This window comes from Chenopodium album, chromosome 18 (assembly GCF_948465745.1).
Source record: "Chenopodium album chromosome 18, dcCheAlbu1.1, whole genome shotgun sequence".
Taxonomy (NCBI): Eukaryota; Viridiplantae; Streptophyta; class Magnoliopsida; order Caryophyllales; family Amaranthaceae; genus Chenopodium; species Chenopodium album.
In genome coordinates, this window is record NC_137851.1 from 44,514,655 (window position 1) to 44,586,743 (window position 72,089).

At 34.3% G+C, this 72,089-nt stretch overlaps 3 protein-coding genes and 1 non-coding gene across 6 annotated transcripts; 3 read left to right on the plus strand and 1 right to left on the minus strand.

Moving 5' to 3' along the window:
* Positions 1-30,689: 30,689 nt before the first annotated feature.
* TRNAV-AAC (transfer RNA valine (anticodon AAC)) lies at positions 30,690-30,763 on the plus strand. The gene has a single exon. It is a non-coding gene; the product is annotated as a tRNA-Val (tRNA).
* A 78-nt stretch (positions 30,764-30,841) lies between these two features.
* Positions 30,842-39,441, plus strand: LOC145592434 (uncharacterized). Its single transcript, XM_081648887.1, has 6 exons — positions 30,842-31,297; positions 31,843-31,891; positions 31,988-32,039; positions 32,327-32,502; positions 34,365-34,478; positions 38,388-39,441. The coding sequence occupies exons 1-6, from the start codon at positions 30,891-30,893 to the stop codon at positions 38,553-38,555; spliced, it is 966 nt and encodes a 321-aa protein (XP_081505013.1). The 5' UTR covers positions 30,842-30,890; the 3' UTR covers positions 38,556-39,441.
* Positions 39,442-39,468: 27 nt separating this feature from the next.
* On the minus strand, positions 39,469-51,553 carry LOC145592433 (long chain base biosynthesis protein 1-like). Of its 3 annotated transcripts, XM_081648885.1 has the most exons (14): positions 51,395-51,552; positions 51,121-51,279; positions 50,451-50,559; positions 50,245-50,339; positions 49,739-49,830; positions 49,352-49,445; positions 49,202-49,274; positions 48,959-49,091; positions 48,371-48,542; positions 46,185-46,325; positions 46,015-46,110; positions 45,395-45,536; positions 41,611-41,738; positions 39,469-40,162 (listed from the first exon to the last, which is right to left on the minus strand). In XM_081648885.1, exons 3-14 carry the CDS (start codon positions 50,554-50,556, stop codon positions 39,965-39,967), a joined length of 1,470 nt encoding a protein of 489 aa, XP_081505011.1. In that variant the 5' UTR covers positions 50,557-50,559; positions 51,121-51,279; positions 51,395-51,552; the 3' UTR covers positions 39,469-39,964. The 3 variants fall into 3 exon arrangements, with proteins under 3 accessions (XP_081505011.1, XP_081505012.1, XP_081505010.1); XM_081648886.1 differs by lacking the exon at positions 51,121-51,279 and having other exon boundaries at positions 51,395-51,553; XM_081648884.1 differs by lacking the exon at positions 51,395-51,552 and having other exon boundaries at positions 51,121-51,373.
* Positions 51,554-52,625: 1,072 nt separating this feature from the next.
* LOC145592193 (uncharacterized) lies at positions 52,626-53,120 on the plus strand. Its single transcript, XM_081648654.1, has one exon. It carries the CDS (start codon positions 52,626-52,628, stop codon positions 53,118-53,120), a length of 495 nt encoding a protein of 164 aa, XP_081504780.1.
* The last annotated feature ends 18,969 nt before the right edge of the window (positions 53,121-72,089 follow it).

Below are 72,089 nucleotides of genomic sequence, written 5' to 3' on the forward strand. Positions count from 1 at the left end.
CTATTTGTAGCTGGTGTTAAGTTATGCCGGTTACAAATAGAGTATTATTTGTAACTGGCATAGCCTAAGCCAGTTACGAATAGTGTTTTTATTATAAAAAAATAAAAATAAATAAAATGGTAGCAGTAGCAAACTCCTCTACTGCCACCACCCGTACACTACATTTATATTTTTTTTAATGTAAAGACCATTAATTGTTAATAAACTTTTATTAAATACAATAACTATCAACCTAACCAATATAAGACCAACTTTTAGCGACATCTTGTAAATTATATTGAATTGATGTACTTGTAAATTACAAATATTTCCCTCACAATTCACAATAAATAATACTCTATAACTAAAAAAAGCTAGTTAGTTAATTGATACAATGGTCAACCTTCAAATTTTGACGATTTTGTCGATTTTATCTCTGTTTGCTTCACAAATTTGACTGTTCTGTATGGGATAGCAGCAGTTCACACTGAGCACTTGATATTGCAATATGATTCTGCATGGGAAAGAAATATAAACATAAAAAAAGCCAAAATTAAAAAAGGATTTTTTCAGACAGTCACCAAGTGAACTCTTCCAACATGGTCAATGCATCAAACTGAGGGGATATAAAAGAAAATAAGCATCAAAACTCACAAGAAAAACTTCAGTCACTTATTAGACAAAACTAGTCACAAATAAATTCAACATAGAAATCAAAACCAGTAATTTCACTTATTAGAAAAAACTAGTCACAAATTAATTCAATACAGAAATCAAAACCCCACATATAAAATACAACAAAATCATAGGGTAGCGGATTCTTGGTGCCTGAACTAGCTCAATTTTCAGTTTCTTAGGTGTCTGAACTAGCACAATCTATTACATACACAAGCTAGGAGAAACCTGAAGTAGCTCAAATTTCAATTTCTTTGGTGCCTGAAGTAGCAGGTGGTCAATGTTTCACCCACTTATAGTTGTAGAAATATCCAAGATTAGTGAGCTTTTTAAATTGCATACCTGATGAGCTTGCATCATTACAAGTAATATCTGAGCCCGGACCATTGCAAAAATCAAATGAGCCTACAAACATTGGAAGCAAATACTGAGCCTGCACTAGTAAATGTGTGACTTTGAGGAAGCTCTGTACCACATGAGTTGCATTTTGCATTGTCTATTCTGAATTGATTTCCCATTCGTCAAACAGTCGCATTTTTCATGCATACACCTATCACATCAAGTCTTGCAAGTCTGCTATAAGACTAAGCAAAGATGAACCAGCCTTATAGTCTGTATTCCTAATGAGCTAATATCCAGATGGGATTTTACAAGCTACATATGACATTTTGTGACATAATGAAGTCTGTATAACTTCATAATTCTTTGTGTCAGCCTCAAACCTGTTCTTATCAGACTACATCGATCAGGCTACTGAAAAAAGTTTGTCTAAACTTTAAATGATGCTATGTTCAAAAGATTATTAACTAGATAGCATGCTACCATAAAAGTGCGGCAACCCTAGTCTATGATCAAATCCAAATCGTAACATAGGGTAGTAGATGCTTGGTGCCTGAACTAGCTCAATTTTCAGTTTCTTAGGTGTCTGAACTAGCACAATCTATTACATACACAAGCTAGGAGGTACCCGAAGTAGCTCAAATTCAATTTCTTAGGTGCCTAAACTAGTAGGTGCGAAGGTGCCTGAACTAGACCAAACCATCACATACACAAGATAGCAGGTGCCTGATATCACAACCTATCACGTATAAAAGCTAGAAGTTGCTTGAAATATAGGGAGACTACTCTAGTAAGATCAGACATCGACATACACTTTGGAAAGTCATTCTTTGCAAAATTATTTAATTACCTTGATGAATCTAAGTGCCTAAACTAGCTCAAAACTCTGTTGACCTTTGCTTTATTTTGGGAGTTGAGAGTGGATTACATATATAAATTTAGCAAACTGTGTATAATTAATCACCAAGGATCTTGGACATAGAATTATGTGATCGATGAACTGTAATCAATTTGTCGCCAGCAACTCAACACAACAATACGCTGTGTAACCTTCACAAAGGCCATTGCTTGACAAGAAGCAAAAATCATATAGCACTTGTAGAGTTGGATATAGATTTAAAATCATCCCATTATCTTTCACAACATATTGATTTAGTGAATTAGTGAGGCTTATTCAATTACTAGCAACATAAACGCAATGCAAGTTAAATATGATCCAAGTTTTGGCAAAGGATCTCAGACATAATAAAAGAAACAATTTACATGATTCCCTGAAAAGTAAGTATCATTTAACAATTATTGTACGTCCTCAAGAAATACTACCAACCAACCACTAGCATTAATATTATGTAATTTGATTAGCTTTGAAACCAATCTGATATATAGGTCGAATAATTGAGAAATCAGATTGCAGAGAACTTACCACAATCTTCTCAGCTACTTCGTGTAGGGGTTTATAGGTACTACTCAGCGGAAATAATCATGAATCATATTTATAAAGCACCTAAACCAAGGATCATTGCATAACACATAAAGAACACATAATTGTACCTTTGAAGCGTGATTCCACGTGCGATCGAGCAAGAACATGGGGAGATAAAGAACCCCAAGCGTGATTCCTCTACTTGGTCCACGGGCACAAGTTAAACCTCCACTAATGCTAGTTAGTCGTGATTGAACGCTTCAATCAACCTTCAACGGAGAAGAGAGACACGAGCTAACCAGAACCACCACGACGAACACCATGAGCCACAATGAGGGGCGCCGCACGTACGGACGTGAAGGGGAGAGAAGAGGGCCGTGAGTGAGGAGAGTGTTTAGGGTTTTTGGGGCTTGGTTACTTCTTTCAAAATCTACTGTATGTTGATTGTTACTACTTACAAGCAACCCTAAGCATGGATCTTATTTATAGATCACATCTCTAAATAAGAGCCCATATCAAAAGCCCAAAACCCTTATCCTAAACACACTACTCTAGCCCAACACTCTACATGGTATGTCATAATCTCATGAGGCCCATTAATGGGCCTCTTACTTGTTTAACTCAATACCCTTGTTGTGTGACCTCATAGGATCCATTCTATAAGGCTTTGGGCTATTTAACTAACCCAAAGATCAATTATCATATCTAGCACCAGATATTGACGACCCTATAGAATGAACTTATTATCTCCATAATAGTGATCCTTGATATATCTAGTAATTGCACTTATCGAAGACATAATTCCTTCAATCTCCCACTTGGCTGAGACAAGTGCACAATATTCAAATTCCTTAAGTCAATGTGTGTCGATTTGATAATATGATTGCATCTCATGTCGTGATCATATTAATCTACAAATCTTTCTTGAAATCTGAGTTAGAATTACAAAACAAATGGTTACAATGTAATCCATTTGAGCACGGCCATGCATTTTCTGAATTCTCCCTCTTCAAAGGGCCAAGACACATTCCTAATTAAATAGGTAGACTCTATCCAATCTTGTGGCAACCAAAGCTCCCACTCAACTTCTGAAATAACCGGGAAACACCCTTTATAATCTCCAGTTACGGGCAGACGTTTGAATGTACCACAGTTATAACATCCATTGAATGAGATCTATGTTCCACTCATGTCAAAGGAATCCACTAATATATCCGAAAGCTCTATACTTGAACTTCAAAAGTAGGTCTATAGTTCGATCATGCATCATTCATGCATATCCATGTGATTGACCGAGCATCACTACGCTCCTATAGCCCATGAAACTGCGCTATCCAATCAATCTTAACATGCTAGTCCATTATTGGAAATCATTTATGTCCAGTTTAATGATTCCGAACTAGGAACTTAAATAATGTATGAATTTAGTTCACCTGTGGGGTTTCATTCAAAAGGTCATCAACCTAGTGAGCCCATCAATTCATAATTATTTTGGACATTTTATTTAATCTTGAAACCACGATTAAATAAGAGTGAAACTTTGTTTCAATTGATAAACATAATTCTGCAAGCTGATGTATTTACTTTTGTAATATGCTTTCTCAAAACATACACAACTAAAATTACATAACTTGCTTCAATCCAAAAACCTTAGTATGGCTCTCATACCTTGGTCATGGAAGGGGTTCAGTAAGTAGAGTTCATGAGACATTCTCATAAACATGAACTTTGCAATTTCTAAATCTTATAATCATTTTTATCTCCATACACTAAGAATTTTCCTTCGCCCTTTCGCAATGAATTTAGGAATTTCTAATTTATATTCTAACGTTACATTGGATTTCGATTGAAATCTATCATCACTTGTTCTTTAAAACACGTGAATCAAATAGACGAGTATAGTCCATGGCATGCATGATGCATCCTTTGCGAATTGCATAAGGATCATCACTCAAAGTCTTAATTTCATCAACCTTTCTCAAGGTATTGAATCATTAAGCAACGTGCCATGTCACATGGGATTGAAACTCTTTTCAATATAATGTTGAACCTTATAATATCAATATAAGCTTCTTAACCAAAACTCAAACATCCTTCGAGACCTATCTATATAGATCTTGAATCCCAAATGTACTCATCTTCTTCTTCAAGATTTTCATACAAAATGCATTACCCACCACTTGACTCTTCAAGCAATGAATAATTGCTCTTTATACTAGACCAAGAAGACTTCATAGCTCCCACTAAACATCTTATACATACAAGACCTTTTCTTCATTTTACGAGAATATCAAACGATTTGATTAACTCACAAAATTAGGAACATTAACTCCCTGATGCCAACTTCAATCCAATATGGATCTTTTATGCATCCCTAGGATTATTGGATCTTCAAACTTTTGATTGTATCATATACAAATCTTATTTCATGAACAATTTCAAGAAAGTGTTTTGAAATCCATCTACCGAATCTTATAAGGTAGAAATCACTAAAGTATCTTTAATAGATCTTTGCAACATGACTAATGTAAAGGTTTCATCATAGTCATAGTCATACTAAGAATTTGTTGAATCCCTTAATAAGTCTTTGCTTTAGTTAGAAAACATTTTTCTTTCTTGTCTGCTTTTCTTACAATGGGTTTCACCCAATTTAGGCAAATTAATCAAGTGTCATACGCTTGCTTACAGACTTAGAATCTATTTCAGATTTCATGGTTTTAAACCACTTGGAGTCATAACTTGTCAAATAATCTTTATTACTTGCATAATCATAATGTTCCAAAATAAATGTTTTAGAACTCTTAGTCAATATGAAATCATATTTCTTTGGCTAAGTTTTACATATGCTAGTCATCATTGTGGGTTTGATGCAACAATTGAAACTCATACAACAACTTTGTTTAGCTTTCAATGAGAAACGACAATTGAGGATGTGCACTTGGAATGTACTACCTTCAACACATGGTTATTAATCCCATTACACATAATGAGACCACGCGTTGTCATTTGTAACATGAGGTGAATCATGCTCATATTGTTGCTTTTATTCGATAACTTCTCAAATTTCTTCGAGATTTTCGAAATCACTTTTCTTGAACTCTTTCAAGGCTCTCGAACTTTTCGAGGTTCTTATACTCCCACTTACCTTTTGAGGAGGCATATTTAGCATAGGGTGAACCAACCATGGTTTTGAACCATGTTTTTTTGTTGCTTTTCTCAAACTCTTTTGAGATTTACACTACTCTCACTTGACCTTTTGGAACAATTTTCCATAAGGGCACCTACTTAAGCAACAAACATTTTGTGCTAAGTATGGTTTGTGTAGTAGTACCCCTTGCTCTATATAGGAATCGAATGTGCATTAAACGTTTTAATACAACTTTTATTCCTTACTTTGTAGAAAGACTTTGTAAGAACTTTTCTTATCCATATCACATATGAAGCCTTTGCTACTTTTGATTTGACGTATGTAGTTTCTGTTTAGTTTTGTAGCTTATCTTAAAAGTATATATCCCTTGAACAATGGTTGGAAGATAGGTAATTTACATCCATTATCAAAATATATCTCATATAGATTGATGGCTTCCTTCATAAACACTTCACAAGGTTTTCTTTCGGAGTTTGTTGTAAAACATTTTCACAACTCTTGGATGTTTATCAAGGTCTTGGCTTAAATTCTCATTATTACAATCATATCGCAATACTTTGAATGTGTTACCAAGTTCATTTCTCGACTTAAATTTTTACAATTACAATCATATTGTAATGTAATCATTATCTTGTCAAGTTGATACTGAACTTCATACTGAAAATTTTGAACTTTTCAAAATCTTCACTCTTATGCTTCAACCAAGCACAAGTAGTGATCGTATCACAAATGAAGTTTCATTGTCCATCTCTAGTCTTTGAACCTTTGGTTTTCTTACATCAATATGTATTCGACCTCCAGCTCACATCATCATTTCTCTGAATGGTGACTTAGTCAAAATTTCAAATTAGAATGATATTTACATATATCAATAGATTCATAATCTAATGATATTGAAAGTCCATCCCTTTGGATCTTCCGTATGCAATTTTCATTTTCATTCGTATTAATTGACATATTAGAGACAACTTATATATATATATAGAAATGGTTTAATTATTTCTATCATATAGAATTTTAAACCTATTTAGCGATTCAAAACACATTATGACTCAATGAAGCATAAAATAACATTTATTCCACGTTTTTGAATCTTCGATGCTTAGTCATTACTAACATTGAATGGTGTTTTGATAATGGCAAGAATGAATAACATTTATTTAATTCTAGCCATTAACAAGGTAAGGTGAAATATAGGTTCTACTTGTAAGGTTGTAACTTTTGCTTCCAGACTTGTAGATTCTACTTGCGAAGTAGCAACATTTGCTTCTAAACTTGTAGATTTATTCCTCCTTTAGCTAAATTCTTCCTTTAGTTCAACCAGATTGTGCAATGAGTGATCTAAACAAGACATCATATGCCCAAGAAGTAGCAATATGCTAAATCAATTTCTATAATATACTGCTTAAATTGGAACATTTCCATTATTTTACCTTCCAACTGTATGAGGTGGTTTCTAATCAATTGGAATTGGTCCATTTAATTTGAAACATTTGTTGTTCATAACAACTTTTAGCATTTAAGTAGTTCTATGTTTGAGAACTAGCAACTTGTTTGCATTTCTTGGCCTATAACTTCTTATTGCAATCCTCATACATTCCTAAACCTTTTCCATTTGAAACACTTAGAACACTTCTCTTAGGTTCAAAATGATACTTTGCTTAACTTCTTTAAGCACTTTTCATGATTTTGCTAAGTCTATTCAATCATTTTTCATATTTGAGTTTAATCAAATATTAAGCCCTATATGAAATGGATGAAAAATAGTGTCATTTGATCAACTTTTGATCATAGATATTTCCAATCACTTTCTTATATTCAATCATATTGATAATAAGAGATTTTATTGGATTTCTTTATTTTTCTTTAAGAGGGTTTGTACCTCCCATCTCATTATATCCCTTGAAACATTTTTCAAAATGAAGATGGTGTTGGCATTTTACTCAAACATTTTGAATAAAACCAACCTTAGACACGTGACATGGATTTCTAAAACTTGCCTTTTAGAACCATTATAGCAAAATTGGAATATAGGTTTATGGATTATCTTTTAAACTTTTGAGAACGTTTCTCAACTTTATTTTCAATCGAGGAGATAACAATAAAATTAGAACAACATGTTACTTATAAGTAAACGCAAAATTCAATTATGTTTATTAAATTTAAAGTACCAAAAGCGAATTAAATTGGTAACTTTAAAATACTTTATTCAATTTAAGTGATCCCAACTTGAATTAAGTGATTCCAAGATCCTTTATTTGTGCAATAATTGACCAGAGTGAGGCCCTGCCATCAACCATTACATTTTCAAGGTGAGTTAACTCTTTACTGATTACAACTCTTGTAACTCTTGGTTGAATAATTAACCATCACATGTTTAATTATTACCCTTAGCTTCAAGGTTCTAAACGCTTTAGGTAACCTTGTTGAATATAACCAATTAAAAGTGTAGAATGAGGTCCTACCCCCACTTCCCCAAGATATATTATGACACTCTGCTGAGGGCCGACCTATCATAAGCGATCGAAGGTTTCGTCGGGTTTTTAATTGGAAAAGCTGCATCAATATTACTGGGATCTAGATTTATTATGTTGTGATTAAATAGTGAACTCTAGCGAATCATCACAAAACATCAATAAAATCTAACATGCATAAAATACTGAATGCATAAATAAGACATAGCATGGCCCCTAATCCTAAGAAAACTAATAAAGTAAATGCTCCCACTTGAATCTTCATGGATCTCATCCACCTTGCTCCTTTGGGCCTTTACTTCATGGGATTCTTGGATTAACTGCAACCTGTAATTCTACTCTATTCTATTTACTACTTAAATAAAATAAAATAAAATTACAAAATACTTTATCGGTTCGTAGACCGTACTAAGATTACAAAAATACATCACGATGCGCAGATCGTATTTAGCAATCTACCGGGCCATATTAGTCATTATATAGCAATAAACAACATCATATATTATAAAATTGCCACATAATAAATCACTCATCATGCTTTCCTAAACTACAACATCGAATGTTCACAATTAAGGAAACATGGCACCAAAATATCTCATATTTTAATTAATGCAATTAGATAATATCATATATTATTAATGATCATCAATAAAATATCATATATTCTAAATTAGTCATGAGATAGAATCAAATCTTATTTTAATCTTAAAATATAAATCATATTTATCCTCAAAGATTATCCTAACAAAGTTAGAAAATTCTATCCTAATTACAAGCCAATCACAAAATTTTAAATCAATTATTATATCCAAAAATAATTATGGGATAATCACATTATTTAAATCAATTATTATCCTTTTGGAATATGCTCAGAATATCCTAATCATTCTTATCCATAATTAACCACTTTAATTTAGGATAATTACCAATTTAACAACTTAAATATGGATAATATCAAATATAACAACTTTTGAATATTTGATTTTATCCTAAAATAAAAGATCTTATCCAAATAAAACCAATTTTATCTTTTAAAATAAAAGATCATATTTTCAAAATATTTTAACTTATCCAAAATAAAACTGATTTTATCCCTAAATAATTCATAATTATCTTGAAATAAATTTTCAAAAAACTGATTTTTTTTTTTTTTGAAAAACCGTGCACCAGCCACCGTGGTGTGGCCAGCCTAAGCCGGCCACGGTGGCCGTACACCTTGCGGTGTACGCTGCCGAAGCAGCGGTGCAGCAGCAGCGACAGCAGTGCCGCGCAACACTTTGCACGGTGCTGCTGCTGCTCTTAGTTCTTGGACCCCTGCTGCCCTCCCTCTTGGACCACCATCTGCGGCGGCCACCGTGGCTACGCCACCCAGCCGTGGCTGCCGCCCGAAACTACACCAATTTTCTTTTCTTTTTTTTTTTATTTCAATTTTAATTAACAACTTTTGTTAAATAAAATTCATGTGGTCCATGATAAATTAAAACATAACTTTTATGCTAATTCATCCAATTAAAATTAAATTCACAATCTAATTTTAAAATCTAGGGTTCTTCATGAAAATAATCCCTAATTTAATTTAACTTTTAAATCAAATCATTGATCATGCAAAATTCATAATTTATACATGAAATCAACTAGATTAAAATCATGAAGCATGAAACAATCGAAATCGAACAAAATCAAGCACAAAAAATCAGATTTTAGGGCTAATTAGGTTTGAAATTTTCGAAAAATTAGGGTTAGGGTTCGAAAAAATTCGAATAAACTAGGGCAAAAATTCGGATCTCTTCATGGCTATTTTTAGCATTATTAAATCACATTTAATCAATTCCAAGAGTTAAATCACATTTAATAATAATTGACCCATAATTAAATTATTCTCCCTCCTAATTGCATTAAAATTGTGGATTATCAAAGAATTATTGGCAATATGCGTAAATGCAATAGGCTAACTGATACCACTGTAGGGGTTTATAGGTACTACGCAGCGGAAATAATCATGAATCATATTCATAAAGCACCTAAACCAAGGATCATTGCATAACACATAAAGAACACATAATTTTACCTTTGAAGCGTGATTCCACGTGCGATCGAGCAAGAACATGGGGAGATAAAGAACCCCAAGCGTGATTCCTCTACTTGGTCCACGGGCACAAGTTAAACCTCCACTAATGCTAGTTAGTCGTGATTGAACGCTTCAATCAACCTTCAACGGAGAAGAGAGACACGAGCTAACCATGAACCACCACGACGAACACCACGAGCCACCATGAGGGGCGCCGCACGTACGGACGTGAAGGGGAGAGAAGAGGGCCGTGAGTGAGGAGAGTGTTTAGGGTTTTTGGGGCTTGGTTGCTTCTTTCAAAATCTACTGTATGTTGATTGTTACTACTTACAAGCAACCCTAGGCATGGATCTTATTTATAGATCACATCTCTAAATAAGAGCCCATGTCAAAAGCCCAAAACCCTTATCCTAAACACACTACTCTAGCCCAACACTCTACATGGTATGTCATAATCTCATGAGGCCCATTAATGGGCCTCTTACTTGTTTAACTCAATACCCTTGTTGTGTGACCTCATAGGATCCATTCTATAAGGCTTTGGGCTATTTAACTAACCCAAAGATCAATTATCATATTTAGCACCAGATATTGACGACCCTATAGAATGAACTTATTATCTCCATAATAGTGATCCTTGATATATCTAGTAATTGCACTTATCGAAGACATAATTCCTTCACTTCGCATATCTTATCAACTTTAGCCTCAGACAATCCTTTAATACCAGTCAAATTCTTCACACACAAAAAAAGAAAGATATATTATATAATTCTGAATTCCAAGTCCAAAGTTAAGAAAAAAATATTATTGTAAACCAATTTAATTTGGTTGTATGAAATTTTGCAGGATCCTACTAAAAAAGAGTTTACAGAGGAGTTGTTTTACTAAAGTAACAAGTGAAACCCAACTCTTTTCTTCTACCTTAAGGGGACTAAATCAGAGGATGAAATGAGTATGCATCATAAGCGAGATTTCATTAATTAAGAATAATCATTAATCTACTGCTATTCATTTGTAAGTAACAATGTGCATTTATCTGTTTTTTATAGAGACTGCTTTTGACATATTGGACGAATATTTTTCAAAATACAATCATGAAGGACCTTTCCTCCTTGGTGTCCAATTCAGCGCGGGCAATCAGACTAATTCATTTATATAAACTTCTGTTTATAAGAAATTCAAGGAAGAAGGACATCAATTTACCAGAGTATATGCATGATTGTAAGTCCTTCACCCCTCCCTCTGTATCGAAGAACAAACTATATTAAGCTAGAAATTGCGAATAAAACAAAAATTGACTAATATTATATAACCAATGTTTCAATTAGTTAGTCTTGATATGCTAATAAGCAACAACATACTAGCAGTGAGTAAAAAAAACAAAAAAAAATCAAATAGGAATTGCAATTAAAACAGAAACTAAACCAACAATTCAAAACTTCCAAAAGTTTTAAATATAGTTTTGAAATACAACGACTGAAGAAGTGTAGGGAATATTTCAAGCATTACCCCAAACTTGAGCCCCACTGTGATCATACACTTAAGCATGGTGGTGTCCAAAGGGAAGGAAGCTAGAGCAAAAGAGTCGCCAACAAGTTTTAGGAACTTGTAATCCGTCCACAAGGTGAAGGTTACACCCCTTAACGATCCAGGAGATCGTCAACTCCAATAGGTCTGGAACCATGACTGGTGTTTGGGGATGAAGGTACAAATCCAACCTAAAAGAGATTGAACCTGCCCTAAAAATAAGCCTCTACTTTATTCTGCTTGTATTCATGTGCGCTTTCTGACTAACATGCAATCAATAGGTTAACCGTAAACCTGTTTATCCATGTTGGTTGAATTTAATGCACAAACAAAACTATTATTGGCGATCACTTGAATTATAATCATAGTAGCCCTAATCAAGATTATTAATTATCTTATTAAGCGTGATTACAAGTACAAATTCCCTTTAAACATGCATAAAAGGCGTGATCAAGCAATAACAAATAAATATAATATCAAGCAACATAATAATCAATTATAATAATAATCATGTTAAAGCATAATATTAATAGCAAGATCCTAGGCTGATACTAACAAGATTAATAACAAACCCTAGCATGTCACTAAGCATTAAAGATCAAAGCTTTAGACCTAACATGGTACTCACATGATATTAGAAAAGAGTAAAAGGCACCCTAAATATGATACTAGAAAGCAATAATAACATCCTAACATGATGCTAGGAATTAAACAAATTTAAACATGCCTTCTACAAGAATAGAGCAATGAGATTACATACTTTGATGCCTCGTACCTCTTTCTAATAACAAAATACACGCGTTAGTAACTTCAAGGAAAATAATAAAATTAAACAATCAAATCAAATAACTAATATAGAGATTTGGGACCAAACCCTCAAAAATTATAACCTTTCACGTCTAGGCGAAGGCAACTTCGAACTTGGCTAGGTGTTTCTAGATCTTGTGTATGTGGAATTGTGTTTGCGAAAAGCTAGAGAGATGAGAGCTTAGAGAGAATTTAGAGAATAGATTAATTGTAGAATCGTTGAATCGTAGATTGTCGATTAAAAACGGAGGTTCAGAACCCTATTTATAAGAAAATAGTCCGGAAATAGGTAGAATTTGATAAGGAATAAAACTCCACTCTATCGCCGCAAAACCAAACTTGTCGCTTGGCGACAAGCTCTGTCGCGTGGCGACAAGACTTGTCGCGTAGCGACAGGCCTGTCGTTTGGCGACAGCCTGGATTTGTACGCGCTTTCAAACACGGAGTCCACTTATCAATCAAAATTGACTTGTAAAGTTCGTATGAAAACTGCAACCGTATTTTCCATAAAATAATATTTTATTCCAAATAAAACTTATCAAAATATAATTATTAATTCTAATTTTATTAGGACTTAAAAGAACCTTCTAGAGAATTATAGAAGACTATAATTAATTCTAATAACTTTAGGAATAATAATTAACATTGGGCCCTCCCCTAGATCATCGGGTCGATGTAAAGATCAACCGGACCCAGTTTAGTATCTTGGCCATAACTTCCTCATTATTCATCGGAATTGGGCTTATAATATATCGTTGGAAAGCTCTTTGCAGTCCCCATCCAACTACACTATTATTGGACCCTTTTGTGGACCAAACTAAACTGGATTGGCTGTTTTCATAAAATAGAGTTGTTTTTCAAAAACAGAAAGAAAGAACTTTTAAAACTAACCGCAACACCTGACCTTTCACACTTTCACCTTATTCGATTATCATTCGACGCAAAAGGTATTCATCACTAGGTTTGGTTTTGGGGAGACACAAATGGGTGTATACAAGAAGAAAAACAAACCAGACCTAGAAATCGTATCCTCGTTGTTTTTTCTAATCGTCTTTTGCAGCTTAAACTATATTTTGTTGAAGTGCTGAGAAATTTCCTTTGATCTCACTGAAAAATCAAGCCCAAATTTTATAAATTAGGAAGAATTTTCCGCAATTAACCACAAATATTGTCAAGCTAAGCTAGCCTTAGAATACCGAGCTAGAGGAGAAAGAAGTGAGAATTGTATTGTATAGAAGTAAAAGCTCGCAAAAACCCTAGATTACCAAGCTAGAGGAGAGAGAGAAGGAAAGGGGTGGGATAATTTGTCGCCGGTGACAGTGTTGTGCTTGCGGCTACAATAGTGTGGTTGCGGTTGCGACAGTGGAGTGCGCATGTACCTCCATCTTTGAGGAGAGAGAATGTTTGAGATCTAGAATGTGAGGATAAAAGTATAGATAGAACAAAAAATTAAAAGAGAGATATAATTCACAACTAATTGGGTTTTTATTCAATAAAAAGGATAATTCAGTTCATTACGTGAACCCTAACTCAAAATTTTATATACCTCTCTTTGTAGGAGTTTATAGGTACTACGCAGCGGAAAATTATGAATCATATTCAATCAAGTACCTAATCCCAAGAACACATGCATAACACACAAGACACATAATCATACCTTTGAAGCATGAATTCCACGTAGCAATTTGACAGGAAAATCAGGGAGAGAATAGAGCCCCCAGCGTTGCTCCTCTACTTAGTCTACGAGCTTCGAACGAGCCGTCCACCAATACTAGATTGGTCGAGTGATTGAGGAAAACCGCGATCACCACCTTTAATAGACTAACCGACCACCACGATCTACCACCACCATGAACCACCACACTAGCGCCAAGGGAGGAGGAGAGAGCCGCGAGATAGAGAGGAGTATGAGAGGGGTTGGTTTCGTGTTTGCTAATTAGGGTTTTATCACACTGATCAGATAATTTCATACTGCTAGCAAACCCTAGGCACCTAGTCTATTTATAATCATATTATAATTAGACTAGGGTTAGGAAGCCCAAAACCCTTCAATCCACTCCATGTGGCCGGCCATACTAGAGGATGAGGCCCATCATGGGCCTTGTCCTCTCGTGCCCGATCTAGACCCTTTGTGTGACCTTATAGGATCCGTCCAATTGGGCTTTGGGCTATTTTACTAGCCCAAAGATCGTTAGTACCTATAGCTATGATAAAACGACGACCCAAATGCATGAACTTAATTATCTCCATAATTTGATCCATTTATATATCTAGTAATTGTACACGACGAAGGCATAAATCCTTAATCTCCCACTTGTCTAAGACAAGTGTGCAATATTCAAATTCCTTAAGTCAATATGTGTCGATTTGATAATATGATTGCATCACATGTCGAGATCATATTAATCTACAAATCGTTTCTTGAAATCTGAGTTAGAATTACAAAACTAAATTATTACTAAGTAATGCATTTGAACGCGGCCACGTATTTTCTGAATTCTCCCTCTTCAAGCGGCCATGACATATTCCCTAATTTAATAGGCCAGGTAGACTCAATCCAATCTTGTGGCAACAAGGCTCCCACTCAACTTTTGAAATAACCGGGAAACACACTTTATAATCTCCAGTTACGGGCAAACGTTTGAGTGTACCACAGTTAAATCAATCATTGAATGAAATCAATGTTCCACTCATGTCAAAGGAATCCACTAATATATCCGGAAGCTCTATACTTGAACTTCAAAGTAGGTCAATAGTTCGATCATGCATCATTCATGCATATCCAAGTGATTGACCGAGCATCACTATGCCCCTATAGCCCATGAAACTGCGCTATCCAATCAATCTTACATGCTAGTCCATTTATTGAAATCATTTATGTCCACTTTAATGATTTCGAACTAGGAACTTAAATAATATATGAATTTTGTCCACCTGTGGGGTTTCATTCACCAGGTCATTTAAATAAACTAACCTGATGAGCCCATCAATCCATAATTATTTTGGACATTTTATTTAATTTCCAAAACCATAATTAAATAAGAGAAATGAAATTTCTATTTTAAACATAATTCTGCAAGTATATGCATTCCTTATGTAATATGTTTTCTCAAAACATACACAACTTAAATTACATAATTTGCTTCAATCCATGTCTATAATATGACTCTCATACCTTAGTCTTTGGAAGGGTTTAGTGATTTCTCACTCATAATAAAACTTTGCAGATCACAACATTCCGCTTGTCATTGATCTCATAGATGAGGTGATATCTCATATCTATTTGTTTGGATTTGTGATGTGACCCTGAATCCTTTGTTATGGCAAAGGTGTCCTTTTAGTCACAGGACAATTTGATCCAAACTTCCTCCTTAACTACTCTTACTGTAGCTAAAACACATATTCTGACAATGAGTATGCAACAATATTCTACTTTGAACTCTTTCAAGCTTACTGTCCTTCTTCATACAGACATAAACATGCATTTAGATCACCATCTAAAGTCATCTTGCCTATTTGGGAACTTGCATCCATATAACCTTTTGACAACTTATTCACTTTTAACATCATTAGCTAGAAAAATTCCTTTAGTCCTTCTCAAGTACTTAAGGATTTTCTCTTTGCAACTTTCGGTATGCTTATTCTGAATTTACTTGAAACTTGCTACACATGCACTAGTCATATGTAACATTTTGCTTTGTGCATATCATGGCACATATAATGGACCCTTTTGCAAAAGCATAAGGTACACTATCCATACAACTCAACTCTATTAGCTTTTGAAGGCACTTAGTTTTACTGAGCGTACTACCATGAAACATGGGAAGACATCCTCTCTTAGAGTCTTGCTTCATGAACTTGTCAAGATCCTTATCAACATAAGTCTCTCGATGTTGTCCAATCATTCTTCAAGATTCACTTCACGGATCCTAATTCCCAATATGTACTCAACATCTCTTAAGTCTATCATATAGAAACAACTTTCTAACCACTGCTTGACTGATTCAAGCATTGATATGTCATTTTGTATGAACTGTATGTCATCTACATACATGAATAAGAAGATCAATTGCTCCCACAAAACTTCTTGTCTCTACAAGATTCCTTTTCGTTCTTTGAGGAAAAAAAATGTTTCAACTCCCTTATGCTTACTTCAATCCATAAATGAATTTCTGAAGTTCGCAAAACTTTCTAGGATTTCTGGATTTCAAAATTCTTAGGTTGTATCATATACATACCATTGGAGTCCATTCTGGATCTCATGGCCTTAAGCCCTTTCTTGAGTTGGAACTTATCCAAATCTTGCTTGTAGGGCATGGATTCCAACCATTCCAATAGGAAAATTTTAGAATCCACCTTTTCTCAGGATTTCAACAAACTGTTTGTTTTGATCCCAAGTAACCTACAATAGGTATGAACAACAATAGAATTATTCTCTTCAACTCTTTGAAGCCTTTCATTCAAGTGGGACGATAGAAGCCTCGCTAGTGGAATTAGCTTGCTTCGACATATGGTTTATCAAGTTAGCTGATTTCATATGCCTTCGTCTCTGATGTGGTGTTATCCACATCCATTTGTTGCTCGTCTTGAATCTCATCGAGATCTAACTTTACTCCCACTTGGCTTTGTAGGAAGAGATTTCTTTCTATAAAGACATTATCGCGAGCAACAAACACTTTGTTTCTACGCGATTGTAGGAGTAATACCTCTTAGTTTCCATGAGAAAACCCGTGAAGAACTATTGTCTGATTTAGGGTCTATTATTTCATCTTTGTAAACATTTTACATTGATTTCATAACCCTTAATCCTGTTTTGAAAAGATAACTTTTAGAACATTTCCAAATCATAACTCTTATGACATCTTTTCTACTGCTTTAGTTAAGTTTTCTGTTTAGTATATTTGCAATTGTTGTTGTAATGCATGTCCTCAAACGATATTTGTAAATCTTTAAAGCTAATCTAGGATCGAACCACGGCAAGCAAAGTTTGATTCCTTCTTTCAACATACATTTTAATTGTAATGTTTCTGGATTGTGAACTAATTCAACAATTCCCTTTTAGATGATCATTTACTTTTTGAGTTAAATATTTATCACAACAATCATATTGTGGTGTTAAATTGTTCATCTCAAATTGATTTTACATTTCATTTTGGAATTTCGAACATTTCAATGATTCCATGCTTTACTTCATTAAGTAACTATCGATATATTTACTTAAATTGTTAGTAAAAGCAATGAAATAGTTAAATCTCTTTGCTAATCCTTGAACTTATGGTCCACACACATCATATGTATGAGTTCCAAAAGGTCATTTTAGCTCTTTTGCCCTTTCAACTAAAATGCAACTTGGTCATCTTACCTTATCAAGCATGACTTTTAATTCACATGTGATTCATCAATTTAGAATAAGAGTCCACCCAATATAACTTTGGATGTGCAAAATGGTTTATGTGACCTAATCTTACTTTGTTATAAGTAAGTTTACTTTAAATCATCTAATTTTGCTTTTGTGATCTACTTATATCAATTTCATAAAACAAAATAACTCATATCTAGCAAAATGAAAACAATTTATTACCTTGGTCATGGATCAACATTTGTCCAAGCCAAGTAAAAACAATTCAGTATTCAAACAAGAAAACCGAAATATTGTCTCATCAAAACTGGAAATTGTTCTAAAATCATCATAAAAATTTAGAAATTAAAACTATGAAGCTATCTCTGGCCACTCAAACACTTCTAGTGCACCTTCAAGCTCCATTTCCATGCTAACCTCACTTCTTTGCAGCTTCTGCACAACATTAATAATGTTAAGCACTGCAACTTGGTATCACATACCTAAGTGAAAGTTATAATGTTTATAACATAATACCTGAGTTTGATGCTCCATTCTTCTTGAGGAAGTCAAGGTATTTCTGGCAATTGCGTTTCCAATGCCCCTTCTTCTTGTAGTAAAAGCATTCACTTTCACTTGCAGCCTTGGGTTTTGGACTTGCCTTAGGCTTTTCAGGAGCCTTGGCAACTTGCTTGCCCTTGCTCTTGGCACTAGCCTTTTGCCTCCTTTTCTTGAACCCCTTTCCCTTTTGAATCATAAGAACTTCCTTCTTAGGTTCCTTAGGGATTTGCTTTTCAGCACTAACCAGCATTGCGTGCAATTGATTCATAGTCTTTGCAGTCGCAGTCATGTTAAAGTTCATGATAAACTGGTTGAAAATTTCTGAAATTGAGTGGAGAATGATGTCTATTGCATCTCATCACTGTATGGGTGCCCCAGTTTCTCCATACTTTGAATAAAGCCGATCATTTTGAAAACATGATCATGAACTGTGGCACCCTTCTCAATCCTACAATCTAGAATCTCACGGTGGAGCTCGTACCTTTCAACTCTGGCTTGTTTCTTAAACAAAGCTTTGAGTTCTTGCATGATTGTGTACGCATCCTGATCCTCAAAACGTTTTTGAAGACTAGGTTCCATGGTAGCAATCATCAAGCAAGTAATAGGCACAGCTCCATCATGAGCTTCCTTGTGCCTCTTGACTTCTTCCATAGTTGCATTTTCTGGCAGAGGTCCTGGCAATGGGGTGTCAATGACATCCTCTCTACCTTCAGATTTCAGAACGAGCCTTAGCATTCTTTCCCAAGTGGAAAAGTTTTCTCCTGTCAACCTATCCTTCCCAAGGAATGGTCGAAGATTGTAAATGTTGTTGTCATTGTGATTACGGCTACCCATCTATGTCAAAATAAGGCAAAGTTTAATAATTATGTTTAATTTAACATTAAAGTACCATAAACGATTAAATTGGTAACTTTAAAGCACTTTATTCAACATTAATTGATCCCAATTGAATTTTAAGTGATTCCAAGATCCTTTATTTGTGTAATAGTTGACCGGACTGAGGCCCTACCATCAAGCATTAAATTTTCAAGGTGAGTAAACTCTTTACTGATTACAACTCTTGTAACTCTTGGTTGAATAATTAACCAACACATGCTTAATTATTACCCTTTGCTTCAAGGTTCTAAACTCTTTAGGTAACCTTGTTGAGCATAACCAATTAAATATGTAGAACGTGATCTACCCCAAATTACCCAAGTTAACAAGTGACACTCTGCTGAGGCCGACCCATCACTCACAATCGAAGGATTGTTGGGTATCTAATTGGAAAAGCAATCTCAATATTACTGGGACCTAGATTCATTTATGTTGTGATTATTTAGTGAACTCTAGCGCATCATCAATCAACATAAATAAAATCTAACATGCATAATCTACTAATGCAATAAAACATGACATAGTATGACCCCTTAGTCCTAAGAAAACTAGAAATGAAAAGCTCCCACTTGAATCATCATGGATCTCCATCCACCTTGCGTCTTTGGGCCTTCACTTCATGGGTTTCTTTGGACTAACACTATTTAAATAACTAATCTATTTACTTTAAATAAAAGTTACAAAAATACTTAACGGTACGCAGACCGTATTTAGATTACAAAAAATACATCACGATGCGCAGATCGTATTTTAGAATCTATGGGTCATTCTAGTCTATATATAGCAACATAATATCATATATTATAAAAGTTCCATATAATAAATCACTCAACATGCTTGTCTAAACTACAACATCGAATGGTTCATAATTAAGGCAACACATTTCCTAAAATATCATATATTTTAAATCATAATTAGATAATATCATATATTATTCATGACCAATCATAAAATATCATATATTTTAATTTAGGCATGAGATAGAATCAAATCTTATTTTAATCTAGAAAGATAAATCATATTTAATCTTCCATGATTATCCTAACAAATTTAGGAGATTCTATCCTAATTATTAGCCAATCAAATAATTTTAAAATCAATTATATCCTAATCTAATTATGGGATAATCACATTATTTAAATCAATTATTATCCTTTTGGAATATGCTCAGAATATCCTAATCAATCTTATCCAAATTAACCACTTTAATTATGGATAATTACCAATTTAACAACTTTAAATATGGATAATATCAAATATAACAACTTTTGCAAGATTTGATTTTATCCTAAAATAAAAGATTTTTATCCAAAATAAAAGATCATATTTTCAAAATATTTTATTTTATCCCAAAATAAATCATATTTATCTTGAAATAATTTTCAAAATTAATTACTTTTTTTTTTGAACGAGCACCACCACACCGGCCACCGTGGTTGGCTAGCCACTGCCGCAAGGGCAGCAGCACTGGCAGCCGTGGCAGCAGCCGTGCAACGCTTGCACGCTGCTGCCCACAGCCACCACGGACCTCCGCCCTCCCTTCCCCTCCCTCTTGCGCTGCCACCAAGTCGGCAGCTGCCGTGGCTGCGCCACCCAGCCGCGGCTGCCGGCCCTAAAACTTTTTTTTTTTGGTTTTTAATTAATTTAAAATAACTTTTATAAAAATTAAATCAAATCAGTCCAAAAATTAAAATTAAATCATAATTCAATATTAAAATTAGGGTTCATCATAAAATTTATCCCAATTTAATTCTAACTCTTAAAATTAAATCAATGATCATACACAAAACATTTTTATGCATAAATCAATCCGATTAAAATTATGAATCATAAAACAAATTGAATTATATCAAAAATCAAGCACAAAATCATATTTTAGGGCTATGAATTTTCGAAATAATTCGAATTAGGGTTAGGGTATTTCGAAAATTCGAAACTAGGGTTCTAGGGTTCGAAAATTTTGAAAATTCTAGGGCTTAATTCGGTCCTCTTCATGGCCATTTTGAGCATAATTAAATCACATTTAATCAATTCCAAAAGTTTAATCACATTAAATATAATAATTGAACCATAATTAAATTAATTTCTCCCTCTTAATTGATTATACAATTAACATGGACTTCAAATTAATCGTATTAATATGATCAAGCGCGTTCATGCAAGAGGCTAACTGATACCACTGTAGGTGGTTATAGGTATTACGCAGCTGAAAATCATGAATCATATTCAATCAAGTACATAATCCCAAGAACACATGCATAACACACAAGACACATAATCATACCTTTGAAGCGCGAATTCCACGTAGCAATTCGATAGGCAAATCAGGGAGAGAATAGAGCCCCAAGCGTTGCTTCTCTACTTAGTCTACAAGCTTCGAATGAGCCGTCCACCAATACTAGATTGGTCGAGTGATTGGGGAAAACCGCGATCACCACCTTTAATGGACTAACCGACCACCACGATCTACCACCACCACGAACCACCACACTGGCACCAAGGGAGGAGGAGAGAGCCGTGAGATAGAGAGGAGTATGAGAGGGTTTAGTTTCGTGTTTGCTAATTAGGGTTTTATCACACTGATCAGATAATTTCATACTGCTAGCAAACCCTAGGCACCTAGTCTATTTATAATCATATTATAATTAGACTAGGGTTAGGAAGCCCAAAACCCTTCAATCCACTCCATGTGGCCGGCCATACTAGAGGATGAGGCCCATCATGGGCTTTGTCCTCTCGTGCCCGATCTAGACCCTTTGTGTGACCTTATAGGATCCGTCCAATTGGGCTTTGGGCTATTTTACTAGCCTAAAGATCGTTAGTACCTCTAGCTACGATAAAACGACGACCCAAATGCACGAACTTAATTATCTCCATTATTTGATCCATTTATATATCTAGTAATTGCACACGACGAAGACATAAATCTTCACTCTTTAACCTCCATAGAGCCCTCTTTTGTTGAATTTCATATCATTCTTCATGTACAAGAAGAAATTTTTAATTGAAAATTTCTATATCCGTTTATTTTTATCAAGGAAAAAGGAGATCGAAGTTATTGGAAGAGAAAGGAGTATACAAGAATACTCATGAATTGGAAAACGCAAGTGAAAAGATGAAAAAAAGCTACTCCGTACTTAGGTTTGTAAGAAAATAAATAAATAAAAATTATTTTGACACAAAGTACTAACTTGCATTTATAAGCCAGTTACTAAATATCTGATCAAATTTTATTTGACTCAATATTTGGAACCAACATTTATTGGGTCAGTTACTAATAGAATTTCCAACCTTGACAAATTTCAAATTAGTAACCTTCATCTACAAGGCCAATTACTAATGTCATATTATTTGTAACTGACATTATCTTAGCCAGTTACTAGTGGTGTTTTAGTAACTAGCGTTTTTAACGCCAGTTACTAATAGGGCGTTACAAATAACATTTTTTCTACTAGTGTGGATTATGAATGGGGTGTAACCTTCACGGGTCAATCGTTGTTGCCTATCGTTGTCCCTTTATTCGTGGTTGCCTTTTATGATCCGTGAAACGGTTTACAAGTTCCTTAAAAACTTGTTGGCGGCTCCCTACTTTATTTGTCCCTAATCGTATATGTCAATTCCCACTTCCTATGAGTGTCTAGCATATTCACAACATGCTTAAAGTAGGCGCACTTCAAACGACGTCTACAATTTGGCGACTCCAGTGGGGAGGATTCTTGGTTATATATCGATTTGAGTGATCGGTATTTAATTAAGATGAGTGGATGAGACTTGAAAGATTCTTGAATCGTATTCCTGTGATTAAATTGGCATTTTTACATTTTCATAGACGTTTTAACGTCATTTTTAGGTTCGCCCGTAGCAAAAATGGAATAACCTGATTGGGAACGAAGAAAATAGAGGCATCAGTCAGATTTCCTGATTGCCGTGTCACGGTGCAGAATGCCGTGAAGCGGCGTTTTGTACCGTGACACGGTGCTTCAATTCCTGCCGTGTCGCGGCAGTCCTGAAATCTTTCTAGTGGCTTTATTTTTTTTTATCACAGTCAGCTTCCTTCGATTTTTCTGAAAAAAAGTGTGTGTTCTACATACGTCTTAGCCCCGAGGAATTTAAGCTCTATCCACCCAAAAACGCTCATGGCAATAAGGGTTCATCCGAGTTATTAAATTCACTCAAACCATGGAGTCGAGTTCGATTTAATCACGAACTTGTGGAGCCAATCGTTGGCATACACCCTCAAGGGAGGCTGCCTTGCTAACGCATCCAAACTCTTAACCATGGTACCCTTTTGACACCAAATAAACTTGACCATAGTGGAACATAGAACTTGACCTTAGGTTGCGAATTCTTCTTTGCATCATTGTGCCTACGTGCCATATCTGTGATCGTTTTGATCTTAACCTTAACGAGTTTTCTTTATATATGGTGGTTTATTTTATGACTAACTAATGCCAATGGACCGTATTCACTTAGTAATTAGCACAAACACTAAAATAAAAAAAATAAAAAAAAAACCTGGAAAAAAAACACAAAAACACCTAGAACTGATCACCGCGCCACAGAAAAATGTTGCGTCACGGCAATCAGTGTCGCGTCACGAAAATCAGTGCCATCTCACGGCAGGTTGTACCGTGACACGGTACAGTTCGCTGGGTCACGGTGCCTAGGGAATAAGTCCAATCAGCTTTTTTTAGTCTTCCGTGCTAATTTGGTCCTCGAGTCAGTCATTTTGGTTACTGTTCACATGTCAAGCCATACGATCATACCACGAGTCTTCTAACATCACTTAATCACTCACGAGTCAAGTATAGTCCACACACTTTCTTTATTTTCTGACTCGAGTCGTGCACCATGTCGTTTATGATCGCATACTAGGTTCATGCACCCCTTTTTTGTCATAATAAAAAAACGAGTGGAGTTTTTTTTCTCACATGTTCTCAAATGTCTATTTTTTCCCCTTCCTTTCCTATCTTGAGCAATGAGTCAAACAATTAAGTAAATTGTTTTATTTCTGTACTTGTTCAAGGAGCAGGGGTAGATTAATACGGTTCGAGTCATCACTGCAACAATCTCTTAGATCTAAAAGGCGTTCACTTTCAAACTACTTTCAATTCGTTCCAATGGCCACTAAGGAAGATATTGAGAACATCAACAAATCCATCGAGGCACTGTTTGCCATGATGAAAACCCTTACCATTAGGGTCACTACCATGGAACAAAACAAGGTCACTGTTTCTACCCTTGACAAATTGAAGGAACAGATGAGTAAGATTTCTGAGGATTTCACTTATGTGGAACGGCCTTCCACTCCTTTAGATATGAAAGACAGGCTCCCTGAAAAGTTCTTCACTGCTGATATTCCAAAGTTCAAGCCTACTGACAATCCAATATTCCATTTGAAGGCGTTCTCTACAACTATGGCTCTCAAGGGATTGGACGTAATACTCTTCCCTACGGTGTTCCCTCTCTCCTTAGAGCATGCTTACCAACAATGGTTTAATTCCCTCGATGCCAAGCGTACTGCGACTTAGCAAGATGTTACCAACAGTTTCATGAATCGTTACAAGTGTAACATTTAAACCAACTTCTGAACGTGAACTCTCCATTCTTAAACAGAAAGAGAATAAAGGCTTCACCGCTTATCTGAACATGTGGAGGGAAACAACTTCACTCTTGGTAGATCCTCCAAAAAAAGAGATATGGTTCCCCTCTTCATCCAAAATCAGACTCACAAGTATAGGGAACATCTCAAATTTCTTCCACTAAACACTTTTGAAGCTGTATACGACATTGGCATCAATATCGCAAGACAAGCTAATAAAGACTGCTGGTAGTAACAATAATAACACTTGGAAAAACAAGAAGAACGACCTTCCTTCTTCTTCGTCTTCTAAGCACGAAAATACTACCAACAATATAAGCCAAGTCGATCTCAATGAAGTGTTAGCTCTTAATGCTCCATTGCCCAAGAAAAGGAGAACTTACACTCCTTTAGGAATGACTTATGATGCGGCCTTTGATCGCCTCTACGGTCAAGGCTTGATCACACCTATTGGGCCATTTCTAGAGCCAAAGCCTGAATAAAGGAGCGCTAGATGGAATCTCAATACCCATTGCAAGTACCATCAAGGAAGGGGTCACTCTACCGAACAATGCTGGAATTTGAAGGACGCCATTCAAGACTTAGTAGATGCCAACAAACTTCCCGTCCCTCCAGGTGGTAAGAAGTGACAAGCAGCAATGAATACAAGGCGCACGACGAGCCTTTTGCGCGAGATTTCATGATTTCTTCTTTTTATTAGTTTCCCTTTCCCCAATTTAAGTTTAGCATAGATTTCCTTTCTGTAATTTGATAATTTTGTTAGCTTATTCGACATTTTCATCAATAAATTGGAGTATTCTTTACATCTTGATCATTTTCACAAAAAAAAAAACAAAAAAAAATCAATTTCTGAACCGAACACAAGGTACACCAATGATTTGAGGCACCTTTGCAACCCATTTTTTCCACTAACCATTCAAACATACACTCCATTTCTTTACAAAAACCATTTTGAGCCTCGTCTAACGTTTGACCTTCATTTCTTCAACCCACATTCACCTAATCCTGGGATGGGAAAGTGTGACAATTTATGTAACATTCCAAAAGCAAGTTCAAATGAAAAAAAAAGAATAAGTAAATAAAAAACAATATCTAAAGGTAAGTGTTCCAATGTCTTGGATACGAAAACGTCTCAAATTGCGTCTTTCATCGAGTGCTTGGTACCGTGCATGAGAAACATGAATGCTAAGTGAGTGATGGACCGCATGATCTGAGATTGCCTACATTGATTCAAAAAAAAAAAAAAAAATTCAAAGCAAAAAGAAATATATGAAAAATAAAACTTGCAAAATTCAAAATTTTCAAATTCACAATTACACATCTTTGGGATTCTCTCGGGTCTTGAGCCTTTTACCCTTTTCTTCTTTAAACCATCAAGTTAGCCACATTACAACCCCTGAAAGACCTCTTTGAGGTGTACATACACTTGTGTAAAGTTCGATTAGAGCTACGTTCTGCCGGATTCCTAACGGATACGCAGGCAACCTCACATTGAGGTGCAGCCAAATTCATATGCATGATCGAGTCAAAGAATATCCAATGCTTATCCCTATGACCCTATTCATCTAGATCTAGACTTGGGGGCTTGAACCCACATCATTTAGCCTACTTAGCCTAAAGAGTCACCATTTTGACTTTTCTCACATTTCTTTCCATCACAATAGCCTTTGCAACCTCACCTTAGTATCACTTTCACACAAACATAGCCATATCATCTTTCCCTTAGAAACCCTTTATCATGAAATCTTGTTTCCTTACTACGCATGCTTCATCATCTTCCAAGACAACATTCATTAGAAGAAATATTATATATACTTGCTTAGCTTCCTAACCTGAGCAATGTTCATTGTTTCACGCTGAGCAACATTTATATATCAATGATTTGTAATCATACAAAGCATATCGTGCTTAGCTCCTTGACCTAAGCAACATTCATTATGCAATAATCACTTCATCTATATACGTGCTTAGCTTCCGTATCTAAGTGACGTTCAAGATCGTTTCTTTACACCATATATGATGCTTAGCTCCATGACCAAAGTTCATTCATTTCTTGTGTCACATGATGTAATTGTCCTTAGCCTCCTGGACTAAGAACATGCATCATGCATACATTATTTTCAAGACAAGCAATTTAATCCATACGATTCATTTTGTCTTGCTCAACGAGGAAGTTCAAAAACTTCTTCCCTTTTTCATGCCTTTTCTTTTGAGGAAGTTCAAAGAATTTTTCAAAAAAATTTCATCGAGGGAAAGTCAAAAACAAAACTTTTTTTCACGTCTTTCTTTTTCGGGAGAAAGTCGGTACCCTCCACTCATGACAAAAATGACGGAAATTTTTTGCTTTTGCATCTTCGTTTGCTTGTATCTGCAGACACACTGAAATCATACACATAAACACACACACACACACACTCACAAGTCATACACATGTCATGTCATGTCAAGTCAAGTTTGGTCAAGTCAGATGGTCAAGTCAATCACAATCTATACGGGTCCTTTGGCAAATTTTATTTTGCAGGTCTCACATACAGCCCACGTTCGGGGATAAGCGAACCTCTACAACCCAAGTTCGGGGACAAGCGAACCATCTACAGCCCACGTTCGAGGACAAGCGAACCATTTACATCCCACGTTCGGGGACAAGCAAACCATCTACAGCCCACGTTCAGTGACAAGCGAACCATCTACAGCCCATGTTAGGGGACAAGCGAACCATCTATAGCCTATGTTCGGTAACAAGCGAACCATTTATAGCCCACGTTCGGGGACAAGCGAATCATCTACAGCCCCGTTCGGGGACAAGCAAACCATCTACAACCCACGTTCGGGGACAATCGAACCATTAACAGCCCACGTTCGAGGACAATCGAACCAACTACAACCCACGTTTGGGGACAATCGAACCATCATCATTTTAGTGATCATCTCCCAAGCGAAGACGATTCATGGCGCAAGGTTCCTGGTACACAGAGACTTGCAATCTCATCACCAGACAAGTGTTTCCTCAAGCATGGAAAGTTGTCGGTCGTTGCCACCTCTTAAGGCGAAGAAGTCAGCGATTATATCATCTGTCGACTTTCTCCAAGCATAGAAAGTATCTCAACAAACATCATCCGGTGGATTTCTTTAAGCATAGAAAACTACCAAACTCGTTTGCCACCGATACACTCGTGTTAGATACGCATTCTATCCCTTTACTCTTTTATCTGTGGAACTAACATTTTTCTGCAGGTATCGGCGTATATAGAGTGATTTAGGATCGCAGAACGTCTTAAATCTTTCTCCATCCCTATTGACTACTTTGACTATCGTTTTCAAAACAGACGTTTCTACAAACTCAGTCAAAGTGGGGGCTTCTGTAGACACCTAAAAATGTCTCCCCAAAACCAAACCCGATGATGAACAATATTTCACCGCCATTATTGGTCGGGTTGAGTATTTAACCTTTGGAGTGCTTAAATCCATATTCATTCCCTATACATTTCATAAACCAATCCAATTACTAGCTCATTTCCCTAAACCATAACTTACTTTCCACTTTTCGTGTCCACATCACAAAACCGAGAGAAACAGATTTTGTGGCCCTATAATTTTGATCCAATTATTATTTGGTTGTATAGGCCTTTCAATAAGCTTTCCAAAAATATATCATAAGCCCAATTCCGATTTAAAACGAAGAAGATATGAGCAAAATACTAAACTCGGCCCAAAACCGACACCCTTTCACTAAAACGGCCATATCTTAAAATCTAAAATTTATTTTTACCTGATTGTAATTGGATTGGAATGTAGACTTGATAAGCTTTCCAATGATATATTATATGCCTTATTCCGAGTTACGGATAAAAAAATATCAAAACGCGTAAAAAACTGGAATTACCGCGCAACAACTAAAATGTCGCGTCACGACAAAAGCTGACGTAGCACGGTGCCTGTTGCCTTGACACGATATTCTTCACCGTGTCACGATACTTTTTCCGTGTATTTTCCGAGTTTTCGCATGCGCTTATGAATTTGGACGCATTTTTGGGTAGGCTGTACACCGTGACACGGCGCCATGGTAGATTGTTCCACGTCGCGGTGTCCTTTGCCGTGTCACGGTACACATACCGTGACACGGGATTTTTATGCGTACTCTCCGCGTACACAACTACACGCATTTTATCATTTTAGGGCAGATTCTACACCGCACCACGGTGTAACATACCGTGTCACGGCAGACAGTGACCGTGTCACAGTGCCCCAAATTAGGGTTTTTTTATCTTTTCTAAGGTTCTGTGTGATCCCCTACTCATTTCCTCTATAAATATCCCCTTCCTTTCTACAGTTCGGGGCACCAAATCATTCTCTCTTCCTCTCTTCTACACAAAAAAAATCATTCTCTTCTCTCATACTCTAAGCCTTAAACCTATATTCTTAATTACATCATTCCTTCTTAAAGAACTCCAAGGAGTCCATACAACACCCGAAGTTCTATACTTAAACCAAGGCGTGAAGGGTATAATTAACTGAGGGTTTGGACCAAATCAACTCTACTTTTATTTAATTTAATTTCCATTTGATTTATTATTTATTGAAGTTACTAACAGTTTATTCATGATTTAGCAATTCAAGGAAATGTGGAAAGTGAGTAGTTAATCACTTAATTACTCTTATTTTTATTCTTGCTGCTAGTATCATGATTAGGTTTATTATGATTTGATTTGACTAACAATTTATTGTTGAATTGCTTTCAATATTAATGTTGATTTTTACTATATTTGTTGATCACTATATTGCAAGTTTCAAGGGAATATGTAATCGAAAGTCACGCCTAATAAGATAATTTGGACGACCGGTTTAGGATTCTTTTTAATCTTGTTATTTTATTAAGTGATCACAAATATTTTAGAATTATGTGTTGTATTAATATTCAACCAATTTAGCCTAATGTTAGTTTGGAACAAATTGAATCTTTGTTTGCATGTCTTTGAGATCGCAGGAATCACTTTTCAATATAAGAATCGAATAGAGGCTAATACGGGCGAATGTGACTCCATGACTCACTTCGTACCATCATCCCGATCCTCCTTTCGTGGTTTCGAACCATATGGAGTTAGTAATCTCATGGATTATGAATGGAGTGTGACCTTCACGGGTCAATCGTTGTTGCCTATCGTTGTCCCTTTATTTGTGGTTGCCTTTTATGATTCGTAAACGGTTTACAAGTTTCTTAAAAACTTGTTGGCGGCTCTCTACTTTATTTGTCCCTAATCGTATATGTCAATTCGCACTTTCTATGAGTGCCAAGCATATTCACAACATGTTTAAGATAGGTGCAATTCAAACGATGCCTACAATACCAAATTACATACCTAAGTTAATCAAATTGATACTAAAAATATTCATGTGAAACTAAAATAAGTGCAACATGTTTTAAAAAATACATCTATATAATTTGACTACATTATATTAATCCTGTATTAACTCACCATCATCAATCGACACTATAAACTTTTATCTTGAACTACCTTTATCAGCAAAAGCGGGTTTTACCAGCAAATTATACCGTCATAATCTCCCGCTTATGTTTTTTCAAGTAATGATATGTTGTCACCATTTTAGTGATTGTCTATATGGGGATACATAGACTAAGAAACCAAATATCGGAATTCATGGGGATACATAGACTAAGGAAACCAAATATCGGAATTCGGCTAGTATCCTCGGAGGAAATTATATCAGTCCTTAAAAGTTGAACTCCTCGTTATATGCTCGACCATTGTCTAAATCAGATGTAACACGCAATAATTTTAGCCTTAGTGATGCACTGATGCTATCTTAGCACCGAAAACCAACTGTACTCGAAATAATATTTGCAACATTCGGTGTCGTGGTGTAGTTGGTTATCACGTCAGTCTAACACACTGAAGGTCTCCGGTTCGAGTCCGGGCGACGCCATATATTTTTACAACATTTCACCCTTTTTTTTTTTTTTAAATTTCCGTATTCCAATTTACTTACTTCTCCGCCGGAAACTACAGAAACAGATAAACACACGCACACAAAAAAAAAAAAAAAAAAAAAAATGGCGCAGGTGGTAAAAGCAGCAGTAACCCCACTTTATCACCGTCAATTACTCCACTTTCTCTCTCTTCAACCACCCATCACCACCACCACAACCACAACCACAACCGCCGCAATCTCCGGCCCTCCCCGCCTCTCTCTCCTCTCTCACCGCCGCAACGCCCACCTCAAACCCCGCGCTCTCCGCCCACCGCAAGAACTCGACCTTCGAAAAGATAACCGCACCAAAAAGATAAGCAGTAATAAATCAGACGGTGAAGATGAAGATGACGATGATGAAACATCGGAGGATAAGAAGAAGAAGCAGAGGAGGAGTCGTAATGAGATGAAGCGTAAAGCTCGTCAAACTCTCCATTGGGGCATGGACCTTGCTTCTTTCTCTACCTCTCAAATTAAACGTATTCTCAAGTTTAGTTTCTCTTCTTTCTTCTTCTTTGTTGTTGTTGGTATTAGGCTGGTATGGCACGGAAGACAGTGATGTTGCCGGGATTTAATCCTAAGTCTTTCGGGTATTACCTCGAATTAACTTTAACTAGTAAGCTAATTGATATCAATGTGAGTTTAAGAGTGGATTTATGCAGCGGGTATTGTGCATTTTTAGCTGATTGCCGGATTTGTTTGTTTGTTTTTTGGGGTGAAATTGATTTGGGGCTTGGAATAGAACATAACTTATTTTGTTATTGCTGTATTATTAGACTGGCATGATATGAAGTGGGTATTGTGCATTTTTAGCTGATTGTCTGATATGTTTGTTTTTTCTTTTTCTGGGGTGAAATTGATTTGGTGCTTGGGATTGAATAGAATTTATATTATCTTGCACTAGTTTTAGTTTGACTTATTCCCCATTTTTATTTTAATATGGTGAAGGTTAGTGCACTTAATGGATTGTTGTTATGTTGTAACAATATAACTTAGTGCATTTATTTGTTGTTTTGGATGGAATATGTTTGCAGGGCGGCTTCATTAGAGGAAGAAGTATTTGAGGCTTTGATGGTGGTTAAGGTGGGTGAGATATTCTAATGTAGTTATCTCAAGTGTTTAGCTGCAAAATCAAGTGGAGGATCGAATTTTACTAATGTGTTTGAATTTGTGCTGCAGAGACTAGGATCTGATGTCCGTGAAGGAAAACGCAGGCAGTTCAATTATATAGGTAATTGTTATCATCACTTTTTCAATTATATAGGATTCTGGAACTGTTTATCTAACTCTGTTAAAATACAGGAAAGGAAGCCTAATGTGTCCGAATTTATAAAGTTATTTAATTGTTTGTGCGCTTTGATGTATGAAATGCTTTGTTATCTTGAGAGTGTGTTGAGAATGTCATGTATTGTGTGCTTATTCATTATGGCAGGATGATTATTTGATAGGCTAAGTAGATATTCGATGAATGCAATCTGTATTTTCTCATGGACTTGATAATCAGACTGGGTGTGGCAGGGAGATTGCTTCGGGATGCTGATGCACAGCCCGAATTGCTTGGAGCTTTGATTCAAGCTACAAAAGATGGTGACCAGTCTACATTGCAGGCTTTAGCAGGTTCTGCGAAATTGGTTGATGAAGGTCCTGAAGAGGAGCTCCATGAATCTGAATCTGAATCCGAGCAGGAAGATGAGGTATTTAGCGTCCACAGGATGCTTGTGAAGCATTTGTGAAAATTAACTACACCTTCTTTTGACTTAATTGGTAAATATTTTTGTCAAACTAGGTGTTGTTGATAGGGTTAATAAATTATCATGTGACTACAAGCATTTGTAGAATCAGTCTCTCACCTTATTTTGATTTTTTTAATCCAAGCTTGTTCTGATTTCTTGATATAGATTTTAATGTGATAAGAATAATTGGATTATTATGGAATTTGCCAAGATATTTAACCACAAAGTGACATCTATTTGCTTTCTGATGGATAACTAGCAATGTGCATTCACAATGTTTAACTTTAAACTTATATGGTGTGAAGAAAGATAAAGAGGTACTCTGTTATCGATTTAGATTTGAAGTAAAAGTGAGTTCAATTGTCCCAACTATGATCATTCTGCTCTTAACAGACCCAAGTTTTATTAACTAGGAATGGTCTCAACTTTGGCAGCCTTGTTCTCATACTAGTGCTCAACTTAGAATAATTGGCAACTGAGTTTTATTTGTCAAAAATATTATAATCCTATCTTCCTCCTCCTTCACTGTCTCCTTCCTATCCACCAAGTCACCACAGCGGACGCAGCCCTGACACCTTGAACAACTTATTTAGTCATTAGCACACAACACCAAATAACAAATTTCACCCTCTGGTATATTATCAAATTATAATGATTGAGCCATGTTTTGAACCCATGATCTCCTTTACCCTTATCATATTAAAAAGAAGCATCAACCCTATTATATTGCTATTCATCAATCAAGAAAGTTTAACTAAGCCAAGTTGCCACTTGATTATCATCATCAGTTCATGTTGCAAAATTCTGTCTTCCTAATTTGTACAGTTGTTTCAATATGTTGATTTAATCAATGTATCTTCAGTGCTTGTTATCTCTTTAATTTTAGTTGTATTAAATGTGAGTATTGAATATTTAAAGTTCTTTACTTATGTGTCATTTTTGTGCTGGTGAATAGTTGATTGATTGTATATAGGATTATAGGGTGAGTTTTAAAGTATAGCTATGGGCATTTTTTAGGAAGAACATTTAGGAATGTGTAGATGTTTAATGCTTATTAACTTGTGTGAAATGATAGTGTTAAACTGATTTCAGCAACCTTAGCTAATTTTGTTTGCTAAATTGGGGGAGAAAAATGCAAATTGTTTAGTGATATTCTTGTCAAATGGAAATAAGATAGTCTTCTTAGTGCTGAATGGTAGTATGCATTAGTTACTGTATCACCTGCATGTGAGTTTTTCAATGAGTCAGAGATGTTTTGTTATTTTAAATAATATTTGGAGCTGACCATGAAGGGAAAGGGGAGTGTGCTCAGAGTTTAGTGGTGGAGTGGGTTAGAGCAGCAGATGGAGGAAGTAGGGTCTGGAGAGAGAGAGAGAGAGAAAAGGGATGAAGACACCCACTACTGTTGGGTTCATTTTTGACTACTTGAAAGTTGGGACCATGTAAAGCAGAATGTTCATAAGTCATAACTAGGATTGTCGGCGTCAAATTTCCTTAGAATTGAAAATTCCAAAACGTAATGTTTTGGATTCTTCCTTAAATTTTCCTTACTGCATGTTTTATTTTCTGGTGGGGTAACTATCTTAAACTACAATATGCTTCTTGTAATCTTTCTGCGATATTTTTGTACTTAGATACCTTAGTAAGAGCTTGAGTCCTCAATCACATGCATGAAGGATGGTAGTAAATCTTGTATTTTTGGGAACATCTATAAATTTAAAAGAAACCCAAGAAATAAGATTAATATGGCACACCTTTTTTGTGAGTCTTTAGAACCTACCAAGATTCTATGTATCTAACTTGCTCAACTCCTATCTCTACAGGAGTCGGATGATCATGTCTTGCTAGCGAGAAAATGGTTTGACGGTCTTATTAGAAAGGATATCCAAACAAGTAATGAAGTCTATTCTCTCGACAGCGTGGATTTTGACCGCCAAGTAAGATGATCTTTCCAATTATTACCATTGTTAATGTTTAGAGCCTGTTTGTCGTGGCGAACGAGTGATTAGTGATAAAATGGCAGTTGGACAATGCTACACTTTCAACAACCTATACTACCTAAACAAGCAATTGGAAAGCACAAGATCGAATCCACAGGGACACTGAAATAAGCAAAGTACAACAAGTTAACTCAATCAAGTATGACAAATTGGTAGAATCACTAATATTAAGCTACACAAGGATCTAGAATTAAGCAAATACAATAATGTCGAAGGTTATAAGGGGAAATGTTAGGGGTGCAAGGGATCTAACGAAACCAAAGTACAAGCCAATTCGATCATATGAAAGGGGAACAAGCGTAGTCATATAAGTTGGTACTCAATTCATGTCTTATCTTGAGGATTCATAAACAATGACTTGGTTAGGCATATAAAAGCAAGACCAAATAGCATTCAGAGATAGTAAGGGGACTCTTTTACTCGATTAAATCTCTTGATTTTATTTTAAGCAAGTCTAAGTGCAAATAATTGGGATCTCTCACCATATCATGCTAATGAATAGGCTACAAAATCAAAAATCAAAAACCAAACTTACTTGTTAAGCCAAGAGCCTACAATCTAGCATCATCTCTCAATGATAAGGTAGCAATTAAGCATCCATATGGTCATAATAACCACCAACAACTCTCAATTTAACAAACCACATCTAACCATACATATTCCACGAGATATTCAGATGATCTTGACTCATAAAATGGTTGAGCTTTCACCCAACCCCTAACTAGTAAACTACTTACTAATCATACTAGTCATCTAACACAACATACTAGCATAATTTATTTCCATGGATACTCTATAGATCAATTATCAAGATGATCAACCAAGATTAAGATTTATTCAAGCATAATCACTATTTAATATGATAGGGGAGCAATCTGAATCAATTAGATAACAAAGGATAGAGTAGAGATAGAGATTACTAAGAGCTTCAATATTTGAAATTCACTTCTTGATCAACTTCGATGATTCCAATCCAAGATTGCACGAACTAAGGAGAAAAAGCTAGAGAGAAAAGCAAAGTAGAGGCTAGACCTAGAATTGTGTGATAGACTAACTACTTCTCCTCATTGGTGGTCTCGCTCTATTTATTTAAACATAGAAATAAATTACGATATAACTCTAGAAAATAAAGCCGCGGAACTGCAGGGCAGGCGTGGACGCACCATGGGAGTTGCACGGCCGCACAAGGCCCGTAATACTCCCCTGCCGTGTTTTGGTGTGTACGCGCCACTTCTTGCGTGCCTGCGCGAAGTAGTCTGCCTCCCCCCTTTTTCTTGTATTTGTGTGAAGTAAAGGCGTGGACAAGCAGTTGCAGTTGAGTGCAATCGTGCTAATCACAAAAATGCCTCCAAATTGCACATAAGGAGTGTCAAAAGTTTTCTAAAGCTCATTAGTTATACCTCTTCATCACTACACAAACAAGGACAACGAGAAACACAACCAAAAATAGTAAAAGTATGTTAAAATCATTAGATTAGTGAATTAAAAGACCGGAAGGAAAATTTAGGTGAAAATAAAGAAGAAAAGAGGGTAAAATAGGAATTGAAAAACCCAAAAGATTAAATAAAAGATCAATGAGCTACCTGGAGGCTTATTTGACCAAAGTCAATCGGCTAGCAATAACAATGGAAACGTTTTCCTGGCAGCTACTTGCTGAAAATTTTTCAACTTATGCCCCTGCAATTTCTTCCAAAACCAACCATCAATACCCTTCTACAGTAATGTTCCCTTCCTCTAATCAGTCTTGTGAGATTCTTCTTCATCACTGTGGCTCTTTCATCTTCTATGCTGTTGCTGGTCTCCATCCTTGTTTTTCCATCTAATGCTTCTTGAATATCTTTTCGCGATTGAAACCTTGGTGGTCTAGCTATGAAAAATTAGGAAGTGAACACCACTTACCAATTTAAGATGAGGCTTTGGGAGAAGATAATCACCTCAAGGTTCTCTGTAAACAATGAGATCACCTAGCCCTAGATGTCTGATTAGGGGAAGTCTTCTAGTCATTTGGGCCCCACTTAATCATTCTTAAAAAAATTTACTAACTGAACAAAAACATCAAGAGAGTTGCAGAAGTAGGTACTAAGAATTTTCTGTCTGTAACATTGGTAGAATTCAATTTCATATCCATTTTCTGCTACACTTGCTGCCGTTGTCTCGGACTCGTTCAATTTTCTGCTACACCTGCTGCCGTTGTCTCCTGCTGAAAACTAACAGGCCTGGCCCTTACCATGTGCAGCTGCAGAGGGCCCAAATTTGGTTGGGGCCTCAAATGTAATATGTATATATAATATACTTACCTCCGTTTTTTATTAGTTGACACGTATTCCTTTTTAGGAAGTTTTTTTTTTAGTTAACACGTTTCCTTTTTGGGTAAGTTTTATACCTTGCTTTTTAAGTGTACCCCACTTGCTTTATCATTCTCTCTCTCTCTCTCTCCTCTCCTTAATATGTGTCCCAAAATTGAACGTGTCAACTAAATAGAAACGGAGGAAGTATACTGCAATAAATTTTATTGAATGCTAACTTTAGCCTAGTGGTTTAGGGAACTCATGTTTGCTGCCGGGAAGTCAGTGGTTCAATTCCCACTAACATCAAACCTTTTATTTATTTATTTATTTATTTATTTTAAAGCATTCCCGCTAACAGCCTTAATATTTAATATTTTTGGTAAAACGTAATCAACGCCTATTTAATTTCCACAACCATTAATGCATTTCGTTTTTTGTCGTAAATGACTAAACCCTCACAACATTTATAAATTTATTTTTTTTAAAATAAATCGAGTAGAGAAAATTCATATACCCAATTTTTACACTCCAATCTTGCACAAGGCCTCCAAAAAGGTTGGGACAGCCCTGTAAACTAAGGTGACTGGCGGTGGGTGCATTTCATATACTTTTTTTTTTTTTTTGAAACCACCTGCGGAATTATACTATTATTTCTGCTCGTGTGGCTTTTTATTTAGGGATACTCCTTAAATTCATATGCCTGAGAGGAAAGGAAATAGCAACACTCATGTGACTCATCTGATCTGGTCTCAGTTGAGGCACAATCTTTTGATATTCTGTTCTGAATAATATAAATGAAGGTCAGTTAGCTGTTAGCAGCACCATGAGGTGTACGTTTTTTTCCCAGGGCTATTACTTTAAGGCTTCGTTTGTTTTTGACAGAAAATATTTTCACCAAGAAAATGATTTTCCATGGGAAAAATTTTCAAGGTAAAATACAGTTGTAAAAATAGTTTTCTTTTTCTTTAAAAAAAAAATTATCAAGGAAGAGAAAAATGGGAGTGAAATGTAGAAGTTGGATGAGAGGAGATGTTAGGAGAAAAATTTGGCATTCCTTCCTTTCAAAAGGAAGAGGTTCTCCATCCTTGGGACACTATTTTCTACCTTTTTACAGACCAAAAGTAGAAAATGAAAAAAAAAAATCTGAACTTTATTTCCTGTTAACACAATGATGCACATACATGCATTTTAAATTTGTTAAGGCACTTCTATCTGTGTAACTAGTTGTTATGAAGTGAAATCTATTGATATATACACATAGAACTAGAAATACTCTTTCATAATTGTCAATGGTTGCTTGTGACTTTGTGAGTGGTTGGGTAAGTTGAAACATAAGACAGAATCCGAGCATGACTGCATTAACTTGAAAATATTTGCATCTCCTAATTGAACAGGTTTTTGTGGGTCTTATGCCCTAAACTTTCGGTTAGGCTGTTTAGCTAAATTTGCGTCATGTTAGGAAACTTTATGAAACAGTTTCATCTTTGTTTTAGTTTCAGTAGTTGTACATGTTTTGTTACTTTTTATTATAATATTGTGACGTGAATCGTGTGTGCAGGAGTTGCGGAAACTTGTCCGTAAAGTGCACAGTGTGCAAGAAAGCCTAAATAGCACAGAAGAAGACGCAGAAAAGAGTGCCGGATTGATTGCTGCTAAGAAGTCGCTTAATCGTTTTCTTTGTTCTCTAGCTAAACGTCACTCAAGTGCCCAAAATGTAGATGTATAGCTAAAATTAGACTTTGCAACATCATTAGTTCAATCTCTATTCACCTAAGTTCCCAAATAGTATGTCAATTTTGGTCTCTCAAGACAGTAGATTCTTCAGTTGCCTGACGGCCCTGACCCGCATGGCTGCTGACACCATCCTCAAGATGCTGAAATGATAATTAACCTAATCCTTTGCCCGAATAAAAATGCATTACAGTAAAACAAGGAGAGGCAGCAGAAAACTACTTTTTCCATGTTAAATGGGTGTGCATATATAAGTAATTGAGTTGCTTATTTCTACAAAAAAAAAAAAAAAAAAAAAAAAAAAAAAAAAAAAAAAAAAAAAAAATTTGAGTTGCCTATTCTTGTGGTTCCATAACCCAAGGCTGCTTCTTTTCTCTCTAAAAAACCATAGCCATATAATTTTTCTTCTCCGCTTATCAGATGGTGGTGGTGGCTGCCTCAATTTGGTGGTTCTGGCTGGCAGGCATTCAGATTACCCTATTGACTTTCCCCTGTGGTATTTCTCATACTGTCCTGGTGTTATCTATTTTATTTCTCCGCAGTGATAAACTTTCTAAGTTTGCAAGAAGTATACTTTGTATTTAGATTTGTTGGGTAAATACTCTGTATAATACAGGTTTTTTTTTTTTCGACAATGAATAATATTTAAGTTTATTTAGTAAATTACAACACATATTCAAGCTACAAGTAATCACTGCAAGTCTACAAGTGCAAAAACAATGTGTTTTTCCAATCTGCATTCTCTCTTGGTACTCTAGACGAATTAAATTTTTTCTTCTCAGAATGTCAGAAATGAGGGTACTCTGTTTGACAATATATTTTCTGAAATTGTGTTGCCGGTGTAATAAGAAGTTACTATTCTCTTGCTGGTAAAATCAGATTTCACCACCAACAGTAGTAATGAGCCAGAAACAGAAAAGATTATGTGATAAACAAATCGCTAAAATGTATTATGGTTTATACGTTAACGATACAATGTGAAAAAATAAACAATATTGGTCAAGAACTTAAAGACTATTAAGATGGTTTTCAAAATCACAATCACTATACTTACATGCTTCTTGGACTGTAGGAAGAAAAATCAATCTACATAACATGCTAGTCCTGAAAGAGCCAAAACCAAGAGTATGACAAGTTATGCCAACATTGTACTAGAAGCTACTTCCCTCAATCAAGGTGCAGTAGCACAGCATTTCAGATTTACAAAACTGCGAGTTTTCCTAAAATTTCCACAGCGCGATACCAACCCCATGTTTCCGTTACTTCCAGAGAACATCTTGTTAAATGGCAAGTATGTATTCTTCAGCAATTTCAGATAGATAAAACTTTTTGCAGGAGTCTCTAATAGGGGTCTTCCTAACTATATCTCAAGCTTTGAATCCACAAGCAGAAATCAATCTGACTTCAATTTTCAGAAGCCAAACTTTCAGCAGGATTATTTAGCACTGATGGCACAACCATCTTCAATGCTTTACAAATTTTCATTATATCAGATTCACCATGTCCAGCAGAAACAAATAGTTTTATACCAACAGGTATAGGACATTTATCAAGTGTTGACCGCTTAGAAGTTACAACGAATATATTGTGCTTCTCCAAAAGCTGCATGAAGTATAACTAGCTCAGAAATCTTAAATCTATACATAATAATAATAATAATAATAATAATAATAATAATAATAATAATAATAATAATAATAATAATAATAATAATAATAATAATAATAATAATAATAATAATAATAATAATAATAATAATAATAATAATAATAATAATAATAATAATAATAATAATAATAATAATAATAATAATAATAATAATAATAATAATAATAATAATAATAATAATAATAATAATAATAATAATAATAATAATAATAATAATAATAATAATAATAATAATAATAATAATAATAATAATAATAATAATAATAATAATAATAATAATAATAATAATAATAATAATAATAATAATAATAATAATAATAATAATAATAATAATAATAATAATAATAATAATAATAATAATAATAATAATAATAATAATAATAATAATAATAATAATAATAATAATAATAATAATAATAATAATAATAATAATAATAATAATAATAATAATAATAATAATAATAATAATAATAATAATAATAATAATAATAATAATAATAATAATAATAATAATAATAATAATAATAATAATAATAATAATAATAATAATAATAATAATAATAATAATAATAATAATAATAATAATAATAATAATAATAATAATAATAATAATAATAATAATAATAATAATAATAATAATAATAATAATAATAATAATAATAATAATAATAATAATAATAATAATAATAATAATAATAATAATAATAATAATAATAATAATAATAATAATAATAATAATAATAATAATAATAATAATAATAATAATAATAATAATAATAATAATAATAATAATAATAATAATAATAATAATAATAATAATAATAATAATAATAATAATAATAATAATAATAATAATAATAATAATAATAATAATAATAATAATAATAATAATAATAATAATAATAATAATAATAATAATAATAATAATAATAATAATAATAATAATAATAATAATAATAATAATAATAATAATAATAATAATAATAATAATAATAATAATAATAATAATAATAATAATAATAATAATAATAATAATAATAATAATAATAATAATAATAATAATAATAATAATAATAATAATAATAATAATAATAATAATAATAATAATAATAATAATAATAATAATAATAATAATAATAATAATAATAATAATAATAATAATAATAATAATAATAATAATAATAATAATAATAATAATAATAATAATAATAATAATAATAATAATAATAATAATAATAATAATAATAATAATAATAATAATAATAATAATAATAATAATAATAATAATAATAATAATAATAATAATAATAATAATAATAATAATAATAATAATAATAATAAATAAATAAATAAATAAATAAATTGTTCAGTGGCACGTATACCTCATCGACGATATATTCAAGCAACTGCAGGTCCTTCTCTGAAGAGCCTGTGGATTTTGATAGTTGTAGAAAAACGATGGGAGAAAGAGGGTCACTTGCAACTACTAATCCTTCAGAATTTGACAAACCTGAAACAAAAAGAACTATCATATTAGCACAGCCAAGTAGCTCATGAAGCCAAGAAGAATTACAAAGATGGAAGACCAAGAGGATAGGGGTGTGGCTATCCTATTAAATTTAAGTCAACCTCATATCCAAATCCAAAAACAACTTCAAATTCTGCCCTAGATTCCACATTCATATCTAGACTTCCCAAACTGCAGAATATAGGCTAACTAGATGAAGCCCATGCGACGCACGATTTGTTTGTATTTTTTCAAATAATATATTTTACTAAATATATATTTTACTTGAATTTTCTATTATAAAAATGAATTATTAACTTTGTTTCTCATTTTTAGATAAAGTAATATTTTATTTCACAAAGTTTAATATGTGGTTGGTTATACCGTGTGGTCAGGACAGGAGTTACTTGGTTGATCAAGGGTTATACAGGGGTTACTTAATCAATAGAGGTTACTCGGTCAATGTTTGAGTGTTTGGGTGTGTCTCAGGAGGCCACATAATATGACCAGCCACACAAAAAACGTGCTGATTTTATTTTTATAATTAATATAAATTTTTTGATCTGAAATAAATTGCAATTCTTTTTTTTTATTGGCTAAAATATAACATTTTCCTATGTGACGATATAAAATTAATCTTACGTGGCATAATCTTATTGTAGAGTTTTAAAATTATCAATCCTACGTGGCGCTTTGTTATTATAATCCTATGTAGCGCTTTAAAAAAACTAATCTTACGTGGCATAATCCGATTATAGCGTTTTAAAAATATTAATCCTAAGTGGCACTCTAATAATTTTTTTTAAAATAAAATCCTACGTGGCGCTCTAAAAATTAGGAAAAAAACTCCCCTTTATATCAGATATTAGATTTACATCATATTTTGCAACTAAGTCAACCCCATTAGTAAGAAGCTCTAGTTTTGTATACTTCCTCCGTTTTTCTTTTATTGCACCATAAGGACTTTTACACTATTCACTTAATCTTCTTTGACCATCTTTTGTGATTTATCCATTAGGAAAAACATAGTCATGTGGGATCTAGTTACGTCTCGAAATCTACTTTCAAATATCAATTTTTTTTTTATAATTTTTACAAAAGTATTATTAAAGATATTAATAGCCAAAGTAATGCATTGGCAAGTGTGAAACCCCTTATGGTGCAATAAAAAAAGAACAGAGAAAGTATATAAAATCATCTAAAGCACATAATCAAGTCACAAAGACATCAAAATATCAGTGAACGACAAAATTGAATCACTAAAATCTAACCAAAAGGACCAAGTACAAAAATTTCTAATAAAAAATTTCAATAACAATAGCTACACCAATAAAGTCTTAGTCCCAAAATGATTCGGGGTCGGCTAACAATCTAACATGAATCGTCATAAGTAATTGCCAATTTAGAAAAAGGGACATAACAAGATAATCAGTTGAAACCTTGTGTAAAGTGAGAAAAAGAAAGAGCATCCAAGTAAAAAACAAGAAAGTTATATAGGAGTGGTAAAAATGTGTGAGTAAAAAACATAAAGGTTTGAGAAAACTTCAGCGAAGGAAATCAATATAGTTCATAAAACACGAATTTGGTAAAATAATAAAAGTAAATACTAAGATAAAAAATATATATATATACATATCTAATCATGACACGTTGTTGACGTGAATTTTCTCCCTTCCCACCGCCCTATCCAACACCATATTTTCCTCATCTCCCAATCACCCTCTTCCAAGTTTTAGAAAAAAAAAAAAAAATTCAATACAAAAAAGGAATTATATTATACTTCGTATATTAATTAGTTCATCCAATATATCCTATTACATTGTTCTTGACCCTAAGTAGTCCAAATAATTTATATCATGCAGTGCCTTAACTTTTATATATATATATATATATATATATATATATATATATATATATATATATATATATATATATATATATATATATATATATATATATATATATATATATATATATATATATTCCTACCTTATAAAAAGTGGGAGAATACTCTTGTGAATAGTGTGAAGACTATTATATCCTTAAAAAAGTTAATTTACATATTTGCCCCTAATTAAAATTAATTTTAATGCATTTAAATATTTAACTTTTCGTATTTTTGTCCTCTATTTCTTTTTGTTTATCTTCCTTTTTATCATACTACCGAAAAGGCCAAAACTCCTCATTTTTCAATTTCCTCTTTTCTCACGAACTCCTTTTCTGGTTGTTGGAAAATACTGCTAACACGTCAGTTTCCATTCTAGTACCCTCGGTCACCACCCACCGCCGCGATAATTCTATAAGGGTGATGACCCTGCTGATTGTTTTTTTAATACCGAAGGAAATGTAAAGTTTGTGCAATCTATCTGTTTATGTTATACGAAGAGGTGAATAAGCATACTATTTGGAGACGCTCGTATCCGGTTAAACTTGGGGACAGCTCAAGATTGGTGGAGTTGACGGATGAATGCAATAATGGTACTTTCGTAGTGGTGGAGTGTAATTACTTGGATACCATTAAAATGATATAAAAAAAAAAAAAAAAAAAAAAAAAAAAAAAAAAAAAAAAGAGTAATACTTTTGATGTAATCTCTTTTAGTTGTGTTTATAGGGGAGTCAAACAAAGCAACTCTTTTGATGAGTCTTCTACGAAATGTAGCAGTTATGTCTCACATATGAGATACTATAGTCTTATTCTTTTGATTAAGAGACTGTTTGAAGATGTATTTTGCTTTAGTTACTGTGTCATTGTCTCGATTTTTATCCTAGGAAAAGCTTATAGTTTATGATTATAGGGAAGAGTTAGATGTACTCATACATCATCAGTTAAATACTCGTAGCTCATAAATGCTATCTCCTCCATTATATGGTCCAAAGACTATCAAATTGCAGGTAAATATACTAATTCACATAGCTTTTGTGCTAGGGTGTTCAATGAGGGTTTTCTCCTCTCCGTAACACTCCTATTGTAGTCATAGAATGATGCAATAGCTTTGATTTTTATATAGTAATACGTAACATTGGCGAGTTATAATATATATGATCATTTTCAAAATAAATAATCATAACACAAAATATGTTTCTACAATTAAATAAATTAAGATATAATCTCTTATTGATCGACCTAAGACAAGTATAATTCAACAGCAACTCAAAGTACGTAAACTTTGAGGTTTGAATTTATAACTCCCCTATGATGGCTAGCTGTATCGCGCGCGTAGGCTTCTCTAGTATATATATATATATATTGCCTTGTTTAGACACTGATCCAAATAGAAAGGCAAAAGTTCCAGATCTTATTAGAATCCAAATTGACTTGCCCTATTCCAGCATAACTACACATATAGTGCAGGTTGATGCTATCCAAACAGAGTAAACATGGCACAAACTAAATAGCCCAAGGAACCAAGAAGGTTGTCAGTGTTTCTACAGGACTATGGTATACTACTTAGTATTCCACCGCGAACAAAACATGTCAATCGATATGTATCATGAAATTCAGGCCTCCACAAATTGTCTGAATCCTAAAATATAACATGGTGAACAGTAATAGATATTGACCAAATCACAATGTCAACAATATATACACGAGACCAATTCGTAATGGTAAGAGCAGAACTCATGCACATAACTTTTGCAACAAAAATTCAGGAACATACCAGCTCTTAATTGTGCAACATTTTCTTTCAACTTGCTAATCAGATTAGGATTTTCTTCAAGGACATTAATAGCAGAGATTGCTGTACTAGCTAGAAACGGAGGCAAAGAAGCAGAAAAAACGTAACCAGAGCTGCTTAGGCGCTGCAAGTAAACACCAAATCCAACAAATTGCAAGTCATTAACCAACAAAGATGTTAACTTTCGTAATGTAATTTGGAAAAGAGACTAGGACAATTATCAAGAACAATTAAGATGTAGGATAAAATAGGTGGGAGCATTTAGATACCAAGATTGATCTGATGAGTCTTTCTCAATAACTATTTACCTAAAATATGCAAGTCTCAGAATAAATTCAATATGAAGATATGGAATACAACTTGGATAGGACACAAGCTCAGGTTTTATTCAGAATTTTAATTTTGTAACCTTTTATCTAAATATTAGATTCTTAAAAGTACTTGACCAGTATTTCTTCACTAACTTTCTACCTAAAAAAATTATCAAGTGCTGATAAGCCATATTTATCGCACTTGAAAAATACACAAGCACGCAATAAAGCACAGCTGCAAGTAACAAAGATATGCCATCCAAACAATAGATTGTAATAGATCTATCATACCTGGTGATCAATGACTCTTGCATTTCCAGTACAGAATCCTCCTTCTGCAGCTAATGCATGACCCATCGCAGCTGTTATGATATCGACTTTCTCAACCTGCACACCATGTCACAATAGGTATTATAAGGAGATAAGAGAAACAATTAAAACCTCAATAGCGTTGAACATACAGGAACTTTAAAGTGTTCTGTGAGGCCTTTTCCAGAACTTCCTAGCACACCAAACGAGTTGCTCTCATCCATCATAAGGCGGAAACGGTATTCCTCCTTCAATTTAACAATCTCATCTAGAGGAGCAACTTGACCAGAGTTCTGCAAGATAAAAAAGTAATATCAACTATTTGCCTCATACAATGCATTATTAAATCAAAGACATTTATATAAAAAATAAATAAATAAATAAATAAATTACATTAGTATCCTAATATCCGTAATGATAACTCTATGGAGAACCTTTTAGAGTTAAAGAGCAAGTTACATATTGTATGCTGTACATGCCAACTCCACTAATAAGATTTAAAATAATCTAAAAAGAAAAATAGAATCAAATCTAAGATAATATTGAGGAAAGGATCATAATGTTCCTGCTGGTGGTTTGTTTGCAACAGATAATCTCCAAAACCTGGATTCATGATTGACTGTACCTATCCCCCCTTGCCCCTTCTGTCTTAGTGGTTCTAGTCTGAGAATACAAAAGTTTCTAGCATGTGATTACTTAAATCTTGGCAGACATGATTGAATCCAAAATATTCAAATCCAAGTAATCTTAGATGTCAGACTTATTTGATGTGCCTATCACGGATGCAGGATGCATCAAGCTTTGTAAGTCAATAATGCCATACTCAAAGTCAAGCTTCTATGTCTTTAGGTGTTTTATACTCCTTCTGTCCTAAATTAGTTTGCTTACTTTCCTTTATAATCCATCAAAAATTCATTTGTCCAATCCTAAAAATGAAAATGGCCCGCTAGTTTCTTTATAACTCCTTCCTTTCTTTATGTTCTACCCAATTTCCACTTCTGTCTGTTCTTATATGTTCTACACTTCTGCCCGCTTTGCTTATTCTACTTTAATCATACCCCCTTTACCATCTTACCACACAATAATTACAACTTTCCACACTATCACTTTATTCACTTCTTTCTCATACCTAGCCACCTTTTTACCCACACTATGTTACTTTGTATAACTTTACATTACACCCCCTCACCTTTTTATTATTTTCTTATACTATGTATCTACAATAACCGAGTAGAACATAAAAGAACAAATGTACTAACTCTGTTTCATATTATGTGCAACAAATGTTTTCTTTCCCTTTTAAGTTGTTACTTCTCTCTATCTCTCCTCATCACATGCATCTATAGCTTTCTCTCTCTATTTAACACTTACAAACAAATTTTGCCTAGGAGTCTGTGCAAAGACATTGAGGTAGTAATACTTCTTCTCATCCAAACTACAAGAATTTCAGGTCCCACTATCCCTCTCATTCAAAGAAAAAAAAAAAAAACCTCCCGTATAAGGCATGTAAATTCTCTAGGTGCACTTGAATGATATGCATAGCCCTTATGCTTGGAATTTAGTTGCAGATTTGTTTGATGCAATGAGGGATGCAATAAAAACTATATAGGAAGAAGGGATTCATTCAAACCACTTCCTACCACCACACCACACAGTACCACTTCCTCCAGGTCTCTCCGAGGTCAGTCTCCAGAACCTCTCCTAAATTAAGATAAAGATGGAATCCAGTTTTGCCATCTTTGATTGCATATGAGGAAGGAGGAGAGAGAGAGAAAAAAACGTTGAAGAAGAGAGGAGAGAGAAAGTAATAAAGAGTCTCAAAAAATGGACATCAATATCAGCAATTGTGCTGATTAATCCATTGAAATATAGCAAAAGGTATAATTCCACATGGAATAATGAGGACAATATTGGAATTTAACTTACAAATCAAGGGTATTTTTGTCCTAAAATATGTCTAGAAAATGAAAATTTCTAAATGTAACCAAAAAGGCATTTTTGTGCAAAAAAAGTCTAAAAAAGGATATATTCCAAACATAAACAACAAAGGGGAATTCCTTTCAAATTACGTAACTAACATATAAGAATGGAGGGAGTAATAAGTCATCACCATCTTATCTACTCCGGGAGAAAGAAAAAATCTAGCAAGGCTGTCTTTTTAGAGTAAAGACGAGTTATGTCATTACTTTCCACTAAGGCAACTCAAAATCTAGGCAAGAACTAGAAAGAAACTCTTTTTATTATTTGATTGACACAAGACCAGGCAATATGAATATTAAAGCTTCTAAGAGGTTCTAGGGTTCACATTTTGCAACCAAGTGACCAATAAAATACATACCTGATAAACTGCTTCGATTACAATGTATCGCCGAGTTTTCTTCCGCTTGTTTTCAGTAGTTATCGTCTCTAAAGTTCTTTTCAGGGATTCCATATTGTTGTGCTTGAAAGGCACAATTTTGCTTCTTGACAAATGGAGTCCGTTTTGAATACCCCAATGAACACCTTCATCTCTGGAAGAGCACCCAACAGATAGGATGAAAACAGAAAGGCCAATCCGCCAGAAAAGGGAGGGGGAACACACTTTGGATGACAAAAAGAAATTCAAAATAACGATAACTCATTTTATCAACACCACAGATGGACAGGAAAATAAATATGGATCATTCTAAGAAGATTTCAAAATGTTGGAACCAACAATATGAAACAATTAGGCAGCATAGTCAGATTGTGAGTAAAATATATAATCTTCATAGTGGCAATTTCTTTACTTTTTCAGAAGGGAGAGCTATTAGTTAACTAAAAACAGGGTGGGTTGTGTTCACATAAATAATTTTTAAAAGGACTACAACTACAGGCCTTTGGTATGCATATAATGATATAATCATCCAAGAGTAACAGCCAAACAGGGGAGGATTCTTATACTTACACAACAATAATATCGCCTTTTTTACAGAAAGCTGGAATTGTGCTAAACATGGTGGAAAGTCCGTATGAGTAAAGTATTGAATCCGGCGTCCCCAAAAACTTTGCAATTCTGGATTCACAGTCCAGGTGCACATCTAAAATATCAGAGAGAATTAGAAATGATAACATGCAAATAATCCAGATTCAAATTTCCAACTCATACTAGCACGGGTCAATTCAACCAAGAGCAATAACTATTTCTCACCAATAGTTCCATAGAAACCACGAGGACCACAAGAACCAACACCATATTTCTCTACCGCAGATGTACAGGAATCCTAGAAAACAAAGCAAGTCAGATTGGCCAATACAATATGCAAGTAGAATATAAATAATATGCTTAAGATTTTCTCACAAGCAATTTTTCATGTCCAATCAATCCCAAATAATTAGCTGATGCAAAATTCACAACTTCCTTGCCATTGATTACTGTGTGTGGCCCAGCAGCACTGCATCAAAATGTTCATTTATCAATTAAACACTTAGGACTCAAACATGACAAAACTCTAAAACATCTTCATAGTGTGATTCAAAAAATAAACAAAAATAAAACCAACAGATCCACAAAGAACACTTAAGTAAACTATCTGTTATGGTAAACATTGAAGAATCCCAAATTTTATTTTCCATCTCTAAACTTACGCAACAGACATCATCTAATAGCTTTTTATTATTATTTGCCAACTGGACAATGGATATTATAATTGCAGAACCAAATCTCAAAAAAAATCATCAACTTTACCTCTCTAGTTTTGGAGGTTCACGACGCATTTCTTTTGTCATAGCTGGAATAAGGGGTTCAGGAGTCCAGTCAACACACAATCCATCTATTTCCTGCAAAAATAAAAGAATCATCATGGATTCTAAAGGTACAATGCAACATGCACAGCACACTTCGGTTGTATTATAGCTCCCACAAGAACACAACAATTATCGAAGTATCCAGGTAGTAGTGGATGAGCATCAAGCTTTTAAATATGAGAAGCCCAATTTTACCTCACAAAAAATGCATAATAGTCTGAAATGTCTAGCACATGCCATCAGAAGATGAACCTTTTATCCTAAAACAACACTCAGGATACAGAACAATATAATGATACAGTTGTGGTCAATGTGGATCCGAAACATATACTTTAGTGAAATCTCTCACAAAAGTTCTACAGCATTCATGAATACAATTTTGAAGATAACATAATGAAAGGGACAGATAATGAAACCTTGCAGGAAAATAATATATTAATAACCTACCTCCTCTGTCAACGGTTTCTTTGGGGGCGCATAACTTTTTTGAGACAGAAGATAGAGGATGACTACAAAGAGAAGACCTTCAACAAATAGATGACCTACAAACAAAGCAACAAAAAAATGTTATAGAAATTTACAGATGAAAAGTAGCATATATTAATTTCAGTACCTAGTTTCAATAAAGTAATGGAACGGATATGAGAGGATACCCCCAATTTGTACTCCAAAGACAACAGCCCGAGCAAAGGGAGCTTCAAAAGCCATTGTCACCCAATCTACTGAAGTTTGCAGCATGCTTATAATAGTTGTTTCCATCTCCTGTAAACACAACCAATTGACAACCATACAACGCTTAACTGTTTTTTTCCAAACAAACACTAAAAGTCAAGATTGCATTCAATGTAGCCAATGCACCGTCAGTTCTAATGCACAATAGCTTAAATTCTCAGTTTCACTTTCCCTTGTTTGGAAATTCTCCGACGTCTCTACTTTTTGTCGCCTCTCCTTTTTCTATTCTCTTTTAAAGTATACATTAAGTCCCATACCCAATATCATTCAACAATAGAGTTGACAAGCTTTGACCTAAAAGTTGCAATGAAATTCAATCTTTACAAATAACTCTAGACTAGCCTATAATCAACACAAATCAGAATTTTTTGCAATTCCAATCAACTAGGCATATTGTTGAGATAATTTCAAGTCAGGCCCGTCCCTGAGGCAGGGCAGGAGGGAAAAGAGCTCTGATTTCATAGTTAAATCCTAACATTAAAGTGTTGTGCAATACAATTTGATTCATAATTATAGGGATATTTGATTCAATTATCGATCTCATAATTTTAGGGATATTTGATATGATGATAACAAATACAAACAACTTACCTCAGAAGTTGCTTCAATGGGGAATACAAGAACTAGATTCAACGGAGAGCGCTAACTGCGCTTCAATGGATATCTGACTAATCTGAGAGAGAGCAATTCTATGGATACCTATGACCCGTCACAGTTATTAAAGGAATAGATCCGTCTAATAAAGTACTCCTAAAAAAAGGAAAAATTATCAAATCAAAGCTATTAGAAAGTAAGAAATTACAGCAATCCAATTACACAAGTTCAGAATATATCCTAGTTCTAATTGAAAATTCGATAAGCTTACCTGATTGTTGATGAAATTGCGGGCAATGAGAATGGGAGGAGGAGAAAGAGGATTTTAAAAAAACGTTCCTTTGAAAACGTTTGACCTTCGAGCCGCTAATTTTGACCAATTCAATCAGCTAATTTTGCTGTTTGGTTAGGAGCGGATTCAATGAGCGATTTGTCCTTCGAACAGCTAATTTGAAAATATGCTTTGAGCAGCGTTTTAAAAGAGAGGTAGCTGATTGGAGTTCCAAATGTCCTTTTTACCCTTGATTGGGAAGATGGAAGAAGGATGGAAGAAGGATTGAAGAATGATATCACGGAGGGAAGGAGTAAATATGGGGTGTTGGGAGAACCCTTTTTTTTTTTTTTTTTTTTAAGGTCTTGGGAGGGTTTTCTTGTGCTCTCTACTTCTCTATAATTTGTTGGGAATTTACAAAAATGTCATTAGATAAATATTTTTTGTTTATCATGTATTTTCTCATGTCAAATTACGAAAAACAAAAACCATATTACCTTGTATTATTACCGTTACCCCAAAACGGAAGATCGGAGGAAGTATAAAATCATATGTGATTGTGTGTCATAAATTGGAAATAATTACAGATGATACTCTTTATGTTTCGTAATAATTGTAATATTAGGTATTGCAAAAAGTCTTAGGAAAATTATAGGGTGATAACTAAAAGTTAAGGCGTATGTGAGTCAGAGAGGAAATATCTTGTGGAACTATTGGAAATGAGAATTGTGGACGAACATGAAAAGTATTTGGGTACTCCTACCATTATTGGGAGATCTAAGAAAACGGTGTTTTGTGCTCTGAAAGATATAATCTAGAAGAAATTGCAAGGGTGGAAAGAGAAACTTTTGTCTCGAGTCGGAAAAGAGACCCTCATAAAATCTGTTATTCAATCGATTCCATCCTATATTATGGGGGTTTACAGAATTCCGACCATTGTTATTGAAGAAATAAGGTCCTTGACTGCAAAATTATGGTGGGGACACTCTAGTAACCGCCGGAATGTTCACTAGGTGAATTGGGATTCTCTTTGCAATCTGAAAATGTTGGGTGGCCTAGGCTTCCGAGACAGGGCAGTCTTTAATGAAGCCATGCTTAGTAAGCAGGCTGGGCGGCTCATCTCTTATCCCGAGTCTTCGTTGAGCAGAGTTCTAGTAAAGAAATACTTTCCTAATGGCGATTTTTTGAACTCCTCCTTGGGTCTATTTTGTAACTATTATTGGAAGGGCATATGGGGGCTAATGCTTTAGTTAAAGAGGGCCTCATTTGGCGTGTTGGGAATGGCAACTGCACTAATATTTGGGAGGACTCATGGGTTGTTAACGAGAATGGTTCAAAAATAATTCTATCATCGAGATCTGATTTGGTGAATAATGTAAGCGACCTCATTGACTTTGGAACTATGGATTGGAATCATGATCTATTGGTGAGCATTTTTAATGAACGGGATATCAAGTATATTCTCACAATCCCATTAAGTCTGAGAAACCCGAAGGATTGCATCACATGGGCGTTTTCTAACAATAGTCTGTATTATGTAAAGACTATTTATATGCTGGGCAAATCTTGCAATCTTGATCTCTTTCATCATGCGTGGGTGAACTTAAGGAAGCTTGAGACTACCCCTAAAATGAGACATCTTCTGTGGCGAGCTTGCACCAACTCTCTGCCTGTTCGCTCTCTATTGAAGTATAGGCACATGGCAGAAGATGATAAATGTCCATGATGCCTCACAGAATGCGAGACCATGTGTAACACCCCCAAATCTCCTTCTACGGAAGCACTAGTATAATACGTAAAATTATACCGTAGAGATAGACTTAGACGTATTACCGTTGTGTGATTACGCAAAGATACTCAAAATACTTAACTCAATAACAAAACTTGCAACGGAAAACTCAACTTTCTTTCATAAATGCTTAGAAAAATAGTAACACTGTTATGAGTACTCAAAATAAAGACAAAACCAACATTCCTAAACTAGGTGAAGCAAATCTCGGGACTCCCATTTGCTCATTCATTACTCCACCTGAAAATAGTCAACACTTAGCATTAAGGTAAACAGGGCGAACCAAAACAAATGGGAAATACGAATTAGCAAAATATGCTAAGTACGATAAGTACAAGATAATGTAAACTCGATTTATTTGCAAACATGCGTTTAAAATCAATTCCAATAATTAATCTAATAATTCCAAAAATCATGATTCAAAACCAATTCTCAATATTCTCAATACAATTCCAATAATCCAATAATTCAATAAAAATGATTTATAAAACCGATTCCTCTTTTAAAATCCAATTCCTCACCCAATTGTGCACACCCCCCAAGCTAGTCCCCTTATATTGCAAGGTCATTCTAGATGAAAGACTCGGTGATCAAAGTCCAAAGTCTTATCAACCAAATCCGCGTAATGGGATTACTATCAACATGCTTGTAAAGCTTTAATTCAATAATTCCTCTTTAAATAAAGTCAACCTTTATAATAGGTTATATCAAAACTCCTATTAATTCAATTCAACATGCTTTCAAATCAACCTTTTAATAAATACTGGAGAATTCAATCTCATATTAATAACTTTTCAAAAGGGGGTTGTTAAATACTGCCCTTAAATCTCCGAGTAACGCCCGCAAAATAAAACTAAATTTACAAACTTACCCTTATCTATAAACAAAAACTACCATCTCCAATCACTACCATCTTTAATCACTTTCCCCACCACCATTTCACTCACTCCATGAATAGAGAGAAGACCACTATCAACTTATCAAGAGGCATATAAATTGTTTTTTCCACTTTTATGACAAAATTGCTTGTTTTTCCTCCTGACAAATCAGAGCTTTATTTAAAATCAAGCCCAGAACAAGAAAATTGCATAAAATTACCCAAATTAAGAGGAAGATTGAAATTGAGCCCTATTTCTATTCAATTTGAAATTGTCAAGAAAGATTGAAGTTGAACCATCACCACCTCCCTTTACTTACAAATCACCACAACCCACACTACAAGCTAGAATATCCCAAAGTGTAGATCTACGCATCACCATCGCACGAAAATGCTGAGGAAGGACAGGGGAAAGCTGTCGTTAACGATCGACGTCGGTGTGTCAAGATACTCCATCAGGGTAATTTTTATTTTTTATTTTCTAAAATGGGTAGAAACGGCCAATGTTTTCGAAATCTATGGGTGGAAACGCTAGAAATTTCGAATCTTCGATGGAGGATCGTAATTTCTAGGCATTTCATGTGGAACCGCCCAAAATTTTCGAACCACCGACCAAGAATCGAAATTTCTAGGCGTTTCCTTCTCAGCTGTGTGAAAATAATGGGCATTTTTGCCCAGAATGTAATTTTTGTATTCACCCAAAATTTTTGATATTTTGTAGTTTTATAGGCAAAATTTTATACGAAGTGTCCACAAATTCTTGTTATGAAAAGATTAGCAAGACCATTCTATTTTACTATAATGGTGACTTGTTCTTAAGATTAAAGATAAATCTTTGCCAAAATTTGCAAAAATCAGAAGGGAAACCATGAAACTAGGAAAGAGTATTTCCTTCACTCGATGTAATAATACGATCATGTTGTAGTCTTGTACGTAGACCATTGTCCTCATTGAAGCTTATCAATTATTCATAGAATTACATTTATGAACTTGTGCATGATGCAACATCAGCAAATTATGAATCAACCTGTATAGCTGTGATTATTCATCGATAGTTAAAATATTTGAGGTAAATTTAATTGGTTTATAATAAGGGTAGGAACGTATTTTTAACTTTTAAATGTTGGTGTTACTTGGAAATTCGAGGGCGGCGTTTAGCGTTCCACTTTCAAAATCAATAACTCTTCCTTTGGAAAACCTTTTATTTAATTCAACAAACTTTTCAAATCAATTCCTTTATTTTAAAAATGATAAGTAATTCAAACCAATCCAAAACATGATATGAAAATCAATCCTTCAAAAATACATTTATTAAAACAAATATTAAAATCAATACCTCGAAACATAATTTATATCATAAATCATAATTCAAATCAATTTAATTCAATCATCAATAAAATCATATAAAACATGTTATTCAAACAATCACTTTCAAAAGTATCTAGCCACCTAAACGTACGTTGATTCCGAATATCAATCAACACTTCGCATTTTCAAATTTCAATCACGAATACACCTTGCAATTAACATAACCATAAGGTTATCACAACATCTTTGGACATAATGTAACACCCTAGAAATTCCTTTCTTTTAAAATACCTGTTTTGCTCTGTTTAAAACTCAAAATAGGAAAATCTAAGATATTACCGCCACCGTAAAAACGGCTAAGGCAACTATCAAAGACACACAGTGAAAGACTATATTTAAAAACATTCAAAATGACTCAACTTAAAAAGTCAACCAACGAAAGTAAAGTCAAACTAAAGTAAAACGAAGTCAACCTACAACTTGGAACCATTAAAGGCTTTTAACAAAACCGAACCAATTCAAAACCTTTGCGTTAGTCTCACAAACATAATATAATAAAATAATTAAAGCAATAAACATATCATAAACTTATGGAAACTAGCATGATTATATTCACTCTTCACTCATGCCCATCATAAATATGCTTCATCACCTAAAAAGCTTCTCTGTACTTGTTTCCTTTACTCTCCATTAAAAATGGGTCATCATAAGGTGTAACACCCCCAAATCTCCCTCTACGGAAATACTAGTATAATACGTATAATTATACCGTAGAGATAGACTTAGGCGTATTACCGCCGCGTGATTACGCAAGGCTACTCAAACTTACTAAACAAAACCAATACTTTGCAGCGGAAAACTTCAATACTCTTCTTTATTTAATAATAGACCAAAAATAGTAACCATTGTCATGAATACTCAAAATAAACACAAGACCAACATGTCCTAATCTAGGTGAAACCATTTCCGGGACTCCATATGCTCAACTTATTGACTCCACCTGAAATTAGTCAACACTGCTTACCATTAAGGTAAACAGGGCGAACCAAAACAAAATAAGAAATACGGATTAGAAAAATATGCTAAGTACGATAAGTGCAAGATAATTAAACTCAATTTATTAGCAAACATGCTTTTGAAATCAATTCCATCCTTTTCAATAATTTAACCAATAATTCCAACTCAAAATTCCAAAACCAATTTCAATAATCAATATCAATAGTCAATTCAATAAACCAATTACTCTTTAAAACCAATTCCTTTTAATCCAATTCCTTTAAAACCAATTCCTCACCTAAGTGTGCACACCCCCCAAGCTAGTCTTCTTATATTACAAGGCTATTCTTGAGGAAAGACCCGGTCATACAAAGTCCAAGGCCTTATCAATATACCAAATCCGCTTAGTGGGATTACCAACATGCTTATAAAGCATTAATAATAATAATAATAATTCAATGGTTCAATAAATCCTTTTAATATCCAATAGTTCCAATATAATTCAAAATCCTTTTTATTAATTCTACATGCTTTCAAAATCAAACCTTGTAAATAAATAGTTGAGAATAAAATCTCATATTAATTAATAGCTTTTCAAAATCAACAACTCTTTCTTGAAAAACCTTTATTTTAAACCTTTTAAAATCAATTCCTTTTTTTTTAAACACGATAAGTAATCCAAACCATTCAAAACATGATTTAAAAATCAATCATTCAAAATACTTTTATTAAAATCAATCCCTTCAAACATAATTTATTTCAAAATCATAATTCAAATCAATTTAATTCAATCGTCAATCAAATCATGTAAAACATGTTATTCAAACCAATCACTTTCAAAGGTATCTAGCCACCTAAACGTACCTTGATCCTTGCTAGAAAAACCACACAAAAAGAACCTCAAGAACCTTGATTCCGAATATCCATCAACACTTCGCACTTTCAAAGTTCAATCACGAATACATCTTGCAAATAACATAACCATAATGTTATCACAACATAAACTCAAATCTAATGTGCATGGACTATAAAACTCTTTTAAAATAATACTTTAATATAAAATTATAGCTTTGAAATAGGTATTTGTATTTTAAAAAACTAACCATGAAGAAGATAAAAGAATATGATTAAAGAGAATTGAATTTTCGTTGGAAAGAATAGGCAGAACTTGCAGAGGTCATAACTCCTTCAATATAACTTCAAATTGGGTGATTCTTGACCTAACCTGAAGGATTTTTCGAGAGGAACAATCTTCTGTGAAACATCAATACCCCAAAAACTGACCAGAAGTGCCCGAAAACTGGCTTCAAAGGAATACGGGATAATATTTGTATGAAAAGAGGAGAAGAAAAGTATGAAAAAGTTTAGGGAAAAGAAGAATAAGAGAGAAGAAGAGAATTGGGTTTTTGGTGTGAAGAATATGAGAGGTATGAAGGGGTATTTATAGGCTAGCTCATGCAAGAATTATAGCAAGAGAATGTGGGAAGAATTATGGTAAAAAGTATTAAGGAATTACTTGGAGAAGTGAATAAAGAAATATGAAAACTTTTGATATTAAGGTGATTGTGTATAACAAAAATATGGAAGGTATGTTTTCATGGAAAATAATATGGCAAGGAAGATTACTTGGAGAATAACCAAGAAAAATAAAAGGTAGGAAAATAAGATGATCAAATCTTTGTGAGATGGAAAATAGGAATTAAGGAAATAAGGTTTTTGAGGAAGACAATTAAAATACAAAACTAACAAAATAATTAACCCAAATTTAGCATATGGTGGCCGAAAATATTGAGCATATCTATGCTCATATTTTCGGACCTCCACTTATAGTTTTTGGGAAATATTTGCTAGATTTTAAGGATTAAAAATGATTATGTAAATAATATATTTTGTATAAAATAATTAATTAGGAAAATACCAATTATTTAATTATTTAGGAAATCCGGCCCTCCTAATTAAATAATAAAAATATAATTTTGATTAGTTAAAATATCCGAAATATATATAAATAATCTGGTTTTTAAAATAAAATAAATGGATAATAAACCTTATCCAAAATCCAAAAATAATAATTGAGTTTTTAAAATACTTTTGGCGCCGAAATTCAAATATCATTTTGGCTCCAAAATTCAAATAGTAAAATAAATTACTAAAATACCCTTTTTAAGAGAATACTAATTAGAAAATACGTTTCATAAATGCGGGGTATTACATAAGGCCAAGGTAAAGACAAGACCAACTAACACACAATCAACAAAGCTAAGTACATAAGCGTAATTAAATTCACTAACATGCTTTCACCTATCAACACACAACGTACCTCGTAGCACCTATTTACAAGCACACAACATACAACATGACTTCTCAATTAAATAACTGTAGGGAATATTTCAAGCATCCCACACTTGAGCCCCACTATGATCATACACTTAAGCATGGTGGCATCCAAAGGGAAGGAAGCTAGATCAAAAGAGTCGCCAACAAGTTTTAGGAACTTGTAAACCGTTCACAGGATGAAGGTTACACCTCTTCACGATCCATGAGATCGCTAATTCCATAGTGGTCCTGAACCCTGATTGGATATTCGGGGATGAAGGTACAAATCCAACCTAAAAGAGATTGAACCTGCCCTAAAAATAGGCTTCTACTTTATTCTTTTCATATTCATGTGCGCTTTCTGACTAACATACAATCAATATATTAATCCTAAACCTATTTAATATATGTTGGTTGAATATTAATGCACAAACAAATCTATTATTGACGATCACTTGAATTAAAATCATATTAGCCTAAATAAAATTATTAATTATCTTATTAAACGTGATTTCAAGTACAAATTCCCTTTAATCCTACAAGAGATGGCGTGATCAAGAAATAACAATAATATATAATATCAAGCAACAATATATATTGATACAACAAATCATCATCATAACAATCTCATCAAAGCATAATAATATTAGCAAGATCCTAGGCATGATACTAGCAAGATTAATAACAAATCCTAACATGTCACTAAACAATAAGGATCAAATCTTTAATCCTAACATGATAGAAGAAAATAGGAAGCAACCTAATCATGATACTAGAAAGCAATAAATAAAATTCTAACATGACACTAGAAATTTAAATAATATAAACATGCTTTCTATAAAAATATAGCAATAAACAACTTACTTTGTGGTCTCGTATCCCTTTCTATCAAAACAATACACACACTAGTAACTTCAAGGAAAATATTAAATCAAACAATTAATTTAAACAATTGAAATAGGGATTTGGGACCAAACCCTCATAAATTATCAACTTTTCACGTCTAGGGCGAAGGCAACTTCGAGCTTGGTTATGTGTGTCTAAGTCTCGTGATGGACGAATGTTGTATTTTTAAAAGGGAAGACTTAGAAAGAGGGAGAAAGAACAAGTTTCTAGCTTTGAGAGAAGAGAAGAATAGAAATAGATGATTGTTGGTGATTGAAAACGGGGAAATACGACCCTATTTATAGAGAAAAAAGTCCTACAACGATCAGAAAAAGACCGAATTCGATTAGGAGTAAAACCGCTCCCATCGCGGCGCGATGGCTTTGTCGTTTCACGATGGTCCACGCGCTAACTCAAAGCCGTACAGAGTCCTTAATCTAATAAAATTAGACTAATTAACGTCCATACTTTTCTTTATTTAATATTTCAAAACACTTGTTTTATTCCAAATAAATTCTTATATTTTTTAAAAGATATAATTATTGATTACAATCCCACTAGAATTCAAAATAACCTTCTAGATTATTCTAGAAGATTAAAAACAATCCTAATGATTTTAGGAATATTAATTAATGGGCCCTCCACTTGATTATTGGGCCGTATAAAACCATTTCAGGCCCAATTTAGTATTTTGGCCATAACTTCCTTATTATTCATCAGAATTGGGCTTATAATATATCGTTGGAAAGCTCTTTTTTGAGCCCAATCCAACTACACTATTATTGGACCCTTATCATGGACGAAACTAAACTGGACTGGATATTTTCCATAAATAAAGTACGAAAAGAAATATTTTTGAAAACAAAAAGAAATATTTTTTATTAAAACAACCGCATCACAAGACTTTTCACATCTCACCTTGTTCAATAATCAAATGATAAGAAAGATATTCATCACTGGGTTTGGTTTTTGGTGAGACACAATCAGGTGTCTACAGTAACTAAATGATTCATTTAGCATTGATTACGCATCGAACGGGTTTCCTCCCTAACCTGCCCTAATAAAGGGGTACTAACACGGGAGCTAATCCTGCCAGTATAAAATAACCACTTGTAAGTGGCGGAATTCCTACGCATAATAATAAAAGGAAAATACAGCGTCTTGTACTATAACTCCCTCCATATGTTCATACTCAAGGTATATACGTTCCAAGAGTTTTGGTGCGTAATCTCTTTCACTTTACGTTATTTACATTTTATTAAACTTGGTTAGGACTCTCAAACCATAACACAATCAAACATTATAATTATCCAAACAATTAAATATTCCAATTTAATTCTTGAATAATTAGTGACCACATAAAATTTTATGTTAAATCCTTTTTAAATCTACCTCGGTGTCAAAGACACCTTAAACGCATAGTGCGCCAAAATTCCTATCCCTCGGTGTTAGAAACACCTTAAGTGCGCTAAGGCACCAATATATAATTTATTCCTTGTGTACATAGACACTTAAATAGCTCTTTTCTCATGCTTGTAGCATCAATAAAAATTATATAAACCATAATAAGATTCCTTTTTAATATTCCAAACCAAATTAAACATTTAGTTTAATCAAACATGCTCTCTATTATGCCAATAATAAAAGTGTGGTTCATATATAACATGCCAAAATAATTATCTCCATTCAATAATGTAACACCCCCAAATCTCCCTCTACGGAAATACTAGTATAATACATATAATTATACCGTAGAGATAGACTTAGGCGTATTACCGCCGCGTAATTACGCAAGGCTACTCAAACTTACTAAACAAATCAATACTTTGCAGCGGAAACTTCAAAACTCTTCTTTATTAATAATAACTATAAATAGAAACCAATGTCATGAGTACTCAAATTAAATACAAGACCAAAACTCCTAATTTAGATGAAACCAAATCCCAGGACTCCAATGCATCAATTTATTCATTCCACCTGAAATAACACTGCTTACCATTACGGTAAACAGGGCGAACCAAAACAAATAAGAAGTACGCTAAGTACGTTAAGTGCAAGATAATTAAACTCAATTCATTTGCAAACATGCTTTAAAACCAATTTCCAATAATTAATCCAATAATTCCAAACTCATGATTCAAAACCAATTCCAATATCAATAATCAATAAAACCAATTCCAATTATTTTAAAACCAATTCCTCTTATTAAAACCAATTCCTCATATTAAAACCAATTCCTCTCCCAAGTGTGCACACCCTCCAAGCTAGTCTCTTTATGTTACAAGGCTATTCTTGAGGAAAGACCCGGTCATACAAAGTCCAAGGCCTTATCAATATACCAAATCCGCATAGTGGGATTACCAACATGCTTATAAAGCATAAATAATAATAAATCAATGATTCAATAAATTCTCTTTTAAATCCAATAATTCAACCTATAATAATAATAATTCAAACCCTTTTTTTTTTTATAATTCCAATATGCTTTCAAAATCAATCCTTTTTAAACATGAATAATAAATTAATTAATCAAAACATGTTATAAAAGTCATTACTCCAATTTAATTATTAAAACCAATCTTTTAAACATACTTTTATTTCATAAACCATAATTCAATTCAATTCAATCATCATAAAATCATTCAAACATGCTTATTCAAACCAATCACTTTCAAGGTATCTAGCCACCTAACGTACCTTGATCCTCGCTTAGCCAAAAAAACACTTCAAAAGAACTCTCAAGTAGCTTGATCAAAAACACCCTACAAATAAATATAACCTTAATTAATATAAGGTTAACAAATAATCACAAATCATTAAATTAAAACCTCCCAACTATATGTACATGAACCTTAAAATTATTTTCTCAAGAACATAATTAAAATCTGATTTTTATTTAATTAAAACCATTTATTATAATTTTATAAACTCCCCATAATATAAATAATTAATTAAATAAGAAGAAAGGAGAAAAGAAAATAAAAACCGAAGAAGAGAAGAGCAAGGAGGGGTGGCGGCAACAGGTGGCTGCCGCGGCTGGTGGTGGTCGGAGGCGGTGGCTGGCGGCGGTAGGTGGCTCCAGGAGTGGTGGCTGGGGTGGTGCTCGGTGGTGGCGCCAAGGAGGAGAAAGAAAATAAGAAAAAGAGAAAAGAAAAGAAGAGAAAATGATGAGAGAATTTGAGAGAAAATTATGAGAATTGTGTGAGGTTTGATCATGAATTAAAGGGGTATTTATAGGCTAGCATGTGTATGAATTATGGTAGGAAAATGTAGGAAGAATTATGGTAAGTAGGGTTTAAGGGATTACTTGGAGAAGTGAGTAAAGATTTAAGGAAAGTTTTGATATTAAAGAGATTGTGTATAATTGAATATGGAAGGTATGTATGTCATGAAAAATATTAAGGAAATTGGAATTACTTGGGGAATAATTAAGAAGAATGGATGGTAAGAAAATATGATGATTGGATATTAAAAAGATGGAGAATTGGAATTAAGGAAAATAGGAGATTTTGGGAGATAATTAAAAATATAATTTTACCAATTAAATTCCCCCAAAATATTTCATGAGGGCTGAAAATATGGAGCTTACCATAGCTCTAATTTTTCGGATTCCTCTAGATATATTTAGGAATATTTTTCTCGGTTTTTAAGGAATAAAATAATTGTATAAATAATGTAGAATAATAATTAAATAATTAATTAGTTAAATACCAATTATTTACCAATAAATAACCAAGAAAAATCAGATTTTCCAAACATGGAAAATCCGAAAATCCTAGCTAGTTATTAGGTAATTTCGTCCATAATAATTAATTAATTAAAAAAAATTATTTTGCTTTAATTAAAATATCCGAAATATGTAAATAATCCGGTTTTTAAAATAGGATAAATGGATAATAAATCTTATCCAAAATAATAATTTGTTTTTAAAATACTTTTGGCGCCAAAATTCAGATATCATTTTGGCTCCAAGATTTTAATAGTAAGTTGAATTAATAAAATACCCTTTTTAGAAAATAATAATTAATTAGGAAAATACGTATAAAAATACGGGGTATTACAGTCTACCCCCCTTAAAATAAGTTTTGACCCAAAACTTAGTCAAAAGAAACGAAAATCATTTTGAAATTATTGGTTCATGCACATCCTAACTTGACTCAAGACTCCAACTAAACTCAAATAAGACTCGAAATCACTCAAAAATGACTCGAAAAGTAGACACGCGAAACTCTATCGCCTCTACCCCCCTTAAAAGGAGTTACGCCCCCGTAACTCGACCACTAACCTTAGGCAAACAGCTCTAGGTATCGTTTCTGGCCCAAGAGCCATAGTCTCACTTATGTCATTCCAACACACTGGGCTTCTACACTTTCGACCATATAATGCTTCAAACGGTGCCATTCCAATGCTTGCATGGTAACTATTGTTGTAAGAGAACTCTATCAAATCCAGGTGGTCTTTCCAAGACCCTTGATACTCCATCACACAGGCTCTCACCATCTGTCGCTGGATGAAATGTTGTGCTCATTAACAACTTCGTTCCCATTGCCTTTTGCAAACTTTTCCAAAAGTTAGACAAAAATCTTGAATCTCTATCCGAAATGATATTCGAGGGTACCCCATGGTACTTCACCACAAACTTCACATAAGCTCTTCCCAACTGATCCATAGTCCAAGTACTTCTCATGGGTATGAACGCTGCTGACTTCGTCAACCTGTCCACTATTACCCAAATAGTGTCATTCCCTGCCTTGGTCTTTGGCAAGGCTCCCACAAAATCCATAGAAATCGAATCCCATTTCCACTTGGGAACATCCAAGGATTGGACCTTTCCTTGAGGCTTGCGATGCTCAATTTTCACCTTCTGACATGTCAAACACTTAGCCACAAATTCAGCCACTTCTCTCTTCATATTGGGCCACCAAAAAGTCTTCTCCATGTCCTTATACAACTTATCCCCTCCAGGATGCATTGAATAAGGAGAATCATGGGCCTCCTCCATCAATCTTTACTTCAGATCACCCGATTCTGCGGTACACACCATCTCCCCTTAAATTGAATACTCCCTTCATCACCAATGGTGAAATCCAACACTTCTCCTTCATCAATCTTGTTCTTGATTTCTTTTAACTTCTCATCTTACAATTGACTTTCCCTTATCTCATTATAAATTGATGGTTGAACCACCAAGGCATTCAACATCCTAGCAACTTCACCATGCTCCACCACCTCCAAGTTTAACTTCTGAAATTCCACATAAAACTGATCTGGTACTACCATCACATTCACCGTATGCTCTGACTTCCTGCTCAAAGCATCTGCCACCACATTAGCTTTTCCCTCATGATACTAAATATCCAATGTATAATCACTCATATACTCCAACCATCGTCTCTGCCTCCCATTCAAGTGCGTCTGGGTGAAAATGTACTATAAACTCTTATGATCCGTGAAAATTCTACAAGTCACCCCATACAAGTAGTGTCTCCAAATTTTCAAGGCAAACACTATTGCAGCTAACTCCAAATCGTGGGTTGGGTAATTCCCTTCGTGAACCTTCAATTGCCTCAAGGCATACGCAATCACTCTTTGATTTTGCATTAACACACATCCCAATCCCAACTTCGATGCATCACCATACACGTCATATAGATCACTTCCATCCGGCAAAGCCAGCATAGGTGTTGTGGTTAACCTTTCTTTCAAGATCTTAAATGCCTCCTCACATTCTTGGGTCCATGAGAACTTATGCTCCTTTTTCATCAAACTTGTCATGGGCTTCGCGATCCTCGAAAAATCCTTCACAAACCTTCTGTAATAGCCTGCTAAACCCAAGAAACTCCTTACATCCGACACATTCTTTGGGGTTGGCCAATCACTCACAACTCGAATCTTGCTTGGGTCCACTGAAACTCCGTCCTTGGAAATCACATGGCCCAAAAATGCTACTTCCTCCAACCGAAACTCACACTTAGACAACTTGGCATACAACTGATGCTCCCTTAAACATAATAACACTTGTCTCAAATGCTCCTTGTGTTCTTCTTCATCCTTTGAATAGACCAAAATATCATCAATAAACACTACCACAAACTTGTCCAAGTATGGCCTGAAAATCCTATGCATCAAATCCATGAACACTGTAGGTGCATTGGTCAAACCAAATGGCATCACTGTGAACTCAAAATGACCATATCGGGTTCTGAAAGCACTCTTTGCAATATCTTGCTCCGCAATTCTCAACTGGTGATAACCCGATCTCAAATCTATCTTTGAAAATACCCCTGCTTCTTTCAACTGGTCAAACAAATCATCGATCCTTGGTAATGGATACTTATTCTTCACTGTCACCTTGTTCAACTCCCGATAATCAATACAAAACCTCATACTTCCATCCTTCTTCTTCAGAAACAATACTGGGGCTCCCCAAGGTGATGAACTAGGCCTAATATAACCTTTCTCCAACAAATCATCCAACTGGGTCTTTAACTCCCTCAACTTAGTTGGAGCCATCCTATATGGAGCCTTAGAGATAGGTCCAGTTCCAGGCGCTAGGTCAATAGCGAACTCAACATCCCTTACTAGCGGCATTGTAATACCCCGTATTTTTATACGTATTTTCCTAATTAATTAATTAATTATTATTTTCTAAAAAGGGTATTTTAGTAATTTAACTTACTATTTAAATCTTGGAGCCAAAACGATATTTGAATTTTGGTACCAAAAGTATTTTAAAAACAAATTATTATTTTGGATAAGATTTATTATCCATTTATCCTATTTTAAAAACCGGATTATTTATATATTTTGGATATTTTAATTAAGGCAAAAGCTATATTTTATTATTATTTTAATAAATCCGAAAATCCCATTTATTTGGCTAATAAATTTCAGATTTTCCTAAGAGAAAATCTGATTTTATTAGTTAAATTATTTGGTGAATATTTGGTATTTTATTATTTAATTATTTATTACAATAAATATTATTTACACAATTATTTTAATTCCTTAAAACTAGCAAAATAATTTCCTAAAGTACTAAATAGGAGGGCCGAAAATATGATCTTAGGAAAGCTCAAAAATTTCGGCCATCCCATGTAGATTTTGGGAAAAATATTTTTGGTAAATTGTATTTTTAATTATCTCCTTAAAATCTCCTATTTTCCTTAAATATAATTCTCCATCTTTTTAGTATCCAATCATTATATTTTCTTGCCATCTATTTTTCTTAATTATTCCCCAAGTAATTCCAATTTCCTTAAATATTTTTCATGACAATCATACCTTCCATATTCAATTATACACAATCTCTTCAATATCAAAACTTTCCTTAAATCTTTACTCACTTCTCCAAGTAATCCCTTAAACCCTACTTACCATAATTCTTCCCAAATTCTCTTACCATAATTCTTGCATGAGCTAGCCTATAAATACCCCTCCATACCTCTCACATTCTTCACACCAATTCTCTTCTTTTCTTCTCCTCTTTTTTTACACAAATCATCCCGTTTATCTTTGAAGCCAATTTTCGGGCACTTCTGGTCAGTTTTTGGGGTATTGCTGTTTCACAGAAGATTGTTTCTCTTGAAAAATCCTTGAGGTTAGGCTCAAGAATCACCCAATTCGGAGTTATATCGAAGGAGTTATAGCCTCTGCAAGTTCTGCCTATTCTTTCCAACGAAAATCCAATTCTTCTCTTTTCCTTGGTTTCTTATCTTTTCTCTTTCTCTTCTTTTATTCAATTATTATTATTATTATTATTATGGGGGATTTATAAAAAATTATTATGAGTAGTTTTAATTATATAAATTAGATTTTTAATGATGTTTATGAAAATTAATTTAAAAGGTTCATGTACATATAATTGGGGGTTTTAATTTCATTGTTGTGATTATTTGTTAACCTTACATTGATTAAGGTTATATTTATTTGTAGGGTGTGTTCGATCAAGATTCTTGAGAGTTCTTTTGAGGTGTTTTTGGCTAAGCAAGGATCAAGGTACGTTAGGTGGCTAGATACCTTGAAAGTGATCGATTTGAATGAGCATGTTTGAATGATTTTATGGTGATTGAATTAAATTGACTTGAATTATGGTTTATGAAATAAAAGTATGTTTAAAAGATTGGTTTTAATAATTAAATTGGATTATTGATTTTTATAACATGTTTTGATTAATTAATTTATTATTCATGTTTAAAAAGGATTGGTTTTGAAAGCTTGTTGGATTTATAAAAAAAAAAGGGAGTTTGAATTATTATTATTAAAGGTTGGAATTATTGGATTTAAAGAGGATTTATATAATCATTGAATTAAATTTATTATTTATGCTTTATAAGCATGTTAGTAATCCCACTATGCGGATTTGGTATTTTGATAAGGCCTTGGACTTTGTATGACCGGGTCTTTCCTCAAGAATAGCCTTGTAACATAAGGAGACTAGCTTGGGGGGTGTGCACACTTGGGAGAGGAATTGGTTAAATTGGTTTTAAAATAATTGGAATTGGTTTTATTGATTATTGGGATTTGAATATTGAGAATTGGTTTTGAATCATGAGTTTGGAATTATTGGAATAATTATTGGAATTGATTTCAAAAGCATGTTTGCAAATAAATTGAATTTAATTATCTTGCACTTACCGTACTTAGCATATTTGCTAACCCGTACTTCTTATTTGTTTTGGTTTGCCCTGTTTACCGTAATGGTAAGCAGTGTTATTTCAGGTGGAGTGAATAAATTGATGCATTGGAGTCCCGGGATTTGGTTTCACTAAGTTAGGAATCGTGGTCTTTGTATCTATTTTTGAGTACTCATAACATTGGTTTCTATTCATAGTTATTATTAATAAAGGAGAGTTTTGAAGTTTCCGTTGCAAAGTATGGTTTTGTTAGTAAGTTGAGTAGCCTTGTGTAATCACGCGGCGGTAATACGCCTAAGTCTATCTCTACGGTATAATTATACGTATTATACTAGTATTTCCATAGAGGGAGATTTGGGGGTGTTACAGGCATACCCGGAATCTCATCTGGAAATACATCTGGAAACTCTTCTACCACAGGAATACTCTCCTCACCTTTCTTTTCCTCACTTCCAACCTCTTGAACACTACACAAGAACAAAGGCAACCCTTCTTAACCAGATTCTGTAGTTGCATTGCAGACACAATTCTCGACCCTGAACTTTTCCCTTCCTTTTTATATACCACTTTGGTCTTACTTGGGGTAGTTAAGGTGACCTTTTTAGCCGCACAATCAATCCTTGCCTCATACTTTCCCAACCAATCCATACCCAGAATTACATCGAAGTCATTCAAATCAAACTCGATCAAATCCGCCAGAAATTCTACCCCATAAACGGAAATAGGCACACTCAAAAACAATCTCGAACAACTCTTCACTTCCCCAGATGGGATAGTCACATCTAGAGAAACTGACTCAGGACTCTCTAAACCGAGACTCCCAACGACTTTATTAGAAATAAAAGAATGCGACACCCCTGAATCAAACAAGACTCTCACAGGAGAAGAACTTATAAGGAAAACACCAATTACCACATCATTAGCAGACTCAGCCTGACGGCTATTCATCACGAACACACGACCCTTTGGGGCACCTCCCGCACCGCTGCTAGTTCCAACCTTGGTTGTAGGTCCACTAGACTGAGGTGGTTTGCTAGGTGCACTAGGCTCTTTCACCTTCCCAGACTTAACATCAGCTTCCTTATTGAAACACTCGTACTCACGGTGTCCCAACTTCTAACAGTAACGACAAGTTACCGGGTTTCCCTCTCAATCCTTCCCTGGGTGGTCTTTCTCACACCGCTTGCAGAAATACCTCCTCTTAGGTTTCTCACCCCTTTGGTTCTCATTCCCCTTATGGTTGGACAGATGGCCTCCATTCCCCTTCCCAAAGTTTCCCTTGTTGTCCCTCCTATCACCAGAATTCCCTTGGTAATTCCCATTGGGCTTGTGCCTCTTTTCACCCCCGTGAAAAGAGTTTGGGTTCTTCCTTTTCTCTCCTACCTGCTCCATCTCTCTCCCCTTAATTCCGTACAAATGTGCTGCACGGCCATAAAATTCATCCAGGGTCTCAAAGGTCACTCCCCCTAGCTTCCCTTGGAGGGTCAAGGTTAGGCCTTGCTCAAATCTCTGAGCTTTGATGGTTTCGGTATGGACTACTTCTGGGGCAAACCTCATCAACTCAATAAACTTGTTGTAATATTCACTGATTGACATGTTCCCCATCCTTAGGTTGGTGAACTCCTTGCACTTCTGCTTTCTCAGGTAGGAAGGGTAAAACTTTTCTCTCATGGCTTCCTTAAACTCATCCCACCCAAAGTTTGGCTTTTTCAACAGCTCACCTTTTCTTTGGGCCCACCATAAATCAGCTTCCTCCCTCAGGTAGTAAACCCCATTGTTCACCTTCAGCTCACTTGGGCAATTGATAACATCAAACAACTTATCAAACTCCCTAATCCAGTTTTCAAGGCTGGCTTGGTCCTCCGTTCCCAAGAAAACAGGTGGCTTAACTACAGTTACCCTCTTAAAGACTTCACTATAGGAATCAAGCTTGGGATTTCGGTGTTCCCTTTTCACCACTTTCGTGATGTTCTTAGTAATATGGGCTAACTGCTTAAGGACCTTCCCAACCTTGGAACCAGTGCACTTACTCCTTAATTGATCCCTCATTCTTGGAGACATACTTCCTGGGTTTAATTATCACACTTTGAAAATTAAAACAAGTTTTATCATATAAGCATTTAATTCACTTAACAACATAGAGAAATTTCAAATAATTCATTTTATTTCATTAATAATTAATGAAAATACAACTTTGTCATTTAGGACAATTATTGAGACATTAAACAAAACCATAGTTCAAAAATTAATCAATCAAATAACACTATGAGCATAACCATCTTCAATAGGATCATAATCCGGATCCTCACTTCTATTACTTGGTTCGGCCATGAGAGTTGGGTTATAACCACTATAGCTTGGAATAAGGCCTGATGAGCTTGACCTAGATTTACTTATATTTCTGTCCGAGCCAGGAGTGTAACTTGGGCTTTTTGTTGGGCTTACATCCCCACAAGGTTGGCTTGAAGAAGCTTTGGGGTTTTGGGCTCTTTCTTTTGCAGTTTGTGAACGAGTTCTAGGCCTTTTTGCAACATGAAAATGGACTTTTGGGCTAGGTTGTTCTGAAGATTCATAGCTTGGAGTTTGGCTAAGAGAACGATAATGCTTGCTCCTACCAAGAGGTGGTATGGACTCATCACTAGATTCCACATACTCATGTCGCTTCTTTGGGTATGAAAAAGGTACTTGGGCATTTAAGAAATACATTTGGTCATTAGGTCCAAAGGTTCAATCTTTTGGGATCGAGGGGATTTTCACACCTTTCCTCCTAGGTTCATACTTGCGCTCCACATAGTGCAAGTCCCTCTTAAGGCTAGACATGGTTGCTAACCATTTCCCTTCATGATGATGCTTCTCATTCCACATTGTTCCATCTTCCTTGATCACATCCCCATATTTGTCAAACAGAGGTTGATATTTCTTAATCCTAGGTAAATGGGCTAAAGCCAAAAGGACCATCCAAGGTTGTTGGGTCAAGGCTTCCCCACCATACTTCTCACAAAGGGTCGAGGCCAAAGTACAAATTCCAGTCATGAATTCACTAATTGAGACTCCACTATCTTTCAAGTAATGAATGTCAAAATATTGATGTCTTATTTGATCAATCTTTTCCATCTGTTTCACACACACATGCAAATCAATTAATTAAATGCCAAATCACACTAACAATCCAATTCAAAATCCATTTGCAATAAGCAATTCATAACTCAATAAACCAAGTATAACTCAAGATCACCCAATCATGGGTAACACTCCAAAATTTTGGACCCCCTATACACACTTCAAGGTGTTTTAACACCAACTTCACACATAATTGCATACTCAATTTTCAAATAATTTCAATTCTTTTTATTTTCGAAAATAATAAATATGTACTTGAATCATGATTATAGGACAGTCGAGCCCGCGTCTCCCAGGAAAGTTACCTACGACGTTGAGGAGAGCCTTTCCTAAACACAGAGTCATACCCATTACAGGCCTCCGTAGAGAACCCGAGCATCCTTTTCTCATTCATCTTTCCACAAATAGGAAAATAGTTTTTAAGTAAAATAAGGCTTTTGACTCACACACAAATGCGAAACTCTATTTATCCTATATGCCCTCTTAAGTCTACCCACAATTTTAATGACTATTCCACTTTTAATATTTTCAGGACCTTGAAAACTAATACCACTTTTTAACACCCCCAAATCTCCCTCTACGGAAGTACTAGTATAATACGTATAATTATATCGTAGAGATAGACTTAGGCGTATTACCGCCGCGTGATTACGCAAGGCTACTCAAACTTACTAAACAAATCAATACTTTGCAGCGGAAACTTCAAAACTCTTCTTTATTAATAATAACTATAAATAGAAACCAATGTCATGAGTACTCAAATTAAAT

Excerpts from the sequence above, each read along its gene's own strand:
- LOC145592434 (XM_081648887.1), top strand. The coding sequence starts at position 30,891 with ATGGCGCAGGTGGTAAAAGCAGCAGTAACCCCACTTTATCACCGTCAA. Across the intron at positions 31,892-31,987 it reads AGGCTTTGATGGTGGTTAAG|AGACTAGGATCTGATGTCCG; the intron begins GTGGGTGAGATA and ends TTTGTGCTGCAG. Across the intron at positions 34,479-38,387 it reads GCGTGGATTTTGACCGCCAA|GAGTTGCGGAAACTTGTCCG; the intron begins GTAAGATGATCT and ends TCGTGTGTGCAG.
- LOC145592433 (XM_081648886.1), bottom strand. The coding sequence starts at position 50,556 with ATGGAAACAACTATTATAAGCATGCTGCAAACTTCAGTAGATTGGGTG. Across the intron at positions 50,340-50,450 it reads CTTTGGAGTACAAATTGGGG|GTCATCTATTTGTTGAAGGT; the intron begins GTATCCTCTCAT and ends CTTTGTTTGTAG. Across the intron at positions 41,739-45,394 it reads TGTTGCACAATTAAGAGCTG|GTTTGTCAAATTCTGAAGGA; the intron begins GTATGTTCCTGA and ends TTTTTGTTTCAG.
- LOC145592193 (XM_081648654.1), top strand. The coding sequence starts at position 52,626 with ATGGGGGCTAATGCTTTAGTTAAAGAGGGCCTCATTTGGCGTGTTGGG.